This window comes from Amborella trichopoda, chromosome 8, assembly GCF_054954075.1.
Source record: "Amborella trichopoda isolate Santa Cruz 75 chromosome 8, AtrichopodaSantaCruz75HAP2 v2.0, whole genome shotgun sequence".
Lineage (NCBI taxonomy): Eukaryota > Viridiplantae > Streptophyta > Magnoliopsida > Amborellales > Amborellaceae > Amborella > Amborella trichopoda.
The window spans coordinates 13,819,306-13,880,253 of NC_142343.1; the positions used below are offsets into that span (position 1 = coordinate 13,819,306).

The 60,948-nt window shown below is 36.2% G+C and overlaps 1 protein-coding gene and 2 long non-coding RNA genes across 13 annotated transcripts; 1 reads left to right on the top strand and 2 right to left on the bottom strand.

Moving 5' to 3' along the window:
- Window positions 1-25,331: 25,331 nt before the first annotated feature.
- Window positions 25,332-25,702, bottom strand: LOC148780807 (uncharacterized). Its single transcript, XR_016060737.1, has 2 exons — window positions 25,657-25,702; window positions 25,332-25,539 (listed from the first exon to the last, which is right to left on the bottom strand). It is a non-coding gene; the product is annotated as an uncharacterized LOC148780807 (long non-coding RNA).
- Window positions 25,703-25,732: 30 nt separating this feature from the next.
- Window positions 25,733-36,768, bottom strand: LOC18438341 (small ribosomal subunit protein uS8). Of its 7 annotated transcripts, none has more exons than XM_088873746.1 (6): window positions 36,716-36,768; window positions 36,616-36,629; window positions 36,259-36,333; window positions 26,592-26,735; window positions 26,245-26,405; window positions 25,733-26,106 (listed from the first exon to the last, which is right to left on the bottom strand). In XM_088873746.1, exons 4-6 carry the CDS (start codon window positions 26,722-26,724, stop codon window positions 26,008-26,010), a joined length of 393 nt encoding a protein of 130 aa, XP_088729872.1. In that variant the 5' UTR covers window positions 26,725-26,735; window positions 36,259-36,333; window positions 36,616-36,629; window positions 36,716-36,768; the 3' UTR covers window positions 25,733-26,007. The 7 variants fall into 7 exon arrangements, with proteins under 7 accessions (XP_088729872.1, XP_088729873.1, XP_088729870.1 ...); XM_088873747.1 differs by having other exon boundaries at window positions 36,593-36,629; XM_088873744.1 differs by having other exon boundaries at window positions 36,532-36,629.
- Window positions 36,769-43,759: 6,991 nt separating this feature from the next.
- LOC148780808 (uncharacterized) lies at window positions 43,760-53,539 on the top strand. 5 transcript variants are annotated; one of them, XR_016060741.1, is made up of 4 exons: window positions 43,813-44,409; window positions 45,103-45,138; window positions 52,248-52,952; window positions 53,177-53,539. It is a non-coding gene; the product is annotated as an uncharacterized LOC148780808 (long non-coding RNA). The 5 variants fall into 5 exon arrangements; XR_016060740.1 differs by lacking the exon at window positions 53,177-53,539 and having other exon boundaries at window positions 43,760-44,409; window positions 52,248-53,135; XR_016060738.1 differs by lacking the exons at window positions 43,813-44,409; window positions 45,103-45,138 and adding an exon at window positions 49,996-51,194 and having other exon boundaries at window positions 52,248-53,049.
- Window positions 53,540-60,948: the final 7,409 nt, after the last annotated feature.

The window sequence follows — 60,948 nt, forward strand, 5'->3', positions numbered from 1 at the left end:
GCGGTACCTGCTAAAATTTGATAGAGAGAAAGATAAGAGATCCGCCAAGGAAACACATACACTCTCTCTCTTTCTCTCTCTAAAGCACTCACTTTCAAACACAAAAGCACTCACTCACTTTCAACAGTGTTTATATAAAGTTAGGTGCACAGGGCATTTCATAAGTAAGTAACATCCCCATTTTCAAACAGTGAGAAAATAACAGAGAGAAAGAGAGAGAAAAAAAAAACTAAGAAGACCAAAATTGGGAGTTAACAAAGAGGGAAAACCCCAAAAAAAAACTTTTACCCTAAAATCATGGGGTATAAGAGCTCTAAGCTTCATGAGCTCAAGAAGAAACACATAGATCAATAATAAGAGCCATTTGCTTCAAGAGCTCAAGAACAAACAAAATGATCAATAACAGAGAAAATAAAGTGCATACCTCAAGATCAATGGCAAGGATCACAAGTTTGCCTAAGAAAATGGCGTGATGGGATGGCTCAACGGCGAGATGGGAAGTTGCGAAAAGAGGGACGCTCAACGGGGTGGGTGCCCAGTGGCGCAGAGAGGACTGCTCGGTGCGGTGGGTGCTCAGCGGGGGGGGGGGGGGGTGCTCAAAGATTATCGAAGGGGAGGGGTGCTCTGCGTTATCGAATGGGGAGGAAGTTTAGAGCTTCCTATTTGAGGTTCCGACCTTTGGGTTGGAACTTTTTTTACAATGGGGTGTGAGATGAAAACTTTTAATTTGGGGTTCTCATTTTTATCAAACACGAAAAGTTGAGAAGTTATCAACTTCCAGAAGCCACTTCATATTATTAAACACGCTCTAAGTGTTCTTTGAAGCATGTTAAACTTGAGAATGAGAATTTTCAGAACTGTGAATGTTCTTGCATCGAATTTTCCAGTAGCCAAATGGTATCCAAATGGGGCAAAATTAGTTTCGAATGAAAGATATGCTTGTCTATTTCTATTTTAAATTTTATACCATATTAAAATTTCCCATAGGTTAAGAGATATACCTCAAAATGTGAGGGTATGTTACTATCCACAGTTGTTGGGATTTCCAGCAACTGTCGCCTATTTTGTGCTGAGCTTTTAATCTATCAAGCGATGTCCAAATGTCTTCAAAATACCACAATTTGAAAGATCTATGCGTTAAATTAAAGTTTCATGTTGAACTCATTTTGAAATTCCCTGTAGATTAAGGGTTATGCCCCGAAATGTGAGGGTATATCACTGTTCACAGTTGCAGGAAATTTCAGCAACTGTCACCTATTTTGTGCCGAGATTTTGGCTTGCAAACGATGTCCAAACACCTTCAAATTATCGCCATTTTAAATATCTATGTGTGAGCTTACAGTTGCATGTTTAAATCATTTCGAAATTCTCCTTAGCTTGCGAGTTACGCCTACGAGAAGAGGGGTACGTCACCGTTCCACATCACAAAAATTGTAGACATACGCTCGTATTGTGTTACATTTTACTGGATTACTCACTAAGCAACTCAAGTGGTGCAGTTGTTATCTTTGATAAGAGATAAGCATGAGTACTATGTGATAATTTTCATGTGATAAATTCTAAATACCATAGTGTTACGTGGATGGTGCTAGGCAGCTATGAGTTATGTGAAAATTTATAAATGCCTTGCTACTGTGATACTTCCATGACGAATATTACATGACAAGTGCCGTAATGCTAATGCTGGCTGCTAAGCATAAATGCAATGTGATAGCTCTCATATCATGGGTGTTTCATCCTAGGTGTCATAATGTTATGTGACTGCTGGATAGTTCTAAATAAGACTCAAACTTTGCATGATGAAATTTTGAATTATCCATCATAAGGCACTGATTTATCATGAATGAATTTAATGCTGAGCATGATATGATGCCATGATAATGACCACTTCGCAATGGGATACCCATTGGTAGTGGGTACTGTTATGTTATAGTACTGTGATACTGGCCACTACGCGATGGGGCACCCATCGATAGTGGATACTGTTATACTGATACTGCACGTTATGTGATGGGACACCCATCGGTAATGGATATTGCTACACTGAGAATAATGATGTCAGCAATGTTCCCTAACTCGCTGAATGATAGGATGGGGTTAGGTGAAATAGAATGGGAGGGTCAAACCCCCCGAAGTTTATATGATGAGACTAGTGATTGATGCCTTGCAAAGTAAGTGCATATCGAAAACTCCAATGCGCGTTAGGGACTGTGTGCATGCGTATGAGGGCATTACGAAGTGGATTTACCCACTTGTCATTGCCCTCCCTCCTGAAGTACGGTAGAGGTCCTAAGCAATGGGATTGGCTTAGCCTGATGGATAGGGCCTCTACTTCGGGAGTAGGGGAAACTAAGGAATGAGTGGTTAATATTTGAGTCGTGAATGTGAATATTGATAACTTCCAGACACAATATAAATCTAACCTCGAAAGATCTTATACCTTTTCCAAAAAAAACCCTAAGTCAAGATGTACAATTTCATAAACATCCTCACAAAGTCCTCTAAAACTGATCCGAGCTATTCACTAAGACACCGCTATAATACACCATCTTTTTTGCAATCACCTTACAGGTCAAGGCTTGGGCAGTGCACAACCAACTCAGTGGCCATGCCCAGGAAAAATTACTACACACCAATAGGTGGAGGCGCTTAACCAGCAATAAAAAAAATAGAGTTTAGATGATAAATGATAAAGGAGAAGAGGGAGGTAAAAGAGGAAATAAAACATGTTAAGGACTATGACAGGTCATTTGATTATTACAAGTTTTTATTTCATTTGCCTCAAGTAAATACAAGCTTGTCTACCACGGCAGACTCAGTTAGTAAATAAAAACTTGTCATGTAATGATTTAAACCACATGACCAAGACAAGTGGTTTTTTTTTTTTTCTTTTTTTTTTTTTGGCAAAGCGCAAATTTTGTTAATAAGACTCAACTAGACTTCGTGCTGCTAAATAATTAGCGTGATTTTCTTTTCTCCATATTTTTTATTTTTAAAAAAATCCTTTTCTTATAACCAAAATACTCCTGACCTTATTATAATGTATTTTACATATATCTTTTTTGTCAAGGTGTGGTTTGTATAGAGCTGAGGCTCTAAAGAATCAAATTAGAGCCCACCTTCAAATAGTATCGAGAAATATGGTTTCAATACTAGAAAAATTTGTGATAGCCTTAAATTATGTTTTATATCTTTAGTTATAAAATTTAAAGCTTCAAAATAGTGTAGATCGAGCAGATCCATGAAAACTTGAAAATCTTGAAAATTGACGGCCCAAAAATGCATTACAAGATGCATTATTTCCAAAACTTGAAATCCATTTTTTTTCTCATGTCCATGCATCTTGATGTCGAGATGATCAATTTGATGATATTTGGGATTCAAAACAACCTCGTCTAGTAAAAGTTTTGAAGTAGGCTCTAATTTGATTGTTTAGAGCTTAGGCTCTATATAAACTTTTCCTTTTTTGCCAGTGTTACAAATGAGAAAGAAAAAGAAAAATTCATTCCACAAAAATTCACCGTTGGAATTTTGAGGCTTAAAAGAGATTGAGTGGGAGATAAATCTATGGTTTTCAAGTCTCTCTCTCACTACCCATAATTCCTCTATCTACAAATTTCAGATGTATCTGGGTCTTAGAGGAACGCCCAAAAGCCTTGCAATGTCACCTTAAGGCAAGCCACAACTGAGCCTAATTTTATGCACCATTATCCTTAGTTATTTCTCTCTACGTTGCTACTAATCTCCTCATGCTTCAAAATTTTCATCAAAGATTGAGATGCTTTTGATGTTCTAAATATGTGGATTTGCTTATTATCTACAAGTCCTACTTGGAGCGTTTTGTTGAGTTTGTTTCACACTTCATATTTGCTCATTTTGTTGTGATTTGTAATTTAGGACAAAACAGAAAATGGATGATGATGGATTGGACATTCAATTCTAAGTTTTGAGGAGCTTATAGTTGTTGATATATGCATCTTCTTCTTATGTGATTGGATTAAAAGCATGTGAAGTTGTAGACACCCCATTTTAAAACTAGCAAATTCTGTGGTTTTCCTGAACCCATATGACCACACTATCCTAGTAAACCTCCAACTATAGTCCATTATGCGTACCTTGTGATTCATAACTATACTACTTACCTTGTGACCCAGAATCCTACAGATGCCCTGTTTTACTAGGAAAATAACTTGTTTTGACCCAAATTTTCTCCAGAAGCATCACAAGAGCCCATGGATCAAACCTTATTAGAAAACTTACGACTTCGGATAGATTTCGTCTAGGCAACATTACTGGTGTTGCGCAGCCAAATTGGGTGACGCTACTAGTGCCGCCCACCAGACTGGACGACGCTCCTAGTGTCACCGAGCCCAGACTTAGCCAAATTCGTTGATTTTTGGCAGGAAGCATTCTGGAAGCCCTAAGATTGGTGCTAAACAAGAATCTGTCGTTTTGAGCAGATATGGTTTGGGCGACACCAGTGGTGTCACCTAGCCAAGACTGACCCAAATCGGATGATTTTGGTAGGAAGCATTCGGACAGCACTGAGATCGGTCCTGAACAGGAATCTACCATTTTGAGAAAATTTGGTTTGGACGAGACCAGTGGTGTCGCCCAATCCAGACTAACCCAAATCGAACGATTTTTTGGCAAGAAGCATCTTGACAGCCTTGAGATTGGTCCTGAATAGGAATCTGTCGTTTTGAGCAGATTTGGTCTGAGTGCCCAACCTAGACTGACCCAAATCGGAAGATTTTTTGTAGGAAGCATTCTGACAGCCCTGAGATTGGTCTTAAATAGGAATCTACTGTTTTGAGCAAATTTAGTATGGGTGACCCAGCCCAACCCAGACTAACTCAAATCAAACAATTTTTGCCAGGAAGCATCCTGACAAACTTGAGATCAGTCTTGAACAGGAATTTGTCGTTTTGAGTAGATTTGGTCTAGGCAACACCAGTGGTGTTGCCCAACCCAGACTAACCCAAATCGGATGATTTTTTGCAAGCAGCATCTTGATAGCCCTAAAAACAGCCTTGCATCGGGGTCGTCCAAACCAAATATTCAACGACAGTGCCAAACTAGTAAGGCAGAAACTTTGAGGTCAAAAGACCCACCTTGAGCTCAAAATCAAAGAAGAAATCGATAAACTGCTCAAGGAAAAATTCATTACCCCTGTCGACTACTCAGAAAGGTTGGCCAACATAGTGGTTGTACCTAAGAAAGATGGGAAGATCTGAGTGTGTCGACTACAAAGACCTCAACAAGGCATGTCCCAAAGACAATTTCCGGTTACCAAATATAGATGCCTTAATCGACAACGCTGCGGGGCACCAGATGTTGTCATTCATGGATGGCTTCTCAGGTTACAACCAGATCCTCATGGTAGAAGAAGACCAAACCAAAACATCGTTCATAACGCAATGGGGAACCTACTGCTACTGTGTCATGCTCTTTGGCCTAAAAAATGCAGGGGCAACTTATCAACGGGCAATGACTAGCATCTTCCATGACTTAACACACACCATCATGGTAGACTATGTCGACAACATCCTGGTCAAATCAAGGGCCACGTCCGATGACCTCACTAATTTGATAACCATTTTTGAAAGACTCCGGAAATATCAACTCAAATTCAATCCACAAAAATGTTCTTTTAGAGTTGAATCCGGCAAATTACTAGGCTTTATAGTAAGCCAAATGGGTAATGAGGTGGATCCGTACAAAATACGGGCCATCATCGAAATGCCTCCTCCCCGAAACATCAAAGAAATTCGTGGGCTTTAAGGGCGCAGACAAGCCGTAAGACGTTTTATCTCACAACTGGTAGACAAGTGTGTACCCTTCAATAGGATCTTTACGAAAGATACCCCATTCATATGGGACAATGAATTCCAAGAGGCGTTTGACCAAATTAAGGAGTACCTAACCAAACCTCCCTTCCTTAGTCCTCCTAATCCAGACAAACCCTTGTTCCTATACATATATGTGAAAGACAAGACCATGGAGGCAATGTTAGGACAATTTGATGATCATGGAAAAGAACAAACCATATACTACATCAACAAAACCATGGTGGATTATGAGACAAGATACACGGATGTGGAGAAGCATTGCTTAATGCTTGTGTGGGCTATGCAAAAATTAAGACACTATATCCTATGTCATACAGTCAAGCTCATCTCAAAAGTAGACCCACTCAAATACCTATTGGAAAGACTAGTTCTTAACGGACGTTTGGTGAAGTGGAGAAAGCTGTTGAGCGAGTTCGAGATCGAATATGTCACTCAAAAATCCATCAAAGGACAAGCTATTGTTGACCACTTAGCTAAACATGCACTGCCAGATAACACTTCAGTTAACACTGATCTCTCTGATGAAAACCTCTTCACAATTGAGGAATCAATTTGGAAGCTATTCTTCGACGGTACAAGGAACGAATACGGGTCAAGTGTTGGGTTATTCTATGCTCACCAGAGAAAATTTTAATGCCACCAACTATCAGACTTAATTTTCCATGTACCAATAACATTGCTGAATACGAAGCCTTGATAGCCGGGCTCGCGAATGGCACAGAATTGAAGATTCAGCAAATATAAATGGTTGGTGACTCCTTGCTCGTCATAAACCAAGTACAGGGGATTTGGAAGGTTAAAGAAGAAAAGCTCAAACCCTATCAAGAAAAAGTGGAAAAAATGATTAAATATTTTAAGCAAATCACCTTCCAGCATGTAATTAGGGAAAACAATCGGTTCACCGACACCCTTACAACCCTTGCTTCAATAGTCGATATTCCTTTAGAAGTCACCACGCTGCCATTTTACATCAGACACAAGCATAACCCTTCCCCTCTAAAGATCGAAAAAGAAATAGAGCAAGAAAATGATAATGATGAGGAAGTGTCGTTCGTCGCCTCAGATGCACTAGTCAAGGTAAAACCATAGTTCCACTATGTTTCGTCCCTGTTGAAAGATGGATCATACCCCGACGGAGCCACCAAAAGGGATAAGGAATCCCTTCGAAGGTTTTCTATGGGTTGATAAGAGATGACCTTCTGTTCAAGAAATCCTTTGATGGCTTCATCTTGCGGCGCCTCAACCATCCAGATATCGACCAAGTATTAATAGAATTACTCAATGAAAGAGGTCCTTCTGGGGCAGCTGCCTTAGCCCAAAAAACCAGGTGTCAAGGCTATTATTGGACCACCATGGTTGATGATTGTTGGAAATTTGTTTAGAGGTGCCCAAATGTCAGCTCTACGGAGACCTCATCCATGCACCGTCAGTACCACTTAACTCAACACTGCCCATATGGCCTTTTCCATGTGGGGTCATGATATCATCAAAATGATTTCACCAAAACCCTCGAATGGCCACTGTTACATACTGACGGCTACATAATACTTCACAAAATGGGTAGAAGCCGCATCATTTGTCAAAATTGAAGGTCAGCATGTTGCCCATTTCATAAAGAATAACATTGTATTCAGATTTGGTGTTCCCGAGTCAATCATTACCGGCAATGAAACAAATTTCAAAAATGAAAGGGTCACTAAGGTGTGCAAAAGGTTTGGAATAACGCAGAAATTCTCCACACCCTACTACCCTCAAGGAAACGGATAAGCAAAGGCCACAAACAAAGAACTTCTTAGAATTATAGACAGAATAATAGAATGTGGCAAACATTGGCACGAAAGCTAAATGACGCGTTATGGGCCTATCGAACAACTGAGAAGACTCCTGCTGGCATGACCTCATACTCATTAGTGTATGGTATGAAAGTTGTGCTATCCATTGAAGTCGAGATATCATCTCTTCGAGTGCTCATTCATAAAGATCTAGATGAGGAACAAAAGATCGAAGCATAAGTCACTGCCCTCGATACTCTAGATGAAAGACGACTACGAGCAACACAAAATATCATAGCTTGCCGTCGTAGAATCATGAGGGCATACCAAAGAAAAGTTGCTCTCCGACAATTTAGAAAAGGAGACATGGTACTCAAGATGATCTTCCACACTCCTGCAAATCCGAACGCATTAGGAAAATTCAAATTTAATTGGGAGGGACCATACGTGGTAACCCGAGTGCATGCAGGCAACTCCTATAAAATAAAAAATCAAGAGGGGTATGAACTCAACGACCCCATTAATGCAATGTATCTCAGAAAATACTACCCGTAAAGGGCTCAAAAAAATGAAAAAAATAAAAAAATAAAAAAAAGACGTGGTGAAAACCTGAAAAGGCAGCACGGGTAAAAAATAAAAAATTAAAAAACAATAAAAATAAAAATAAAAATTCTCTAAAAAGGAGGCACTAATCCAAAACCTCAAGTACAAACAAGTACTTGCACGTTACAACAATAATGGATAAGCAGACTATGAGGATGAAGACTCCTCCTAATCCCTACAGGTTCTCAACTGAACCAACATCGGGAAGACATGGGAAGGCAACATGAATTGGAGACCCAAGACTTCAATGAACCCTAGGGAGAATGTCGAGACCTCTCCAAGAAAGAAGCCCAGTAAGTACCCAAAGAACTCCTCATGGTTATGTGAAACACAAGATGGGAGCTCCAAAAGTCAAGGGAAACATCAAGACTCTTGAGCCCTCGATATCTCACAAGGAAATCCTTCTCATCATTGTTAAGTAAAAGAAAATAAAGAAAATTACCACTAAAGGGGCCACATGTGGAAAAATTGTAAGGCCCGTCTCTTTTGAAAATGCTTTTCAAATTGACTGTTAAAATCATCCATTTTCAAAGTCTTCCCTTCCTAGAAAGGACTTACTCTATTAATATAAGAGGTTAAACTGTCAGTCGATCTGGCATCGCTCTCGAAGCCAACTTTCTATGCCTATTATGAAGGCTTGAAACTAGCCAGACACTCCATGGTTGTATGAGTATAAATGCCAACTACCACATTTCGGAGATGGGTGAACCTCGCCAATGACTACATTGGCTAGTTTGGGAGCATTTTCTCTCTTAGCCAGATCCCCCGAGGAAAAATGAGGCAAGCTCATCCCCATGTGTGTGTATGACTCTCCGATAACCGAAATTTTGGGACAAAAACCCTATAACTAGGGGGACCGAGTTTGTCAAAAATTTAGTCTATGGGCGACACAGGTGGTGTCGCCAGCAAAAAAAAAAAATGCTTTTTATATGGGCGACACTACTGGTGGTGTCCCCCACCAAAAAAAAATACAAAAATTTCGAAGGGCGGCACAGGTGGTGTTGGCCACCCAAAAAGAAAATATATATATTAATAATAAATTTTTATTTTTGGGCGATACGGGTGGTATCGCCCTCCCAAAGAAAAAATGCACTTTTCTATGAGCGACACCACCCACCAAAAAGAAAAAAAAATGAGTTTTTACTATGGGCGACATAAGTGGTGTTGCCCACCAAAAAAAAATTTGTTTTTTTTCTCTGGGTGACACAGGTCGTGTCGCCCACCCAAAAAAAAAATGTGTTTTTCTTTGGCACAAAAAAAATGTGTTTTTTTCTATGAGCGACACAGGTGGTGTCGCCCACCAAAAAAAAAAAAAAAGGCATTTTTTCTTTGGGCGACACATGTGATGTCGCCCAACAAAAAAAGTTTTTTTTTTCTCTGGGTGACACAGGTGGTGTCGCCCACCCAAAATAAATTTCTATGGGAGAATATATATATATATATATATATATATATGTGTGTGTGTGTGTGTGTGTGTGTGTGTGTGTGTGTGTGTGTGTGTGTGTGTGTGTGTTTTATTTATGGGCGACACAGGTGGTGTTGCCTATAAAAAAAAGGGGTGTTTTTTTTCTGTGTCCACCAAAAAAAAATATGTTTGTTTTCTCTAGGCGACATAGGTAGTGTCAGTGTCACCCGCCAAAAAAAAAAAAAATGTGTTTTTTTCTATGGGCGACACAAGTGGTGTCACCCACCAAAAAAAAAAAGTGTTTTTTCCATGAGCGACACAGGTGGTGTTGCCCACCCCTTAATAAAATAACATTAAAAAAAAATTACCAAATTCATGTATTATTTGAACGACTCTAGGAGCGTCACCCGGGCAAAACCACTAGTGTCGCGCACATTTTTTTGGCCAAAAATGCCCCGCTCCAACTTTGGAGCCTTTCGGGGATCAAGATGGATTTTCTAATGCATTTTGCTTTCATAAAAGAAGAATGTTTTCAAACGTTTTAATTAACTTTCAAAACTTTTCAGATGCACTTTGATGGCATGAGCTTAAACTGCCAACCAATTTCAAAAAAAAAAAAAAAAAATCAAAAAAAAAATGGTCCTTGGTGGCATGAGCCTAAACTGCCAACCAAAATCCAGTTCAAAAAAAAAAAAAAGTCAAACTCGTGCAACGTAAAAGGGCCGAGACAGGAAAACGTCAAACTCGTGCGACGTAAAAGAACGGAGATAGAAAAAACGTCAAACTCGTGAAACGTAAACGAGCTGAGACAGGAAAACATCTAGCCTCGTATAACGTAAAAGGTCAGGTGTATTCAGAGAACATCTAGCCCCGTATGACGTAAAAGTTCAGGTGTATTTAGAAAACGTCTAGCCCCATGTGATGTAAAAGGTCGGGTATATTCAGAAAACGGCTAGTCCCGTATGATATAAAAGGTCGTGTGTATTCAGAAAATGTCTAGCCCCATATGACATAAAAGGTCGGGTGTATTGGTCTAGCCCCTTATGACGTAAAAGGTCGAGTGTATTGTCCATCGATGCACGATGTTAAACTTCTTAGAGGGCTCTGTGGTTGCAGGAGAGGGCTCTATGGTTGCAGGAGCTAAAATTGCTAAGTAAAAATTTGTTTTTCAAAATATCTTTCTTATTTCAAAATTTTTCACTATATGTCTTGTGTTTTGTAAAAACTTTAATTTCTTTGTTAAATTCGTAACTTGTCCAAGTTCTACGTTTTATTTCAAATCTCCCTCTACTTTCAAAATTTCTTAAATGTTTTTTAAAACGAAGGGGCTTGGACACCCGTATATGATGATCACCGTGTTACCGCCTCATCTCTCTCTTCATAATTGACTTGGCTTAACCTTTTCCTAAGCAGTAAAACCTATAGAAGACCTTAGGAAACCTTAAGGAAATCAAAAAAAATGCCAAATTTAAGAAATTTGAAGTTGTGAAAATCCCTGGAGTTAAGTGGCATGGCCAGAAAATCCAACTCGAGTTTTAAGCTTGTGTAAATCACCGACATCTCACGTCGAAAACTCTAGGATGAAAAGGCCTTAGGTAGGTGAGTTAGAAAGCGCAATGACTTGAAGGGAAAGTTGGTGTGCCCTCATACCACGTAACGTCATAATGAAATTTAAAATGTCTGCATTATCTTTGCCACTCACCTACCCCTTGAAGGATAGGGAATGCCAAACTGTCTACTTCTTTACCACTCATCTGTCCCTTGAAGGACAAGGAGTGCCAAAAAGAGGCAACTGTAGACACCCCATTTTAAAACTAGCAAATTTTGTGGTTTTCCTGAACCCATAGGACCACACTATCTTAGTAAACCTCCAACCATAGTCCATTATGCCCATCCTGTGATCCAAAACCATACTGCCTATCTTGTGACCCAGAATCATGCAAACACCCTGTTTTACTAAGAAAATCACCAAAAAGAGTAAAATAACTTGTTTTGACCCAAATTTTCTTCAGAAGTATAATAAGAGCCCATTGATCAAACCTAATCATAAAATTTACGACTTTGGATAGATTTCGTCTAGGTGACACTACTGGTGCTGACAACCAGACTGGGCGATGCTACTGGTGCTGCCCATCAGAAAAGGCGACGCTCCCACTATCGCTCAGGCGACGCTCGTAGTGTCGCCCAGCCCAACTGACCCGAATTCATTGATGTTTGGCAGGAAGCATCCTGACAGCCCTGAGATCGGTCCTGAATAGGAATCTGCCATTTTGAGCAGATTTGGTCTAGGCCACACCAGCCCAGAATGACCCAAATTAGACGATTTTTTTCAAGAAGCATCCTGACAGCGATGAGATCGGTCCTAAACAAGAATCTGCCATTTTTTAGCTGATTTGGTCTGGGCAACACCAATGGTGTTGCCCAACCCAGACTGACCCAAATCGGACTATTTTTTGCATGAAGCATCCTAACAACCCTGAGATCGGTCCTGAACAGGAATCTTTCGTTTTGAGCAGATTTGGTCTGAGTGAAACCAAATCGGACATTTGTTGGCGGAAAGCATCTTGACAGCCTTGAGATCAGTCCTGAACAGGAATCTTCTGTTTCGAGCGGATTTGGTATGGGCGACACCACTCTGTCGCCCAACCCAGACAGACCCAAATCGGACAATTTTTTACAAGCAGCATCTTGATAGCCTTAAAAATAGCCCTGCATCGGAATCTACCAATTTTGAGCAAAGCTGGCTTGGGTGACACTGCTAGTGCCGCCCAGCTCTAGCAGTGTGGAAACGGCAGGTTTTGCATGCCAACAGTCACCTTCCACTTTGGGCCAAGTTTTCTTAACCTAGACCAATCTTAGGTGTGGTGTCACCCAGACCTAGGACCTACAAAAAGGTAGTCCAAGTCAGTGGATTTGCTGGTAATGGTAAGTTTTCCTTCCCAGCCAATTTATTGTCTATAAAAGTAAAAATTCATGGTTGTTTGTAGGGCTTCTTCTAAGAATTAGGTCAAAAAAGAATTAGCTCAGAAAAACCCTAGCTTGGAGATCCTGATTAAAACCTAAACCTGAGAAGCCTAAACCTATGAAACCCTAGTTCTTCAGCTATCCTTAGAGCAGAAACCCTTTTCAACCAGACTAAGGTCTAGTCAACACACCCATTCAACCAGGCTAAGGCCTGGTCAACATCTGGAGAAAGAGAGGCAAAGAGAACACCGGTTATGATACGGGCAAGGCCTCGAAGGCTCGAGAGTCCCGAGCCATCTAGCCTGGTTTGGTATACTTTTTTACTATTCCTTGCTTCTTTTTTTTGCTTTATTTCATTTTAATTAAATTAGACTAACTTTATTGCTTCTTTATAGTGTTTCAAAGTTCGGATCATGCTGGCATTCCCACTGATTTAAGAGCAGGTCAGCTTGTCTCTGAACAGATCTAGCCTCATATCAGAATTTGATTTTTCCCACTTTTTCTATCATCTTTTAAAAATCAGTTTGTGGTGTTCAGATGCAAGGGAGCTTCTTCTGAAGATTTATTTGATTTTGCATCGTAAACAAAAGTGTTCAGTTATATTCTAAAATAAGGTTCATAAAGAGATTTTGATTCAAATATAATTTTGTATTAATCTATAGTAATAGCCCCTTTAAATCAATCCTAACAATTAATATATCTGAAACAATTAACAATGACAACAATACACCCCACTTAGCCATCTGGCTTCCCATTAGCATCTGTATACACGCGATAGAAACATTCAAAGAACTGTAACAATCCATGATCTCCAACCAAATCGATCTTAAACTCATGTCGTAGCTTGCTCTTTCTTGCTCCAAAAAGGCATAACCTATCATACACCAAGAGGTCTCTTAGAGCAATGTCAAGAAAACAAACTTGTCGAAGTATCATTTACCTTTTAGAAGAAAACATAACATGCTATAACATACGCTATGGACACCTATTCAGTTATGACAGGCCTCGTTTTTTTTTTTTTCTTTTTTTAATTCCCAAAGTTGAAAAAAAAAAGTGTCGAAACAAAAAGTGGTAATAGTTTTACATTAAAAAAAAAAGTGGTAGTAGTTTAACAAAATAAAAGAAAATGGTGACAAAAGGGAAAAGACTTGTGCCAAAATGCTCATATGTAGTTTCAAATGCATGACTAATTTTTGGGTGGTTCAGCAGGGAAGGGGCCCTCACCCATAAGAATTAAACTTAAGAGTCACATTGCGGCACCCCACCACGACTACCTTGCTTTGAGCCCATTTCCTAAAACTAATTATATCAAATGTTATTTCCTTTACTTTTTTTCCTTTTATGGTTAGGGTGAGGGGTGGGGTTGGCATAATTGTATACATTGATTTTGCACTTATTAGTAAATCATACTATCTATAAACGCATTTATAATAAGAAAATATATATAATTAAACCATTTATTTTTTATCCAAGTAGGTCAAAATCATCATTAACGATTAGATTTGAAATTGGTGGGTGGGGGGAGGGGGGGGGGGGTTGAGGATGTGTCGTTATTTAGCACAGAGTCTAAAATAAAATTTTTTGAATATTATGATACTTATATTTATTAAATTTCACATCTCATGGCTAAAAGTGATTTTGACTTCCTTGTACAAAAATCAAAATGCAATTAATTGGGATCTACTAGAACATTATATGACTCATTTATGGATCAATTGATAATGACAAACTTCATGACCAGTCAGGAGAATTAATGCCATTTCCCACAAATTTATACTCTTAGTTATTCAAAGATGTTAGCAGGGTCACCTTCCTATATTTGACGAACAATATCATATAGAGAAACAGATCATATTGAGTGGGGCGGGGGATTCAATTACAAAATGAAATCATATTTGTCTCAAATTACGGGTGGTACCCCCCTCCTTGTGGCTTTGTTTTTCCCAAATTATTCTCCTGTCTAGTAATACGAACACCTGACATAAATGGTTTATACCGTGCAAAGAAAAACAGATGTTCAGTTTTTGCAATACCGAACAATTATTTGCTATCCCCGAAACCAACAAGCCCTCTATCTCCAGATATCTCAACTCTGCATTTTTTTTAAAAATAATATCTCTCAACCCTTCTCTCTCTTATGCTCTCTCACCTTTCAAACCGGCTCAATCCATATAAGAAGAAATTATTTCACATTATAATATAAATCACAATTAAGAAACCGAACAATTATGTTGGGTTGTTTTTAAAACCGACCGCGCCGCTTCATTTCACTTCTCTCTTCTACAGACCGCGCCGCTTCATTTCACTTCTCTCTTCTCTGGCACTTTTCTAGGGAGGTGAGGGGATGGCTCAGTGCTCTGGTGGACGAAAGAATGAAAAAGTGAAAAAGTGATTGATGATGGATCCAAAATTAGATAGATACTAATAAAAGTTTTGCTGCTAGCATTTTCACCCCATTTTTAATGGGGACTACTCTGGCTTATTTTTTTCACCGATGGGGAAGGGATGGATTTTTTTTATTTGCTGATTTTTAATGGGGTTGTTGACTCCTGGTTAGAGACTAGGCGGATGAGTTTTTGGATGAAACTTGCTTGGGATGACTACGTGAATGATTTGGGGTTGATTTTTTGGAAAATAGGTCCACTGGCTGATTTTTTTTAGGAGAAGAAATGTATATGGATATTTTGTTTTTTTTTATTTTTTATTGGGGGGGAATACCATTCATATTTTCTGTGAGAAAATGATCAGAATTGCCACCGTATTCTGATGGGAACCCAATTTTTGGTGGTCCTTTCAATAATTGCAACATCGTCTGGCACTATTTTCTGGCCTGACTTTGACTTCCCAAACTTTAAGCAGAAAAAGCCATGTTTTTATTCGTGTTTGGGGGGCCATTTTCTAGTGGGTTCTTGTTCCTTCCGGCCACTCTCTTTCCCCTAAATCTCAACCATTTCTTGCCACACGTTTTCTTGCCTACATAAGCCTTTTTTTTCTCTGGTTTCGCCTCCCATACGAAGAAAGCCTCAAAAAGCTGTTTAGTATTTCAAATATCGGACAATTGTTTTGTTTTGTATTGTATAAACCCCACCTATCTGGTGTTCGCATTATCAGACAGGGAGATAACTTGGAGGAAAAAAACTCGAAGGGGATCCCATTTTATAATTGAACCCCCCAATATGGTCCGTATGTAAATTTCTCTATTATATAATCCTCAATTCCTCATGGACAAAAAAATCTGACGCCAGAATATGGCCTGGGGATGTTGAAGAGAATGAAACATGCTTGAAGGGAGATAGATTCCACTGATGTTGGGAGAAATGAAGCTGAATTTCAATGGGAGTTCTTTAGTGAACCCAGACTAGGCTAGGGTTGGAGGGGTGGTTAGGAATTTGGATGGAGATATTATCTTATGCTTTGATGGTCCTTGTGGTCTCTCTACATCCAATGAGGCGAAATGTGCTCTTTTAGAAGGTTTAAGGCTAATATGTAATAAGCATATTGGTGGGTATTGTATGGTGGAGGGAGACTCGTGTTATTAATTGATATAATAAGTTGGGTAAACCACCATGGAGTTTGATAATGATTTAATTACAAATAATGGATACGTATGAGCATTTGGAGGTTTCCTTCTCTCACGTCCATAGACAAGCCATTGATCTAGAAGATAGTTAAGCTAAGGGAGGAGTCACTTGTACTGAGCTTATTGTCGCTGAAGTTTTGTTCTGATACAGCTGTAATTTCATAATCTATGAATACAGTAACGTAATTTGTCCCAAACAATTTAAAAAAGGGCAAGGTAAACACCTAGACAAAATTCTCTTTCTCATTGGTAAATTACTAAATTCAAATAAACTTTATTTGTTGGTCGAAGCCTATAAATGATTATTTATGGGCTTTGTCAAACAGGAGTAGGCCAACTAGAAGGGTTCTCCCCTCAACCCCACCTGAGGTGCTTAAACTCAATGTTGACGGAAGTTTTAGAGATAACCTATATAGGTGGAGTCCGCAGGCTTTGTCAAAAACCATATGGATCATATTCTCCAATGCTACTTGGTGCCGCTTGCGACCAAAGTGAGGCATAGGCCCATCCATGCTTCATGACCCAGGACTCCTTCAATTGTTTCGTCATAGAAGGTGACTCGTGGTACTTACTCCAATGGTGCAGCAGAGCTGAGAGAAATCCACAACAATGACAATATCTCTGCAGCAGCACTTGAAGTAGATATGCATTTGATAGCAGGGAAAGTTAGGAAATCGCCCGGGACTTCCCTTGGGCTATGGCTTCCCTAAAACGTTGACGAAGATCATACCACCCCAAATCAATTTAATACCACGTGGTGCAAAAGCTTAAGGCATTCAATTAGATCATAAACTGAGCCCTAGGGTCTACCCATTTCGGTTCAATAAGATCATAAACTAAGCCCTAGGGTCTACCCACTATGGTAGAACTAGTGGCTAACCCTAGAGAAGGAGATTTTTCTTTTTCCACCACCCCTTCTCTGGAGCTTTTACAATCTCTCTCTCGTATTCACTTAGTATTCATTATTGTATAAAAATGCACGTCAAGCCCATGTAAAAAAAAAAACACGCTTCAACCATTTACACAAATTCATGAGAAGTTTTGACATAGTTTTAATCGACATCGTTTTGATCGATGAGACTCGAAGTGGCGTCAATAAAGTTTTAACTTTGGAGGGATGCTCAAAAATCTAAAGGCTTTAAAATTAACTGAACTAAGACAGAGTATATGGAATACAAATTTAGTAATAATAGGTGTAGAGTCGAAAAAATAGTTAAGATTGATAGCCAATAAATACCAAAATAGCGCACTTTCGATATCTCGATATCCTGGATCGATAATTCAATAAAATGAAAAGAACGATGAAGAATTCACTTGTACAATTAGAGTTGGGTGGTCGAAATGAAGATGTGTAATTTGGAGTTTTATGTGATCTCCACATACCAATGAAACTGAAAGGGAAGTTCTATAGGACAGCCGTAAGACCATCGTTGCTTTATGTGGCAGAAAGTTTGACGGTCAATAAACAACATACCATTATGATGAATATAGTTAAGATGTGAGTGTTGAGATAGATGAATGGCAAGACAAAACGAGGCAGAATTTGAAATGAATACATTTGGTAGAACTTAGGTATGGATCCAATACGCAATAAGAGACGAGAAAGTAGACTTAGGTGGGTTGGGTAGGTGCAACGCAGATCCAGTATAGCACCTATTAGGATATACGAGTTGGTTCTTCATAAGTGGGGTAGGCCTAAAATGACATAGTTGGAAGTACTGAGAAAAGATATGGGGACTTATGGTTATACCTTCAATGGCAAACAATGATTTGTGTAACTAACCCCAAATAATTGGAAAAAAACACTGAAGATGATGATGACGATGACCTTCCAGAAGAAAAAACTGGTCCATCCTCCCCGGGGGTATCCTTGACCTTGAGATTCCCTTAGTGGAAGGTCCCAAAAAAATTGCCAAAAAAAAAAGAAACTATATAATAGATGTAAAAAGATAACATAATAGAATAATACAAAAGAGGAAGACTATGGAAAGATCCTGATTTAGCATGACAGCACAGCTCTAAGATGTAGGATTCTTAACCAATCCAAGCCTCGTCATTGCTCTCTATATACATAGTGAAAAACAACTTCTATATCCTCTACTTCCATTTGAATCTCGTTCATGGTAGCTCTCAATCTCCAAGGAAAAGAGAAGGTGTTGTACCCACTAATTCCATTTGAATCTTGTCCATGGTAGCTCTCAATCTCCAAGGAATAAGAGAAGGGGTTGTGGCACCGTCGAATTACATTCCCTCTCTCTAAAAATAGGCATTTTCTTTTTTTCCCTCTTAATTCACTAGCGCTTATCCTCTCTCTTCTAAAGCTTACCTTTCTCTCTCTTTGTCACCTTCCTTCTTTGATGGTCTTTCTCACCCCCTTGGACCTTACCCCTCCCTCTCTCTCCCCCCATAGGAGCCTACTTCTCTCTCTCGACTTTCTTCCCTCACTCGTTCTGCAAGAGCCTACCACTCCCTCTCACTCTACTATTGTCTGCTTCTCTCTCCAAAAGCCTACATTTATCTGAAAAGATAAAATTTAGCCTCCATCAATGAATTTTAAGATAAAAGGTTAAAACATGTAGTTTCTTGCTTTTTGATTACCGAAGGTGGAAAATTATCATCTGGAAATCCAGACAAGTTACTGAGTGTTCCCAACTTCATAGCCACTAATTTGCACTACCCAATTTTTGGGGAATCTTGGTGAGTTTTTGTGAAATCCAGCACTTGAGAGATTCATGTGGAAACTACAAAGAAAATTATCAAACACCCCTGTAGAGATACCGACATTGGGAGGACATCGTCTTGAGAAAAACTGAGCAAACCCTTTCAGAGGCGATGTGATCTTTCCTGGTGTCCATTGACTCAATTTTGTATATGGAAGGGGGTACTTCTTGTATTTAATTAATAAAAGGGAAAAGTTTATACAAGGATGACACATTAGATTTAAGTAATAATGCCCAACATAAAAAATCAGTGTAAAGGGTTGTTCTGATACTTAAAAACCCTCAAATTCATCATCTCAATCTTGAAATGTATAGATGTGAAAAGAAAAAGGATTTCAAGTCTTGGCAATAGTTGCAAAGTATTATATAGACTCTAAGATTTTTTAAGTGTTTCTAGATTTGGATCTAAACTATTTTTAAAGCTTTCAATTTTGTAATTAGTTATGAAAAATCGAATTATAGACCTTCATAAGGACTTGAACCCCATCTTTCGACATCATTTCGGGGTGCGACTTACTTTGTTTATTTAGGGCGCCAACCTTTTGTAAGCCTCACACCTAATGAAAAGTCATTGTTAACGACCATCAAAACAGTGTATAAAAATGTGAGTTTCTGGGTGATTTTCAACTACAGCCCTATATTGTTTCTCTTTATTTCGTAAGCTTTTATTTTATCAACCGAAATCAAATCCACAAACAAAGAGGGACGTGCATCTTTCTAACGTAATCTCTTGTGAGAAAATCCAATCCAGAGACTTCCATTAGAAATTAGATTTACAACCATTCTTCTCAAATGATGTGAAACCTCATGATTTCTCTCTCTCAGGGCTGTCTATGCAAACATTCATCTTCTTTGTTTTGTGCGACTGTAGTTCACTGTTGTGTACCTTGTTTTGTACACATTGTGAATAAAATCCACCCGAACTTTTGATTCCCAAAACAATGTAGGACAAGGCCGCATGCAAATTTGAGCCACCTACCATCCAATTTAGTTGGATGGTGGTGATTGAAAGATGTTTATATGCTGACAATACCGGTATAAAAGCTGTTTTCAACAATATAATACCTAGGACAAGGTTTCTATGCGGCCAGCCCACATATTGTAGAAATGCAGACTCGATCCAAATTTTTAAAGAATATATAATCTTTAATACGAAGATCATGAATATGAAAAAAAAAAAAATTGAAACCTAGAAATAAGAATTATATTAAAAAAAAAACCTTAAAAAACCATTTTATAGCTATTTGTTTAATCCAAATTTTGAAATACACACTCTTTTCATTCTAATGAACAATCACAAAAAAAGAAAAAATTGAAAACAAAATCTAGAAAGTATTTTTTTAGCCCAATTAACATAGGCCGTTCATTTTGGAGAGATGCTTAGATCTAGGCCTTAGAAGGATTTTTTCATTTCCAATTTTTTTGGATGGCTTTACTATCATTAGACGAACAATGTTAAAAAATAAAACAATGATTTTGAGTTTATAAAGGCTTAGATCTTGAAACTCACAAAATGAATGGTCTATATTCATTTTTTGAGGGGACTCATTTTGACCATATCTAGGGTTCAAATTGAACTTTTTTTTTTTTTTTTTTGGATTGATTATTGAGATGAAGAGAGTTTATGTACAAAATTTGGGGTCATACAAATACCACAAACATGGTTTTGTAGAAGTGTCATTGCATTATACTATGATACAACCGTTGCATTGGATCATTGCTTATATATATATATATATATATATATATATATATATATATATATATATATATATATATGATCCACTTATACCTGGATCCGACCCGAATTATTATTCAGATCTAAATTTTTTATCCAGATCCAAATCTTAGACCCATAACTGATTTCAATATGATTCAAATTTCAGATTTGGAATCCATATCGAATAAATTCTCAGCCATAAGACTTACACTGTAATGTACCCCCAACTTCAAAACCACTTTATAAAGAAGATGAGAGACCCAAAAACAGCTCCCGTATAGATCTTCTTATCTCCAAGAACAATTTCCTACGAATGTGACCTGAAGCCCCAAATTGCATCAACTATACAGTTATTGCCAACCAAAGTCTTGGCTTAAACAATGGATACAGGAATTCAGAGTTTATTATGGAGCTCTAAATCAAATCTTATAAAAAAACCGCTACAAAAGCAAATATCCTCAAACATTAATAGGATGCGAACCAGTCAAAATCAGACCGACTTTTTATTTTATTGTTTTTATTTTTTAATGACCGATTCGATAGACCATATCGGCAATCTGTCTAACCGGGTTCAGAAATCCAAATACATTGTCCAAGTTACTGATCCAATCATTAAAACCTTGAAAATAACCCAAATGTCTCAACCCTCAAAAACAAAATAATATTACAAATATAGGATAAAAGCAAGTTTGGCAACAAAATGGCCGTATGAGGGCTTCATCCCTCCACCGAAGGCACATCACTTTTTATGGCAAACCATAGTTGGAAAGAAAACAACACATACGTCTCCATTGTCCACATTAGATTAGTCTAGCTGTTATTCGACTGGCTGTTAAAATGGTGTAGGGTTTAATCCAAGTTAAAATTAATCCAATTATTAATTGACCCGGTTGGATCGGATTTTAAAAATAAAAAATAAAGATATGAATAATAATTTATAAGAATAATGATAATGTGGGACTCTGTCACACATACTGGCATAAGACCTTAACAAATCACCTTTAGATTTGGATTCAAATCTCGAGGTAAAATTCAAGTATCCCAAATTCCCACTCAGCCATATAAAACTTGCAACCTATCTCTACATGTACTGACATTGTGAAGAAAAGGCAGAAGTTTTACTTGAAAAGAGAGAGATGGGATGGGATAAAGGCTCCTGATTGGGTGAGCTACTGTGGAGAGAGATCCTACCACCAAGAGACAGCGAGTGAAATGGGATTGGGTAAAGGAGGGTGCTGGGGCGAGCTGTTGTGGAGAGAGACCATACTGCCAAGAGAGAGAGTGAAATGAGATGGGGTAAAGGGCTGCTGTGGACAGAAGAGAGATCGAGATCCTACTACAAAGGGTTTATGTGAAGACAGAGAAATGGGATGGGGTGGCTGCTGTTGGGGCGAGCTGCTGTGGAGAGAGAGAGCAGAGGGTTTTTCTTGGGTAAAGAGAAATGGGATGGGGGTAATGAGAGATGAAGAGAGAGTGGTGGGAAGAGAGAAGGATGGCACGGTAAGAGAGAGAGACCCAGCCAGTATGGTGGAGATAGGTTGTACATTTTATATGACGTTAGAATTCTATCTCAAAATCCAATAGTGATCCGTTGGGGTCCTATATCATTATGTGTAGCAAGATCTCATAGGATTATTACTCAATTTATAAATACAAAATATGTAATAAAATAATTCCTCTACTAACACGATTAAAACTAGTCAATCAAACCTGTCAAACATTAGTTTTAACTAGATTTTTATCAGACCCAATTATTTTTTAAAACCAGATGGCAATAGTTGACAGTTAAACAGTCAAACTAGCCCTTCTCTTAAAGTCATGAAAATTGTGGTCAACATTATAGATTTTCAAGCAAATAATCATGCATGCTCTCCCTAGAAAAAGAAGAGCTCATAACCAGAAAACCACTAAAAATCTCTACATTTAGAAAAAATTAAGTACGGACCATATTCAAATGAAGGGGGAGTCAATTACAAAATGGGAACACGTTGTTCCCAAATTATGAGCGACCGACACCGCTTCCCCCTCACATTTTTTTCCCCAAGTTATCCCCTTATCTAGTAAACCAAACACCACGCAAAGAGTTATTATTTTGCACCCACACCGAGAGAGAGAAAAAGAGTTATTATTTTGCACGCATGTCGAGAGAGAGAAAATTTGCCCCTTTGCAGGCCCATCTCTCTTCTTCGCTCTCTCAATCTCAAGGTAATATCCTTCTAATCCCTCTCTTCAATGACCGTCATATCTCTTTTTCTGTCTCTGCTGCCCTCTTTCCCTCTCTAATGGCCCTCTCTTTGTATTGAAACCCTCTCTCAATCTCTCTCTCAGCCAGATGATATCTCTCTACACATACCTTATCTTACCCTCTCCCTTTTCTTCAATTACAAAATGGGAAGAGAGGGAAAAGTCAATTACAAAATGAAAATACGTTATTCTCAAATTATGGGCGGCACCCTCTCCCCCTTCATGTTTTTTTTCTCAAGTTATCCTTCAGTCCAATAAACCGAACACCAAACATAGAGTTATTATTTTGTGTGCACGGCGAGAAAGATAAAATTTACTCTTTTGCTGACCCATCTCTCTCTCCTCTCCCTCCGACTCTTTTTGCTTCCCCCTCTCAATCTCAAGGCAATCTCCTTCTAATCCCTCTCTTTAATGACTGTCAATCTCTTTTTCTCTATCTCTGCTGCCCTCTTTCATTCTCTAATGCCCCTCTCTTTGTATTGAAACCCTCTCTCAATCTCCCTCTCAGGCGGATGATCTCTCTCTACACATACGCATACCTTATCTTACCCTCTCCCTCCTCTTCAAACCTCTTATCACCTCCCACGACAAATAGGCAGCATCAAAGAGGGCGAGGCGAGAGCGAGAGAAACACCAAAGGGGGCAGCAGCTAGAGAATGACCAAAGCGGGAGGCAACAAGAGAGAGAATAAGGCAGTGGCACAGTGAGGGCAACAGTGGGAGAGAGAGGGCATAGAGAGACTGTTATTAGAGAGAGAGGTGTCCTTAAAGATAGGGGAAACAGCGAGAGACGGGCATGAGAGGGAGAAACATTCAGAGAAAGAGAATAAAAAAAAGAGTAATCAGAGAAATTTTAAGACAGAGAGATTGGGAGATATTGAGAGGCAGGGCAGCACAACCGCACAAAGAGAGATTATGGGAGCGGTTTTGAGAGAGGTAGGGCAGCAGAGGGAGAACAAGAGATTGAGAGAGAAACGAAGAATGGAGAGAATGCCCTGCCAAACAAACTTGGGCATTTTTTTACATCACCACCGTTCATTTTTTTACTCTTGAATGGAAGGACTATATATAACTTAAAACGCAAAGCTAGTTGTCCGATATTTCGAACCCTAGAATATTTTTTGTTTAAACGCGAAAAACCCATCGATCCGGTGTTCGATTTAATGGGGAAGACAGTAACTTGAAAAAAATAAGAAAATGCCGCAAAAAAAGCAGAGGGACCACCAATAATTTGAGAACAACGTGTTCCCATTTTGTACGTGACCCAACATGGTCAAGTACGTAATTTTCTCCCACATTTATATACATTTTAAAGGTAGCATAACAGGGAACATTACCTCGTCCCGTCGTCCCGTGAAGCTCGTAAACATCATCCCATCGTTAAAGAAGAGAAAATGCATAAAAAGAGACCATTTATTTTTAGCAAAGTACCCCGTCCATCAAGTTGTTTACCAACCCACATTTAAAGAATAGAAAAAGCATATAAAGAGATCAAAGTATCCCGTCCACGTGATGTAGATTGGGAAGGGTGCACAAGAATGTCAACCTAAGCACCTATCGAATAGTTGACACTTCACCAAGGCCAACCAATAATTGATTTTATTTTTTATTTTTTATTTAAACAAAATATTATTTGAATTTAGGGTGTATGTTTATTTTTAAAAATACAATTAATAAAAAAAATTAAAAATATGTAAAATAAAAATGATCGAATTAATAAAAAAAATAAAAGTATGTTAAATAAAAATGATCAAAATAACCCTAATTTATTTGACCTATATTTTTTGTACGAAATATTTTTTATTATTTTCACTTAATTCTACTCATAAAAATGAGACTAAAATCAAATTTTTAGATCAATGTCATTTTAAAATAAAAAATAAAAACAAAACTTATTTTAACCCTTGGATAAGTATAGTTAAATTTGAACCATCAATGCTTATGCACCTTTTGAGCGTCCACACACCAATCCTTACTTTTAATATAAAGCTTTTGCCATCATATTTAAATGGGATGTTTGTGTATTGTGAAAGGTTTCTATACTTCCCCTACAGCATAAAAGTTCTATCTTCCTACCATCCAGCCATCCAATTTTGATCAAGAGAGTGACTCACCATTTGATCTTAAATCCAACGTCTCAATGTATTTTATTTTATTTTATTTTATACTTTTTGCTAATACGAGTTTAATAACAAAATGGACATCCAAAATTTAATAACGAAATAGTCTAAAAAAAAATTAAAAATAAAATAGTATAGAGATGTGACATTGTGATTGGAACAATCTTAACCCTCCATTCAATATGAAAAGTTGGATAAAAAGAAAAAATAATAAAACTTCTATGTTGTAGGTAAAACATAAAAAGCTTGCCCATTATTGATTAGACAGTTCAAAAAATAATAATTTCTAAAACTACGTAATACAATAAACCTCAAGCCATTCAATTTGACATCTAATGACAACCAACCATTGTAACCTCCTAATATAAAAAATAAAGAGTCTTATAATATACAATCCTTAAACAATAAACACCCCATTTTGCTGCATGTCACTTGAATCAATCTTCCCATGCTTTTTTATACCGTCTAAACACTATTCACTATTCGTACATGAAATTTTTTACACCATAATTTTTATGATTATTCTCAACATCCATTAGCCATGTTCCATGGGCCGTGGCCTTGATCAAAAAAGAAAAACAAAAAAAAAATAAACCAGAGCAGTTATAAAATTGGGTAAAAGTACATCCTCAGATACACGTGTAGCAGATATTAGGTCAAAGCACAATGTTCCTTACCGCATCTAAATTAATTTTCCTTGTGCATGTGGCTAGGTGATTCAGCTAAACCACAAAACAATAAAACAACATCATACAAAGCAATTGAAAATTTTACTTCATTACTCAAAATACATCGAAAAACAAAAAACAGCCTAATTTAATTGAAGTTCATATCGGAATTACAATATTTATAAAGAAACTTATCAAACACAAGTTCTCCCAAAAAACAAAAATGTTGATCTCACTTTTCGGTTTGAAAGACCCCGTAGATCATAATAACTAAAGGGAAACATAATTTTGAGAAACAAATGCTTGACAGCAGCATAGATGTTCAAAACCACCATTCATGATTAGGGACTGGAAATCAATTTAGTAAAAGAAACCAAGGACTTTACCCCCAACATTCTTTCTCCGTGCCTCATCATGATCCATAATGCCCGCAGATGTTGTCAACACAATAAAGCCAAACTGCACATTTTTAACAAAGAAAATCCATTAATGGAAAACCCACTTTTTGCCCAAAAAAAATTTTATTTCACCACATGCTGCAATAGTAGATAACTTCCATATAAAAACCAAACGCATCATAACAAACATAAGTCTAACCTGTCTTGAAGGAAGTAGCCTCGCTGTCCACGGCTCAATTTCTTTGACACCAACATCAAAGCGAGGACTGATAACCCCACATTTGTTCAACCTTCCATTCAATTCCACCACAATCTTGCCAGCCCGATGATCATCAACATACTCAAACTCTCCAATGTATCCTGGAAAATAGACGGAGAGAACCGACAAGAATGAGCTTAGCTACTACATCACATGAAGCAATAAAGAACCAGGAATACCCATCTCTCTCCATCCACACTCGTGCTCGAGTGAACGTGCATGTGTGTGCACGTGTGCATCCACGAGAGTTTTGAAAAGATAAAAAAAAGGGACAGGGAGAAACAGACCATGCTTTTGCATGACCAAAAGGAACTTAATGATCACTTTGGATGATGGTCTAATCAAGACTTGCCGCTTTCCACGCTTCTCAGCATTGTAGATGCTTTTGAGAGCATCATTGAGGACACTGATTCTCACCATTCTTGATAGACCTGCACACAGGGAAATTACAAGGATGAACAAAATGATAAGAATAAAAGAAGTAACTCTTTAACAACAAAGAGAGGACAGTGCAGTTTATAAAAAGACAGTGAAGTTAATATTTATCATTAGCTATCACAAAATACATTGCCAGGATCGTTTTCCTTTTTTGTCAAATATGTTAACTGTTCAAAATTGATGCAACAAATGAAAATGTATGCCTCAAGGCCAGTCCCAAATGGTAATTGCAGTAACACCACTACCCAAGGCGATGGAATATGAGCCTGCTCTCTGCAAATGGGGGCTACAATTCCACAAGAGAAGAAGGCAAAAAACTAAATTGTCTTAATAGAAGAACCCACAACAAGCAGAAGCTCTCTTTGCGACGTTTACAGAGGAATTTATGAACACAAAATCAATTCGCTCTATTCTGTAGAGGAGAGTCTCAGCCAGGGACTTCATCCCCCGTTGACAAATTCATCGTCAAATGCATTCATAATGAAAAATTGGAAAAAGAAACAAAAATCAAGAGAACATCAAACAAAAGAAAAACCAGAAATTTCATGAATGTAAGCTTCATGGAGAATCCCAAATCGTAATTGCAGAAATCCGACTGCCCAAGACAATGAAATATGAGGATGCTCTGAAAAGAAACTGCAATCCAGGATTTAGTAAGCCCTAGAAAAGGGAGAACCAACTCTTAACTGGAGAGCCACCACATTATCAGAGCTCTATCGATGACATTTACAAAGGACTATACAAACACTCTTTAATTGTTTGCTCCATTTTTTGAGCTTTAGTTTGCTCCCTTGATCTTGCAATCAAAATCAGAAAGAATGCGATTCAAGACAACGGCTTTGTGGGTGGTTTGGCTTTTGAAAATACGCATGTTTCGTTCCCTCCAAATGTGCCAGGCACAAAAAACAGTACAAACAAAGCAGCTGGCAATAGTCCCATTTCCTTGAAACATCTTAATAAGGCTTTCAATCTCCACAGGCTATTGAAGGGCTGTCTTCTTTGTTTTCCAGTGGTCTTTACTTTCAACTGGAAAGACTTGAATTATCTACGTAGAGTATATAGAGCGGTTCTTGGTGGTTGACCAAGAAAAGCGGGTTGGGTTCTTCTTAATACGTCAAATTCTCCCTCGTGTCTTTGTTGCTAGCATAAGTTCTAACAAAGAACCCGAAGTTAAGACGAGAATACCCCGAAGGGACTCTTGCCTCACCTCCTTCCCTCATTAGAGTGAAATATCTATCTCTAGAGGCGTACACCCCAACTAGATTTGTTCCTCTTGCCTCTCATTCGATCAAACGTATTTATCCCTATGGAGAGACACCCCTGGGGGGAGAGACTAAGCCAGAGCCCTCATCCCTTGTCAAAATTGATTACAAAAAATTCACACAAAATTAATGATGGGAGATAAATAGAAGAACTTAATGAAATTAGGGCACAAATAAAATTGAAAATGGAAATTTAATCAAGAGAGCTATTCTAATAGAAATACAGAACAAGATCCAAAAAAGAAGAAATAGACAAAAATAATGTATTCATAATCACAGAATTGTAACATGTGGTTATGAACATAAAACAGAGGATAAAAAATAAAAAATAATTGCGGGGAGAATGAAAGGCATTAAAATGGTTTTTTCCTTCAGGGTAAATAAGTTAAAAAAGTATAGAGAGAAGCAACTAAAAAAAACAAGATGATAAGAAACTGAATGAGGAGCTGACGAAATGAAATACGCAGTTCTTGAGATTTTCCTCGTTACTTCACATAAGAGAGAGAGAGGGAGAAATTTCTAAGGTGTTCATGGTGGAGAGGGAGTGTGATTCAATAGATACAGAGAGAGAGAGGGAGAGAGAGGGAGAGAGATTTCTAGGGTTTTGATTAGAGAGAGATTTCTAGAATTCTGATGAGAGAGAGGGAGAGATTTCTAGAATTCTGATGAAAGAGAGATTTCTAGGGTTATGATGGTAGAGATAGACCTGAGGTCTGAAAATGAGTGAGAGAGTAATGCGGAGAGTAGGATCAAAATGGCTTGCTGCCAGGATCCATTTCGAAAGTAATCATTAAATTCCCAAATATTCCTTCTGAATGTCATTAATCTTATGTATAAACTGGCATGTAAGGGAAAGTGCATTTTGTACAGATATTTGCATACCCAAGTAGTGCATCGACCTTGTGCAAGAAATAGACGAGTGGAGATGAACTGCTGTACAGACATGGCTCCACTCAAAGTCCGTCTAGTCCATATAACAGTTCATGTCCAGTGTCCATAGTCTAAATGGACAGCGCCTTAAATGTCTAAAACAAGCATGCAGAGAGTGTCCACAGAATGTCCCACATAAAAAGCCACATATACAAAGACGCAATCAATTGCACAAGCCTATATAGTTCTTTCTATGAAATGCATATATTGCTCTTACAATGCAAGCCATATCAATATGTGCAAGAAAGGATGGGTTTACATCACAGGACATTAAAATATGCCATGTCCATCTTGTTCTTAGAATATAAAGTAGTTCTCTTAATCCAATATAATTGCTCCCCTAATTGTAATAGGACAAGCAAGAGAGAGCTCACATGCAAGTGATGTGTACAGCTCATATGAGCATTCATTCGGAAAGCTTTGGTTTCAAATTTGAAAACACGAGGTACTATCTCACTCAAAATATACAAGTATACTACAAATGTTTGATTCTCATGGTAAACACCAAGTGAAGCTTCAGCTGAAGAGATTCCAGACATCCTCGCAGGAGAAGAAGTATGTATTGCCACATTTCAGTGGAACTTCAACTCCCAAAGTTAAAAGTAGTGATGCTACTTTGAACTCTTATATTGCAAAACCTTAATATACCATGATCAGTTTAAGATTCTTTCCAAGTCAAAGCAAAAGCCAGTTGGTTCTTGTGCATGCCCACATAGCTGATGCAAATCACATCTAGGATGTCTAAGAATAGGACTAATTAGAATTTATTTTTATAAGGGGAGAGGTTAGTCTTGTTTATTTTGTTATGATTGTTGGGATTAATTTTGAGGGATATCCATGTAAAGATTGAAAAGGGGTTTTTATTTTATTTAAGATGGACGTGGATGGATTTCGTAGTTTATGGAATTCCATGATCCTATTTTGGTGGGATTGTTAGCTAATTAAAAAGGGAATGATAGGTGAGGGTTGATCACGTGAGAGGTAGAGATATTTCTTTATAGAAAAGTATGAGAAAGGGGGATTTACATGTTATAGAGAGAGAAAATAATGGTAAGTTAGAGAGAGATTGATGTGGATGAGAGAGAGAGATTGATGTGGGAGAGAGATTCTTCTTTACTTTATTTTTGGCTTGCATTTAAAAAGTGTAACTTTCCCCTAAGAAGAGACACTTGGATATTTTTGTAGAGAAGTTTTATGAATGAAGAAAAGAGAGCTTCTTCCCATGGCTTGATTTACAGCCACCTTATTTTCTCCATAGTCGCCGAATTTTGTTGGTTTTAAGATCGAAACAAGGCCGGATTTAATTTTGCATTGATGCGGAAGGAGTCTGGGAAATTAAATCCGACATTCTTTTGATTTTAAAACCAGCAAAATTCAGCGACTATGGAGAAAATAAGGTGGTTGTAAATCGAGCCATGGGAAGAAGAAGCACTCCTTTCTTCATTCATAAAACCTCTCTACAAAAATATCCAAGTGTCTTTTCTTAGGGGGAAGTTACACTTTTTAAATGCAAACCAAAATTAAAAAAAAGTAAAGAAGACTCTCTCTCTCTCTCTCTCTCTCTCTCTCTCTCTCTCTCTCTCTCTCCCCCCCGTCCACTCCACATCAATCTCTCTCTCTCTAACTTCCCATGATTATCTCTCCCTAAATCATGTAAACCCCCCTTTCCCATACTTTCTTATTTTCTCTCCCCTAGATCCTCTTTTCAAAGAAATATCTCTACCCTTCACATGATCAACCCTCACTAATCATTCTCTTTCTAATTAGCTAAAATCCCACCAAAATAGGATCATGAAATCCTATAAACTAGGAAATCCATCCACACTCATCCTAAATATATATATAATAATAAAAAAAAAAAAAGCTTTTCAAGATCCCTCAAATTAATCCCAACAATTATAAAAACATAAACAAGACTACCACCCCCTATAAAACTAAAATAAAATAAATATTTTTTTGAAAAACAACTAAAATAAAATAAATTAAAATAAAATTCTAATTAGTCCTATTCTTAAACATCCCAGATGCGATTTGCATCATACTCCCTGGGTTGGAAAAGAAACTCGTCTTGAGTTTTCGTTGTGGCATCATCGTCGTCCTCCCTTCGCTTATAGGATTATTCTTTGTAAGGCATTAGGTTGAATAACCTACATACATTATCCACTTGGCATACACGGTGGACAATGGGCTGCCATTTGATAAATTACATTTGAATGCCCCTGCCAAGGTAGAACCTGAGCGCCCCTTTAAAATGGCCAATTTTCTCCATAGTTGAAACGGCATTTGTTTTTATGGCCAAACTTTGGTGGCCTGCACTCACAAATCCCATAGAAGTTTTCTCCATCACCTCACAATAATAACACAGGGTATGCACAAGACTCATCAAAGTCTTGCTGAGGCCGAGCCTGGGGCCGAATGTATCAATTTGCTGCATGAGATCATTGAGGATAGTCTGCTGGCTGCATACATCAGGTGCATCCCATCGGCTCGCTAACATTGTTGAACCAATAAAAACAAACTTTACAAGTCTTGGTACTAGAACACATTGATCAAATAATGTGAATATGTGGAGTGGTTGAAGAAGGGCAGAAAGGGCCGGTTCATCAACTAGAGTTTCTCCAACCTTGTATTTTCTCATGGTTTTGTGACTGAAGTTTGGTTTAGATGTTGTGATTCTTCCATCAAGCTCTGAAGAACTAATTAACACTTGATGGTGCCACTTGAAAACAAGCCATCTTGATGCAAATATTGTATTGCCACAAACGATCACCATTTTCTACAAGGCTTTGTACGTCTACCCAATTAGTTCCTGCCCCTTTCACATTAATAAGAGGGATGCATAGTCCTCCGATATTGTCATTTAAAGTTGTATAATTGCAACAACTCTATAGTCAGCCCCAGCTGAAATCTCAAATTGTCTTCCAACTTCTTGGAAGCTGGAGTTAGAGAGAAGAACACGAAGACTAGTAGAGTCCCCATATTTCAAATGCAAAATATACATGGAAACCAAGCACTCAATGGTCCATCTGCTGTTAACACCTTAAAAGAGGAACTTTCCCCATAATAATGATGCTCGAGAATGCGCAGAGCTTCATTTAGAACTCCAATAAAAAGAACAACTTCACAAAATCATCTCTCGAACATCCCACATCAGCAATATTAATAAGCAGATACCACACAGAATGTTGTTGTTGAAACCATACTTCAAGGATATCACACTAATTATGAAACGGTTCCAATAAACGACCGAACCAGCTGAATTGATCACAACCATTCCACACATCATGGTTAGGCTTTTTCAAAATAGACCAACAACCACAACTCTCCAAGTTCATAGCATCATTCTCATCACCTCTACCAAACAACTCCATTGTGCATTCATATTTTTACCACTGGTACCAACATTAATCGCATCATCAACTACAATCTAGATATCATCAACCTTTTCTTTTATAAATTCTCGGATGGAGAATCGAGCCACACCCTCCACTATGGAAGATTTGGGTGGAGTCTCCTCACTAAATGGCAACGAAAATGGTTCATGTTTGATCATCAACAATTTGCTTTGATAAAAAACCACTATCTTTGTTTTCTCATCCACTCGCATTTCATTAGAAGGAATCATTTGAAAATCCAACATTGTCTTCAACAGAAATAGTGTTAAAAGTTAACATTTCCTTCTGATCAATACAATGTTGAATTTCTTCATTATCAGATTTAGAATTCTCCATACTTTCTTCAATAAAAATGTTAGACACATCCCCAATTATCTCTTCTTTTTCAGCAAATTGATCTACAATTACGTCTTACTCTTTTCTCATTAGATTTAGGGCCTTTTGTATCTTCCAATGTATCAACTTCTCTAATGACAAATTTAGAATTTTATTTGTGATCAAGAAATCACATACCTCTGTTTGTTTATTTGTGTGATGTTCAAGTCATAGTTTTGTTGTAGGGATAACAACTACCCGGGATGGACGCATCAGTATCCTAGCCTGGGATGATTCTGCTATGGGTGGATCTGGATGTGGAAAATTCTTTCTATACTCGTCTCTACACTTATTTTGGTCTACTCCTCTATGCCAATCATATTGGCTTTGAGGTAATTGGTTACCAACTTTTCTGTACATTCATGCTCCCGTCAATGCCGTCATGCATTGAACCCATAAGTGTGATCAAGCATAACATCAAGTTGTTCCACTCAGACTCGCGCTCTGATTTACGCCGATCTCCACAAGAACTCACACAATATGGATCTATCACTGTAGATCTCATCTTGTTCGATGTGTGATGCTGCAATCTATCTTTTTGCAATAACTTTTCAAGTCGTCAAGTTGTTCATTTTTTTGTATATTTGGTCCAGCTCGACAATCCTATGGTTGTGACCTCCATGACCAGCCATCGCAATCACTAACCCTTTTTAATCATGCTCGGATACCAAATGATGTGCAAGGAATCCAAGAAATTAAATCCAGCCTTCTTTCGATCTTAAAACCGACAAAATTCAGCAACTATGGAGAAAATAAGGTGGCAGTAAGTCAAGCCATAGGAAGAAGAAGCTCTTTTCTTCATTCATTAAAAGTCTCTACAAAAATATCCAAGTCTCTCTTCTAGGGGGAAAGTTACATTTTTTAAATACAAGCCAAAAAAAAAAAGTAAAGAAGACTCTCTCTCTCTCTCTCTCTCTCTCTCTCTCTCTCTCTCTCTCTCTAACTTCCCATGATTATCTCTTTCTAAATCATATAAATCCCCCTTTCCCATACTCTCCTATCTTCTCTCCCGAAGATCCTCTTTTTAAGGAAATCTCTACCCCTCATGTGATCAACCCTCACTCATCATTCTCTTTCTAATTAGCTAACTATCCCACCAAAATAGGATCATGGAATCCTATAAGCTAGGAAAAATCTTAATAAGGCACTAAGCACAACTCGTATGAGCAAACATTAAAATCTTAATAAGGGCACTTGACATAAAGCAGACAATGAGCAAACATTAAAATCTTAACAAGGGCACCTGACATAAAGTAGACATTGCACATGCCATTAACCAAACATTGGCATGTCAAATATAAACTCGATTTGCAGTGAGAAAGGTCTTGGGAGCAAAGCTGTCACTTCTATACCAAGCTTACCTCTATCTATTGTCAAAAAACTCACGTCAATTGATAAGTACCAAACCATGACAAACTCCAAAATCTAAAACTATTCCTATCTCCAAAAAAACTACATAACTAATATTGCCCAGAAGTCCCTTCTTGCCCTCTGGCTCTACATGCACTTGCAAATGCATTGATTCTAAATGCATTTGCAAAAACCAAATATTTAATCTTGCTCAGAAGGGACTTCCTGCTTCATGGCCCTATGTGCACTCGCAAGAACCAAAGCAGCAGCCAAAGTATTTGCTAAAGAGGGAGCTGAACAGGGCCAGAGCTACAAAGGATGACACACAAGGCACCTTTAAGCGCCTTATTGAGCACGTGATCCTCATTTTGTTACCCTTTTCTATTGTTAATACTGGTTGGATAGCATTTTTTGGAGCCCTTAGGGGGTCACAACCATTTTTGGAGCCCTTGGGGGTTTTTGTTTAGGGCACCCGATCTGTGGGTTACCTATACTCTTGTAACTTTCTTCTTGTAATTTTCTTCTACAAGAGTTAACATTTTCAACAAAAAAAAAAAAACACTCCCATGTCCAACCTACCTTAGCACACACCTCATTTCTCAATCAAAATTTCAACTAATAATCCTCATCCCGAAACTTACAATGCCACATCACTAACAAAACGTATGTTACAACTATGAATCCATGTAGAAGAATCTAACCCACCTACTTATATTTTTTCAAGTCTTTATATAAATTAACTTGTGAAGAGTAAAAACTATAAAGTTAACCTTAAAAACATAAAAATTGTGGCTCCAAATCAAAGACGTGTGTCCAAATCATAAGACTTGTGAACCCATACATGCCTTACAAAAACAACATGTATCTTAGAGTGCATAAACACTTGTCCTATTCATCCAATCCATGGACTTGCATGTCCACATTGAAGACATGTCTACATTAAAGGCACACCATGTCGGCGAATTCAAAAGATGAAAATTTGCAGACCAGTGTTTTAAGAATCAGTCCATCAGGCTCGGAGTCACCTGAGTCACTCAAACCCTAAGGTAAAAAGTGCCTTGGGCTTGGATGTACCCAAGTCACACAGACCAGGAACCCAACAAGATCCGAACGAAGAAGTCCAAGGATTGGAAGAGTGCCCTGCTTTTTTTTTACCAAGGGACTTGACCAATTCGTGGCTGACTTGGGGCGAGAACTTTGCAAATCCAAGCCAGAGTCCTTATTCAAACACATTTCCAAACACAAATGTTAACATGGATTTTCCGTGTAGGTATGCATGTCTTGCTTGTCGACATGCATGTCTAGTGCACTGGCATTCCATATTCTCCTATACACAAGTAATAAGAATGTTGTTGTTACATAGTGCAAAATGAACGTCTTGGTGACCGTATTCCGCACCCTACTTCTTCTTTTTTTGAATAAAATCCCGCACCCTACTTACAAAGCCATCTTATGCACAAGCACCCAAAATGTACACAATAAATATTTACTCCCAAATACAAAATATGAGTAAAAACCATAATCTAAAGTTCTGAACTCATCTACTCATCCATTTTCTGCCTCTGAGGTTTGAAACAATCCATCTATTGCAAGTAGAAACTTTAGAAAGTCCAATAAATCCTAAATCATGTGTACACAGTCCCAACCACTATTTCATTCCGCTGGTCTCCTAAGCCTAATAAAGGACTCTTTTGGGTTTAGACGAAAATGTAACCCAGTTAATTAATTCTAACTTACTTTTAGTTTTGCTATTTATATTGATATACCAGACCAGTTTTGACTAGACAAGCTACTTTTTGTGAATTGGCAATCAATTAGGCCCTAATATCACTGATTCTCTCCAACTCAAAGAAAAAAATATATATAAACTGCATAAAGAAATATGGATTATATAATAAAAACTTAACCATTGGAAGAGAAAAAAGGAACAGATGATACACACCAGAAAATAATAAACACCAAAGAATTACTTATGGGCATGCATTCTTATGAAGAGATTCATATTAGAACAGGGATTAAGATGTGATAAAAAAATATGCTTGAGACATGAAAATGGAAATGCTCGCAATAACACAATTATTTAACAAGCTAATATCCACGCCATGCCAAACACTTCAGCAAAACAACACACCAATTAGAATACTGTCCAACAGAATAGTGAAGCAAAGAGCAATAATACTTGATATTTCATATTTCTACCCTACCTGATCCCAAATAGTTCGGGATAAGGCTCAGACGATGATGGTGATGATTTCTAATTTCTACCCCACTTTCTTCTCCTTTGACAATGAAATATACAAAATAAGAGCCAATTAAACCCCAAAAAGAAAATACTTCTCAAACTACCATAACCCAGACTACTATTTTTCTTTCTCAAAGAAGCCATAACCTAGATTATTACCAGCGAAAACCAAAGACACGGTATCTCCATGGGTAGAAATAAAAACAGATTATATAGACAAGGGTTTAAAACCTACTCATTTAAACTCAAATTTACTACAACAACCATAAACCAGCGAAAAAAAGGAGAGAGAATACCGAGAGAGAAGAGAGACAATCACCTACAGAGAAAGCTCTTAAGCAGCAGAAAGAGAAAGAGAGATTAGTAATGGCAGTTATCCAACAAAAAGCGTACGTAGACGATATTGGATAGAGGCTTACAGAGGAGGAGTGACGAAACCCTAACACGAAAGAGAACACGCCAACACCATCCCAATGAAACACTCCGGGGACCAAGGTTATTTACATTGAGGCATGCAAGCAAATAACGGGCTCCGTAGTTTGAGAGGCTTCGAGATTTTATCTTTGTTAGAATGGACGGTCCAAAATTAAGAAATACCCCCACTACGTGCATTTAAAGGGAATGATAGTATGTATTTTCAAATTTTATCATGTAATTTTATAGTAAGAAAAACCTTAGGATGATCTTAAAATCTAGGGAAAATTATGTAAATGTCGATTTTAGTTTTTACTATTATCAAAATATCGAATACTTTATGTTATTATTGATACGTCCGTTTTTTGGACTTTATAACATTCTTTTTAAAAAACAAATTGAACTACCCATTTTCAATTTTTCAAAAACCGAAATCAAGCCAATTTTAGGTTTTGAATAACTAAAAAATTTTTAATTTTCAATTTTTCAATATTCAAAAATTTTAAATTTTCAGTTTTTCAATAACCAAATTTTTTTCTCTCTTGTAGGTCTTCTACATATTCTCTCTCTACCTCTCTCTCTTACACCGATAAACCAGTTTGCACAATTTGACAAAGCAGCCTCCCGATTATCCACATGGAAACTGAATGCGATCTCGGATGCTTTGCTCACAAATGAGATTTTGATCATGAGAGAGATTGTTGAAGATGTTTCTCCTCACCCCAATATGATCCATTTATACGATGTTTATGAGGATCAAGGGAGGGTTCATTTGATTTTGGAGCTTTGTTCAGGGGGCGAGCTATTTGATCGGATAGTTGCTCAAGCGAGATACATAGAGGCAGGAGTAGCAGCTATGATAAGACAAAACGCGAGTGGGTTGGGGGCCTTCACCAGCAAATATAGTCCATCGAGACATGAAACCCGAGAATTGCCTTTTTTTGAACAAGAGTGAGGATTCTCCATTGAAATGGACTTTTGGTTTAGTTCAGTGGAGGATTTCACTGACCCAATTGATAGTGATAGAGAGAGAGGTAGACAGAGGATACGTAGAGGACCTACAAGAGAGAGAAAAATTTTTGGTACTTGAAAAACCAAATATAGGTAGTTTCATTTTTTTTAAAAAAATTGTTATGAAGTCCAAAAAACGGATATATCATTAATAATGGAAAATATTCGGTATTTTGATTATAATGAAAACTAAAACAGATATTTACTTAATTTTCCCTAAAATCTATTTTCATATCTGATTTGAAAATTTTACTCTAAAAATGGTTAAAATCAAGTAGATCTATAAACATACGAAAATCTTGAAAATGAATGGTTTAGATAATGTGTTGCACGATGCACTATTTTTAGGACTCAAAACTTACTTTTTGTTTTTTTCATATTTGTACATCTCGATGTCGAGATGATTAATTAAAGGGTTTTTAAACATTAAAACAACATTTTCGATAGATTTTTGAGGTACGTCTATAATTCTACATTTTAAGGTTGCAACCTTATATAAACTTTTTCCTTTAAATATATTTTGTTACGATATATTGTAAATTTGGACGGTCCATTCTAAAATCTCAAAAGTCACTAAACCACGCCAATAATTTGACCCATTGTTTACCTTTTATGCCCTTATGAGCTCTCTCTTTCTGTCTCTCTTTCGTTCTCTCTCTCCCATCAAATGGGATTTATTCAGCTGAAAAATCCAAGGCACTTTGGGGTGGCTTTTGATAACTTTCACTATATTTTTTCGGGAAAAATTTCTGCTGCTAACTTTTCTAGATTCTGGGAGGTAGGTGAATATGGTAGCCTGAAAGATGTGAACCATGATTTATAAATTGTAGTGCTGGTATTTTTGCCTTTTTGGCATTGGAAAAGTTGGAAACTGCCTATCTTAACTGTTCATTATGTATTTCATTTATATAATGTACGATATGCATATTTTGAATAAGATTTTATTATTACAACCCATCTAATACATTTATTATTAAATAAGTTCCTTCCATCCATCCAATATGAAATCAAAAAATATAAATAAATTACTTTATTGTGCTTGGAGACTTCATAAAGGTGTCAATACCCTCTGATTCTACCAACATTTACATCAATAAGAAACAAATTTGGTTTTCTTACTTTCAAAATTTCACTAAGTGTATAGGCAACCTAGCAAACATATTCAAATTACTTAATAAATAGATATTTAAAAGTTTCTTTCTTTTTCTTTTTTTTTGAAAAAAAAAAAATAGAAGTTGTTGCCGATGACATGCGAAGAAAATGGAGAAGAAGAGAGAATAAAAAGTTAAAATGGTTGTCACTACAAACAATTGATTATTGAACATTTTCTTGACAAAACAAAGATGAAACAGGGAAATGAGAACAAAAAAATACTAAACCACTATACAAGGACCATGTTACCTCTTTTGGAGGAGATGTGTACGGATGGTTAGTGTATCTCGAAGCTTCGAAAATATGCTGCAACATCCAGGCCAAACAAGTCATCCTCCCAAGACATTTTTTCTTAAAAACCAGGTCCCAATTGAGTAGTTCTTCACCAAAAGGCATGATTCAAAACCAAGACCCGAATCACTAGCTCTTCCCGGAACTGAAGTACAAAACCGAGCTCTTAATTAACACTTCTCATCTGAAACTCCTGCATTAGGGTTCAAAACCAAGCCCAGTTCTCTAGGACTTCCTTGATTCTTAATAATGAAATCACAAAACTAGGCCTTTAATAGATATTTCTTCTCTAGAACATGGGAAGCGGGGCATGAGCCCTATAATGAAAGAAGAGCTAAGGTTTCTAAGTGTAGTAAATGGAAAAGCATGGCTCAAAAAGGTGTGTGTGTTTGTTTATGTGAGAGAGAGAGAGAGAGAGAGAGAGAGAGAGAGAGACCTGCAATGTAAAGAAAGACATTGAATAGGGTTTAGATCAGAGTGGAGTGAATTTTCTTGAAAATAGCCACACATGGGTACCCTGAGCAGCAGCTTTCTTTAAGGGGAAAAGTGCCGCCCTTCCCTATTTTTATTGTTTTCAAATAGGTAAAAACTACAATACTAGGAAAAGTTGACACTTTTTGCGTTTACACGGTTATCAACTGTCACCTAAATCTTCTCTGTCCATCAAATGAGATTCATGTGAAGAGTTTCAGGTTTTTCTGAAGAGACTCGGTGTTCACTAATCATATGAATATATAGACTTGTCTTTTATAACAAATTACATATCAAAAAATATAAACATAAATCACAGTTTCCTATATTATACCCTGACTTACCACAAATACAAGATATTGTATCTATCCTTCCCAAATATACAGATTACAATAGACACCTTCCATATTAACCTGATAAGCATATATACTTTCCTTTCACACTCCCTTTCTAACTCAAGATGCTATGAGAGAGAGCAATTGGAGTTTGAACACTAATTTCAAAAACTAGCAGTTGGATCATCAAGTGTATAGCATGATCAGTAGATGCGGTAGTTGTCATGCTCATATTGCTTGATCAACAAGCACAAAAAGCAGTAGCAGAACAGATGGCCTCAGGAACTGAAGGCCATATTAGAAGAGGCTCGATCAATCAGAAAAAATTTTCCAGACAAAGCAATCGAGATAGCTGAGAGAACAAAATGACACTTGAAAGAGCCACCAGATTAACCAACTCACTAACAGGCAGACATGATCAAGTAACAAAACAACATACTCGATCATACAAGCAGGTAAATACATAATTTTCTGTTGGACGAGCAAGTGAACTGAGTCCTAGTTGCAACATCAAAGGAACACAATGGACCACTGGTTATTACAGGACCCCGACCCTCCTGTTATGCAAGACATCTGAATACAATGGATTCCCAAGGATCACCATGGACCACCATTTGAAAGTATGTAAAAAGCCAAAGAACATAAAGCAACCTAAGAAGGCAACCTAATAGAACCAACAAGAAAACAGAAGAGAAGCTTGCACGCAATAAAATAGAAGTTGTATTGAGCATAAACGTAAGAGAGAGAGAGAGAATGACCCAAGGAAAACATAAGAGAGACGCAAAGGCAAAGTGAGAGAGACGCATAGTGGAGTGAGTTTTCTTGAAAATAGTCACGCATGGGTACCCTTAGCAGCAGCTTTTTTTTAAGGGAAAAGATTTTACTGTTTTCAAACAGTTGAAAACTACAATACTAGGGAAAGCTTAAATCTTTTATGTCCATCAAATAAGATTCATGTGTAGAGTCTCAGGTTTATCTGAAGAGATTCAGTGTCCATTAATCATATGAATATATAGACTTGTCTCTTATATCAAATTAATATTTTCAAGATTTGGAAGTCTATATAATAACCTCAATTAAATTTTTTTTTTCAAATTGGACGCTATGTACATTGTTAAAGGCAAGATCTAAGTGTCATAAAAACTCAAAATTTCAAACTTTTCTTATGAAAATAATCATTTAGTGATTTTTAAGTTGGTTCCCAAAAAATTCAGACTGAAAAAAATTCTTCAACCTATATAATAACTCAATTAAATTTTTTTTTTCAAATTGGACTCTATATACATTGTTAAAGGCAATATCTAAGTTTCATAAAAACTCAAAATTTCAAACTTTTCTTACGAAAATAAGCATCTAGTGATTCTTAAGTTGGTTCCCAAAAAATTTAGACTGAAAAAAATTATCCTAAGTAGGTCTTTTGACTTAAGGAGTAGATACACAGTATGCTCCCGAAGGTGATCATTTAGGGCCTGTTTGGATACCTGGAAATATATTGTCTGTGACATATATTACTGGAGTAATACATTACTGTGTAATACATTACTTGTAAATGGATTGTTACTGTTTGGGTAGTATTTAGATGCAACATGAGAAATATATTGTTATTGTTTGGCTATGTCTGGAAGAAATATAGGAAGTGCATTATCAACATTTTACCGACATGTGCCTATAAAATATTATTTCTTTCTTTTTTATCATAAAATTTTACTAAAATGCAGAATTATCATTTCTTTATTTTTTGTTACAAAATTCTACTAAAATACGGAATTAAAATCATCATCACACAATTCCAAAAATATTTCTAATAACAACATCATCACCATTCCAAAAAGATTTTCTAATAAGAACTTGTTCCATTTTACAGTCATCATAATACCATTTCCTACTTATTTTACATGCCTTTGGCACTTACATGGAATCACATATCTTCTAACATGACATTATTTTCAACATGACAAGTTATTGGAACAATATGATTGGAATAACATGATTTTATTATGATAAGCTTTATTTTTATTTTATTTTTATAGAAGTCTTTCAAATATCTCTCTATATAATTTCAAATAAATAATAAATTTATGATACTAAATTTAAAATCTCTATTGTACGGGTTAAAAAATGGGAAGAAGTTTGATTAATAAACTAGAAGGTTTGGTAATTGCAGTATAAAATTTTGAGGTATTGGAGGAGACTAAAGAGGTATGTTATTTCAATTAAGATTTTAGTAATTCTTATGAGGATTATGTTGTCTGAAATTTTTTATTATGATTGTGCTGCGTGAACTTTTTTATTATGATTATGTTGCGTAATTTACTGATTTTTATTTTTATTAAGTCTGTTTTATATGACAGTTGATGCTTTCAGATGAGGGGGCGAGCTCAAAAAGAGAGGGATCACTTATACTAGTTATTATGGAGAGAGAGTGTTTACGAGAGAAGATTCTTTTAATCAATTATAGGGTAGGAAAAAATGCACGCGAAATATTTTCCAAAATTACCCGTCACTCCCATAATAGATTTTTCACCTATCACTGTACATAATGAATTCCCTGATTTTTGGATAAATCTCTTGTAATCTCTCTCCATTTCCCTACGATTAAGTGTACCCAAATAGTGGAAATATCATATTTCCTTGTAATCTATTGTCTCGTAGTAGATTTTCAAGTACCAAACGACCCCTTAATTATGCTACAAAATAAATTGGATGGCGTAATGTAATGAGATTCGTGAATACATGGTTAGAGAGGAAATGTATTTATAAGGCATAACATAATGTGTATGGACTTTGGAAAGAATGTATTTTATGAGCATCTAGCTAGAGGGGTTGTTGGATCCCAATTTTGTTACGAATTGTATACTATAAGACTATTTACCTATGATAAAAAAAGTCAAAATCACTCTTAACCATCGGATGTGGAATCCAATGGCTTGGGGTGTGCTACAAAGCTCGAGAAATTTTCCTTTAAACTTTGTGCTTAGTGAATAGCACACCCTCAGGCACTAGATTTTATATCTAATGGTCATAGGAAGTTGTGACCTCCTTGTTGTCAAAAATAGATGGTCTTATAATATACTTTCCCAAATTTCCACTAGAGGAGGGTTTTGGATCCAAGATTCTAAATCCTATCATACACATTTATCATTTAGGTAATAAAATAAATGGGAATTAAATGAAAAAGGGGGGAATATATATATATATATATATATATATGGAAGAGACTACAAAACACCTATGGACGCAAATGAACAGAATTTTTGCCCATAGGCTCGGTGCCGTCCGATTTTTTCAGAAGCGTGGATTAAAGACCGTCATGGCCTTAGCATGTTCATAGCAGTTCGTCACAGATATAGCAAGTCCGTGATGAGATTTTTTTCATGCAAAATTGAACCAAAAAATATGGAGGGACCATCACGGCTCCCGTAGGTCCGTGGTGGTTTTTAGACAAAACCGTCATAGACATAGCATGTCCATGACGGAGGCGAAACATTGTAGCACTTCGCCTATAGGAGTTTTTAAGACTATATATATATATATATATATATATATATATATATATATATATATATATATATATATATATATATATATATATATATATATATATATATATATATATATATATATATATGGAAAAAGATTATATTAGCCCGCTCGTGCATCCCTTCAGCTGCGCCCAACGGTCATGATGACGAGCCTGTTTTTTGACGATCACGATGCAGCGTTTGCAAGGCCTGCCTTTGCGTTCAAAAACAATTTTTTTATAAAGTGACTGACAAAACAGGACAACGCACTGACACCCTTTTGCGTTCAAAACGATTTTTTAAATCGTTTGACTGAGAAAACTGGATGGCCGTCTGGCACATCGGTCAGACGTCTAACTCACTCCTATGTTTTCCCTCTCTCTCTCCTCTCATATTGTTTTGCTCTCTCTTTCTCCTCTCATTCCTGTGAATTTAGGTAAAACTTCTTTGCCCTACTCGCGTTGCTTCTTTGGCCATGGTCACTGCTTCCCCTTCTCGATGCATTGCCACACACACCCGTTCTCTCCACTCTTTCTTTCTTTAAATCCCTGTATTTTTCAAGTGAAACCCTAATATCTCGTATACCATCTCTCCAATCTTTCTCTCTCTAAATTCCTGTGGCTTTTTGAGGTAAAACCTCACCTCTCGCATACTATCTCTCCAATCTTTCTCTCTTTAAATCCCTATAGCTTTTTGGGGTAAAACCTCATCCCTTATTCACCATCTCTCCACTTTTTCTCTCTCTAAATCCATATGTTTTTTTGGGTAAAATCTCAACCATCTCTGCATTCTTTCTCTCTTTAAATCCATGTTTTAATTGGGGTAAAAACTCAACCCAAACCCTTACTCTCTGCCCTGCTCGCGCCTATCTCTTAAAGCGCAAAACAATACAAGGAAAACCAAATCCTCAAGCATCAGGTATGATTTTTATTTTTCTTTTTTGATGGATTTTTTAGGTGCATCTGTAATTCTACATTTTAAGGTTGCAACATTATATAAACTTTTTCCTTCCGAAAATCCATTTTAGAGACGATCTAAGATACATTAAAGTTACTCTTGATGAATTTCCTTGAGATCCATGATTTTGCAGCAAGAAATAGTGTTTTCATATACTCTTTTCGAAGAAAAATCAATTATGATAAATGACAAAAAACAAAGTTTAAAATGGTCTGCTGATAAGGTTAAAATGCATCTTTCTCCTCTTGTATTTATGATCATGGTAGTTGAGATTGAGAAGTACAATTTTAAGGCAAAAGTTCCATCTCTTATAAAAAAAGATACCACATGTTTGTCTCTGCTGTCGTCTTTGAGCTTATGCCTTGTAATTGATCGACTCTTTGCCTCTCTTCTTTTCTTTTCTTCTTTATTTTTTTTTTAATTGGATTTTTCTTTTTCATAGATATTTTTTTTGGGACATTATTTGTTCATTGTGTTAAAAATGAACATTGTCAAGATGTTTTTGAATATGAGTTCGATTTGATGCCTCAAGAGCGCAATGACAGTTATTTCTAATCCAATTGTCTTTACTTGGAAATTTTGAACTCATACTAATGGTGAACTATCTTACTATTTGTGAATTTTCTTAGTGCATCTCTTTTTATTATCTTGCAGGTAGTCGCACTTACCACATTGCGAGCAGTTCTCAAGGTAAGAAAGTTTGTAGAACCTTGGATTCTGTTCGTAAGCTTTGCTTTAGACTTGAATAGTTTAAATAAATGCCATTGAATCATATGAGAATTGCGCAATTCGGTGACATTGAGTTATCTTTTTGACAGAATACGTATTGGATAATAATTGGTTAGTGCCCTGTGATAAACTTGGCTTAAAATTTACACGAACATTTGCTAAGAATGGAAAGCGTGATGGATATGTTGATCATAGATTTCTTATGTTGAGAGGTTGCTCATAGCAGATTTCTTGAGTCATATTGAATTCAAAGTGTTTTGTTCTATTGAGGGATCGTGCGACCAAATACTCCCTTCAAAATTACAAGTATCCTAGAGAAAATTCTCTAACTATAATAAATACAGATTAAAAAGAAATTACCATCTATATTTTATGGCTTTATATCAGATCACTTGGATCCTTTAATAGACATACCAGATTTTGGAGGATGAAGTAGACAGATGGGACTATATCCCAGAACTATGCCGATAAATATTAGTAAAATGGTGGGATAGTTATAAAAACGAATCCTAGATTCAGAAAAATTTTATAGGAAATTAATACCCTCCTCCTCGTGAAATTCTAATATGAATATAACATAATATGTTGCGATCATGCAACAACAAAATCCAAAATTAAAAAAAATAGAGCTTAAAAGAAAGTTATCAGCCAATGGTTTAGATTCAATATGAGTTGATCTGACGATTACAATCTTATTTCGTATTTGAATTTTCATTTTTTTTCTGCAAATCCAAATTACTTGAATTTTTAAGCGTTTATTCTTCTCATTAAGACGTACCTAATAAAAATATAAAAAAATAATTTTCAAAATATAAATTGATCAAAATGACCCCAAAACAATTTTGGGGGTATTTTGGTCAATTTATATTTTACAAATTGTTTTTTTTAATATTTTTATTAGATTTTTCTATTTTTGAAGAATAGATGCTCCAAATTTCAAGTGATTTGGATTTGTAGAAAAAAAAATGAAAATTCAAACACGAAATAAGGTCGTGACCGTCAGATAGGGCTATATTCAATCTGGGCTATTGGCTGATACTGTAGCTATCAGCTCGTGGGTTGACATAATCTTTTCCCATATATATATATATGAAGATACTACAAAAACGCATATAGGTGAAAATGAACAGTGATTTCGCCTACCCTCATCACCGTCCAAAGTTCATCGCACGGTCACGATTGTTTGGTAGTATTTCATTTTTTCATTTTTTTCTACAAATTGGAATGACTTAAAATTTGAAATAGTGTGTTCATTAAAAATAGGCGAATCTACGAAAAATGTCAAAAAACATTTAATATGAAAAAATTGACCAAAATACCCCCTAAAATTTCAGGGATATTTTGGTCAATTTCTTTTTACGAAATATGTTTTTTATACTTTTATTAGGTGCGACTCACTAAGATGCACACACATTCCAATTTCAAATCATTCCGATTTATAGAAAAAAATGAAAAATGAAAAATGAAAAATGAAATACTACCAGACAATTGTGACCGTGTGATGAACTTTGGACGGTGATGAGGGTAGGCGAAATCACTGTTTATTTTTGTCTATAGGCATTGGGAAGACTTTTCCTCACACACACACACACACACACACACATATATATATATATATAAAAGAAAAGAATGCCCTACACAATATTATTAAAGATAGTTTTAGTTTTTCTCTTAACCACTTCTACTAATTATTCGTTGTCCAATGTCAGCTATTTTTTTTTATTGATTCGCTATTATTTTCTTATTCCACTGAAATTTTGGCCACAGGATATTATATGAGTTTCTATTATTTGAAGTTTTGAACAAATAAGGCTTTTTTTTTTTCTAAAGTTAACGAGATTGATGAGAAATAAAAAGTACAAAGAAACTAAAAAAGGCAGAAAAAAGAATAAATAATGAGCTCCTTATCTCATGCTGGATAAATGAAACCAGAATAATGACTTGACTAATATGGTGTGTTATGTTAATTTTTCTTTTTTATTTGCTTTTTTTTCTGTTCTTTTTTTCCCTAGAGTTTGGCAAGAAGACCTAATTCTTATTTTGTGTTTATTGATTATGTGACATGCTTACTGCTTAGTAAGAATTTCCTTTTTGCTCACATTAAATTTTGTATGGGCGTTTTACTTAAGGGAAAAGTTTATATAGAGCTGAGGCTCCAATCGATCAAATTAGAGCTTACATCAAAAATTTCACTAGAAGAAGTTGTTTTGATGCTCAATATCCTCAAATTGATCATCTCGACATCAAGATGCATGGACATGAGAAAAAAATGGATTTCATGTTTTGGAAATAGTATATTTTGTAACACATTTTTGGACCGTCAATTTTCAAGATTTTCAAGTTTTTATAGATCTCTCGATCTATACTATTTTTGAAGTTTAAAATTTTATAAATAAAGATGAAAATATATTTTAAGGCTATCAAAAAAATTTCAAGTATTAAAATCACATTTCTCAACACTATTTGAATGTAGGCTCTAATTTGATTGTTTAGAGCCTAGGCTCTATACAAACTGCACCCTTTACTTAATGTGGGCCAAAGCTTCAATCACACCATGATGAAAGACCCCACATGTAATAAAAGCCTCCGTTTCCCTTCATTGGGATGCTTCATTGAATTCAATTTTTTAGTTTTTTTAAATTTTAGTTTTAGAGAGCGGATGTTTGAGGAAGCAGAGTTGCGTTGATATATATATATATATATATATATATATATATATATATATATATATATATATATATATATATATATATATATATATATATTAGGCGTTTACGTCAAAGTGATCTGCTATTGCCATTTTTGTTTACCTTTTATGCTGAATGTTTTAGCCTTATGGTAAAAAATGTGGAAAGTAGAATTAATTTCTCAGGAGGACTTTTTTGGGACTTATTTTTTATAGAACTTCCCTTATAATTTCAGTGTAGTGATTATTTGGTGAAGGAATTAGTTGGTTGCTTGGGTTGCAAATATTGGAAATGTGGCCTATCAGGCCCTTTTTCTCCCAGAAATTCATTTTTTCAATAATGTTACAAAAGCCATATTGAAGTATATGTGAAATCCCATGTGATTAACATGAGGCAATGCCATATACATTGATCCTTTTTTTAGCTTTTATAGGATGTATCACTGGAGGAAAAAACCCAATATCACAAGAGGAAAAACCCAGTGGTGTGTTTGGATTCCTTGTAAATTGTAGGAATGTTTGGATGACATCCGATTATATGAGTCATTAGTTGACTAATGACAGGTTTAGCTGATTATATAGGATTAACAGTTTGGTAATAACTTGTTAATCTTAATTAACTGCACTTAAAGGAATTAAAGCAGAAGTTACACTTGGATCTCAACTCCTATAGACCATGAATGTGAGAGTTACTAAATAAAGGTGTTCTCTATAAAAGGAGGTTAACCTATATAGAAAAGACATAAAATGATAGAAAAGAGGTGAAGGAAATTCACCAAGAGGACTCTCAAGATAGTCTGTCACCGGATGACTTGGTCTATAGGATTTGGTATGGAACTTTAGGTCTCTCGTGTGATTTAAGGATAGATCCGAGTAAGTTGTTTATTGATTTCAGTTTTATTTATTTATTATTATTTTCATTGGGACTAATAACAAAGTGGAAGTATTTCCTATTCCCTACTTGGGCCTTCCTATATAAGATGCTAAACTTTCGGTCTCGATCTGGGGTAAGGTATTACAGAGGGTGCAATTTAAGCTTGACCTTTGGAATCCCAAATATTTGTCTTTGGGAGATATTTAAGTTTGACCTTTGGTACAAAACCTCCCTATTTATTAGATGTCTCTCATTCAAATGCCAAGTGGGATCACTAAGAAAATCGAAAGCATGATGCGTAACTTTTTATGAGAATCTTTTGGAGAGGACAAAAAATATTATCTTCTTAGATGAGATAGGGTTTGTATACCCAAGAAAGAAGGCGGACTGGGTATCAAGAAAATCTCCCTTGTTAATGAGGTTCTTTTCTGCAAATCGTGGTGGCGTAACTTTCAGCTAAATGACCACTTGTGGTGCCAAGTACACTCTGCCAAGTATGGAGTAGATAGGTTCGGTATGTGGTTTGGAGGAGCAGAAGGAGTTCCTATAGATATATTTTTTGGAAATCAATCTTTCTTTGTAAACCCTTGCTTGAGAGTAATTTATGATGGTTCGCAGGGATGTGCAATCAAGTATCTTTTTCGCATCACAAATGGATTGGGGATAGTCCACTTAAAGTTTCTTTTCCACAATTCTTTAATAAGGTGGTCCAACCAAATGCGAAGTTGGCTAATGTTTTTGAAGTTTTAGGAAATCAAATTGTATGGAATTTAAATTTCCCATATAATAGATTAGAGGATGGGCTTTTGTCTCAGTTTACTTCCCTATTAAAGGAGTTGGATAAGGTTTATATCCCATAAAGTATGGAAGATGAAATTGTTTTGGATGCTGAAAGTGATAGGCAATTTTATGTGAAGTATAGATTTCTCTTCCATGACCGATGGCGTTGGTCACTGCCACATGTTTCTCAAATATGGAATTGTCCAATTCCTCACAAAGTACAAGTTTTCATATGGTTAGCAATGCAAAATAAGGTGCTTACTATTGATAATTTGATTAAAAGGGGTAAAGTCCTACCTAACATATGCCTAATATGTAAGAAGGATGGTGAATAAGGAGCACACTTATTTTTGTGTCGTTCATTTACCTCGAAAATTTGGTATTGGTTTTTCTTACAAATGGGGGCAAGCTTGGCCGTACCCTAGGGTGTGTTAGGTTTTGGGACTCATTTAGTTTTCCCAAACTTATTGAAGGTTAGCAGTGTGATTTGGAAAATAGCAAGAAGGATGATCTTGTGGGAAGTTTGGAAATAACGAAATAGAAGAACTTTTACTGGTGATGTTCTTTCCTTCGACAAAGTTTTGAACAATATAAGTCACTCACTTTGGATTTGGCTTGCATTACTAAGGAAGGATTCGGTCTCTCCAAAATGGACGTTATGCTTAATCTTCTAAATCTGTTTCTACTAGGTGTTGTCAAATGTCGGCTGAGGGGTAGATGGATACCCTTGATGCAGGGTTGTTTTAAACTCAACTTTGATGGGTGCTCATTTGGTATCCCAAGTGAAGCAAGTATAAGAGGAGTGGTTAGGGACTGGAATGGGGGGACAATTTTCTCATATGCTGACCCCATTGGTATTGTCACTGCAAATGCTGCTGAATTTTTAGCTCTTCTCCAAGGTCTAAAGCTCTTTTTGAGCTAAAATTTGGGAGTCTTTTGCTCAATAGAAGGTGATTCGTTGAATATCATCAAATGGTGTAACAAGGAACAAAGAGTGCCTTGGGAACTTTAATCAATTTGGTTGCAAATTTTTGATGTGTCAGAACCGTTGAATATCTCCTTCGTTCATGTGTATCGAGAGGCAAATGCACTTGTTGAATATCTCCTTGTGAAAAGGGGTGTTTCTTTGTCTTCTCCTTTAGTTTAGGATGATGTAATTCCCCATTGTAATTTTCCTTTATCAATAAAGTTGTTAGCATGTTGGAGGGGTTTGCATATATAGAAAGAGAGATTAACATGGAAACTGTATTTTATGAGAAAGTAGAGTCCAACTCCAACACTTAGGGGTCGTTTGGATCCTGGGGTTAACAAAGCATGATTTTGTATAACCATGTTATCCCGTAAAAAAACATGTTTGGTATTTTTTTAGTCACGTAAGTACTTTGTGTACCCACAGAGTCTAATAGTGTGTACACAAAAATAAAATGTATAATTTTCAGTTGTCTTTTATTGTCATTGCATATTTGTGTAGGGATAATATGGTTTATACTGAATTTGTATTAGTATATAAACCCTTTTAAAGTTTCATTCTTTGTCAATGAGAATTGACCGAGATTGTTTCTCTCTCTAGACTATTCCTCAGCTTTTCATCTTCTCTAAATTTAATATGGTATCAAAGCCATAAGGATATGATAATCTCTTATCTGTTGCTGCTCATAGATCGCGCTTTTTGTGAAGGTCAGTAATTAGATAAATTTTATTTTCTTTGAGGACATCTTAATTTTCATCTTTTGTTTACTTTGCCTGATCATCCATGGTCTATTCTTTTTTTCCCTTGCAAAATTTACCCATAAAAAATTATTCGGCAAAATTTCTCCGTCAAAATTTACCTCGCCAAGTTTGGGCCGTCTGCATCAAAATTTGTTTCGTAAAGCTTTGCCTTGCAAACTATGTAAACCTTCACTGCAAAATTTCCAACTCTCCTATGCAAATCTTTTTCTCGCAAAGCATCAACTTTTTAACATCGAATGCTTTCCGTTCCAAATCTTCGCTGCAAAGATTTGCCTTGCAAATCTCTTTAATAGATGATTCTTGCAAAATTTGCTTTGCAAAATCTCTTTGCAACCCTAGACAATTGATCACTTTGTGCATGCAATTTTTTTTAAAATTTTTTTACGTTCCTTTGTAATGCTTATGCAAGCTGTTGTGCCCTTCCACAACAACAATCTTCTATTGAAACTATCAATTTTTCTTTATATAAAAGTTATGAAAGATATGGTCAAAGCAAATTTTTTCTTGTGGTATCTAAAATTAATTGCCATTGCTTCCTCCAATTGATCGCTTTTCCTTTGCCAATTTTTCTAGAGAGAAATTGTCTCAAAAAAAAAAAAAAAACCCATCTATGTAGTGTAAAAGTAATACAGAGAGTGCTGTTATTTATGTGCATCTTGATGGGAAAAACTACTGCTTGTGGCCTTTCCAAATGAGACATTTTTTTCTAGGACGGAAGTACGGGGCTATATTGATGGTTTTGTTCTCTAGCCTAAAGACAAGAATGAGCGTAGTGATTAGCTTGCTATAGATAGCTCTATTAGGGCATAGATTATGAGCTCAGTTGAGCCCAAAATTGGGGCAACCTCACGTATCAATCTAGTGCCAAAACAATATGGGATTACTTACAGAAGATTTATTCTCAAGCAAACACTGCCTATCTGTATACCCTTGAACAAGAGAGCATGAAGATACAATAAAGGGACTCATCAATTCAAGATTGTTTTAATACTCTTTCAGGTATATGGAATGAGATGGACTCGATGGAGACATAGCCACCCACTGAAGCTTATTAAAGTATGAAATCAGTTTCATTTATTTCACTTCCTTATGGGGTTGCGATTGGAGTTTGAAAGCATGAGAGCATCAATCCCTCATTGTACTCCCACTCCACCATTAGATGATTGCCTCCTTGCTGAAGAAACTTGCTTAAGCTCTCTTGGGGTTTGCAAATCCACATCACAAGATGTCATTGATGTGGCCTTAGCCACATCCAATTTTCTTAACAAAGATAACAATTATGTCCAAGTGCAACGTTGCATATGCAAAGAAAGAGGGAACATGGCCAATCGGTGTACGAAGCGTATTTTTTGCAATTATTGTAAGAAGCTCAAACATGTAATAAATGATTGTCGAAAAGGCCCTTAGGCACATGGGAAGCCTCATGTACCTAGTAGTCAGACTCAATGGACTGCAATCGCCTCCATTCTTAGTCCCACAAGCATGGAAGATGCCACTTTCAATCACTCTCATTCTGACTCCATATCTATTACCCATGTATCCATACCAAATCTTCACTCTATTGACTCAACTACACTCCAATAACTTGCCCAAGTTTTAGTTGCCATGGGTTTTTCAGGTAACTGAAATCCTTTATCAAACACTTGGATCACAGACTCAGGAACATCAAATCATTTGACATGACAACTTTCGTATTTATCCTCGGTAAAACCCCATTCTGAAAATACAACTTATTTTACTGTTAATGGGTCTCCACTTCATGTTACCTACTTTGGTAATAGCAGTGTCCCTAGTCCATCTGGTAATTTCTTAGCATTGAAAGATGTTCATCATATTCCCAACATTTTTTTGAATTTAATATCTATTGGCCATTTATTTGATAACAAATGCTTTGTTTCTTTTTCTAATAAAAAGGTTGTGTGGTGCAGGATCTAGCAACACAGAAAGTAATTGGGAGAAACATTAAGCAGGGTTGGTTTTTCACAGTTAGTTTCAACGAAGCTGCTTCCAATCTTTCACAAGTTCTGTCAGTTTGTCATCTCTGCCAGTTTATCATATTTCCCTTTCTCCTCATGAAATAAGTTAATCAAATTCTCTTGGTATGTTTGGTATTATAGGTTAGGACACCTACATTCTCAAAAAATGTTTTCTCTTTTAAACTTTAGGCTTTTACTTACTGTCTTCTCTCTTAAAAGATTTGATAAGAATATTGTTTGTGAGAGTTGCAAGCTGGCAAAACACTTGGCTCAACCTGTTCCTCATAACAATAATAAAAGTATTCATCATTTCTCTAAGTGCATTCTGATGTTTGGGGCCCAGCTCCTGTTCCTTCAATTAATGGATTTTCTTATTATGTGATATTTATAGATGATTTTTCTAAATATACTTGGATTTGTTTTATCAAACACAAGTCAAGTGTGTTTAGTGGTTTTAAAGACTTCCATAATATGATAAAAAATCAATTTGAGAAAAACATAAAAGTTTTTAAGTATGATTCTACGAGGGGGGGGGGAAGTATCTATCCAATGAATTTCAAGCATATCTTCATACAAATAGCATTATTCATCAACGTTCATGTCCTCATATCCCGAAACAGAATGAATTTGCTAAAAGAAAACATCACCAAATTCTTGAAACCACTCGTTCTCTTCTTATTAGCTCTCATTCCATAAAGAACATTTGGGTTGAAGCGATGTCTACTGTTGTCTATCTTGTTAATCTTCTTCCACATCGATTTTGCAAAATGTGTCACCATTTCAAAAGTTTTTTGAAAACCCCCCTAATTACTCACATTTACTTGTGTTAAGGTGTACACGCTTTGTGTTTTTACCATCTTCTACCCATGATAAACTCTCAGCTAGGTCTGTTAAATATATGTTTGTAGGTTATTCAACAAATCAGAAAAGATTTCGTTGTTTTGATCATTCTACTAATCATATTAGAATATCCCAACATGTTACATTTTTCGAACATATACCCTTCCACCAACACTGACCATAGCTTAATTCAACCACACATGGATCTGAGTTTTCATTTTTTCCTAGTTTCGATATTCCTCCTTCTCATTATCATGAAAATCAGGGATTACCATATTCAGTAACTAACTCTAATTAGCCGTCGTTGCCAAGTGCTGATCATGCATCACCTCCAGTTGTTGATCCTTCTACCGGTTCTGTTCACCTTCGGTGGTCACTTCGAAAGCCTGTTCCACCTGATCATCTTAACTTACCAGCAATTAGCCCATACCATACTTGTTCTCCTGCAACCATTACTAATCTATTGTTTTATGAGCCATCTTCTTATTCTCAAGCATCCTAAACTCCAATGCTGGCGTATAGCTATGAATGAGGACATTGCAGCTTTAGAAGCAACTCACACTTAGGATTTGGTCCCATTTGCCCCAAAAAAGCATGTCATTAGTAGTAAATGAGTTTATAAAGTCAACTTACAAGCTGATGGTACTCTTGATCGGCACAAGGCCCGATTAGTTGCTCAGGGTTATGCCCAAGAGCATGGCATCAATTGTGAACGTACTTTTATTGCAATCACATCTATTCGTGAGTGGCTCATATGACAGATGAATATAAAAAATGCATTCCTTAATGACAAACTTCAAGAGGAAGTTTACATGCGTCAACCACCACTTGGGTTTTTTTCTCAAGATAAGCCATCAATTTGTCGACTTCGTAAAGCAAAACTTCGTAAAGCAATTTACGGTCTCAAATAAGCTCTCCGTACATAGTTTGGGCGTTTTTGGGATGTCATTCTTGCTATTGGCTTCACTCAAAGTAAATATGATCACTCCATGTTTATTCGTACCACAAAATATGGAATTTACATTATTTTATTATATGTTGATGATATTCTTATCTCTGGCAGTGATTTCACTTCCATTAAGGATATGAAGCTATGATTACAAGAATAATTTCAATGAATGATCTTGAGGAAGTATCTTATTTTCTTAGCCTTGAGATCTCTCGTTCTAAATGTGATATTTACATCCATCAACAAAAGTATGCATTTAATCTTGTTTCTAGTGCCCAATTGAATGATGCGAAGGTTGTTGATATACTCATGGAACTCAATGTTAAACTTTCTGCACATATTGGATATCCTCTTCTTGAGCCTACATTGTATCGCAAACTCGTCGACTCCCTCATCTATCTCATTATGACTCGCCCTAATATTACATATGCCATCCATGTTGTGAGTTAATTTGTTTCGGATCCTCGACGACCACATCTATTGGCAGTTCATTGCTATGTTCAAGGTAGTTCCATTTGTGGATTATTCTTTGACTCCACATCCTATTTAGATCTCAGTGCATATGCAAATGCAGATTGGGTAAGTGATCTAGACACTTACCGTTCTACTACAGGATATTGTGTATTTCTTGGGTTATCATTAAAATCATTGAAGAACAAAAAACATGATATTATTTCTAAATCAAGCACTAAAGCTGAGTATTGTGCTATGTCTTTTGTTGCTAGTGATATTGTTTGGGTTTGTGTTATTCTCAATAAGTTTGGTATCTCTATTCAAATCCCACATCTTTATATGCAGATAAGCAAAGTGTAATTAAGGTTTGAGCTAATCCAATTTTCATGAGCGAACAAAGCATATGAATGTAGATTGTCATTATGTTTGTAATTATTATCTTAATGGAATATTATCTCTTCCTTATGCTTCTTCTACTGCACAAACAACTGATAATTTTTTCAAATATGTTACTCGGAGCCGTCATGATTTTCTAGAGTACAAGCTAATGCTTTACTCATGTTCGCATCAACTTGAAGGGGGGTAATAATGTGTATATAAAAAAAAAGTATAATTTTGAGTTGTTCTTTATTGTCATTGGGATAATGTAGTCTACACTAAAATTGTATTTGTATATAAATCTTTTTAGGGTTTCATTCTTTATCAATGAAAATTGATCGAGATTGTCTCTCTCTAGACTGCTCCTTAGCTTTTTATCTTCTCTAAAACTAATAAAGTCATTCCAAAATGTGGGTTGGCAAAGTCATGAAAAAAAAGACATTAGGCAAAACATGGTTTTGTTTATGCACCCTTGTATTTCGTGCATGGCTATCTAGAGTGCGATAAATTTTATGCGCGGACAATTTGGGAAGAGTTTGTCCAATTATAAGCAATGCCTTTATGTGATAGACACATGTACACTCTAGGTGAGAAAGAACTCATAATTTTTTTAGTGAGAGAAAACTACACTCTTCTCTATTTATAAGAGAGCTTTATGTGAGAGACTCGTGTATACTCTTGGTGAGAAACAACTCATAGGGTTTTTAGTGAGAGAAAACCTCCACACTTCTCTATTTGTAAGAGACAATGGTAGGAAAATCACACACATGATTGCTCATTTTGACTTTTGAGTTAGGACTCATGGCCTACTTAGAGAGAGACAATTTGCATAGACAATTAGGGAGGAGCCATAAATTTTTTTTAGAGAATGGGGGAGAGAGATGGTAAAAAATTTTAGATAGAGAAATATTAGAAATTTTTTAGTGACAGAAGCTATTTAAAAAATAGGTGCGGTTTCTATAAGGTTGCAACCTTGAACAATCCAATTAAGGCGCATATCCAAATTTTATCATAACATGTACTTTTTATAGAAAAAAATCATAGGATTATCTTAAAATCTATTTTTATATCTAATTATAAAATTTTAAACTTAAAAATAGTTAAAATCAAGTAGATCTATAAACATATGGAAATCTTGAAAACGGACGGTTTAGATGCTGCAAGATGCACTATTTTTGGAACTCAAAATTTTCTTCCTTTTTTTTTATATTCATATATCTCGATGTCAAGATGATCAATTCGAGGGTTTTTCAACATTAAAACAACCTTTCCCGATGGATTTTTGAGATGCATTTATAATTTTACATTTTAATGTTGCAACTTTATATAAATTTTTCTTTAAAAAATTCAAGTTTTAGAGAGAGAAAGTATCTTAAAATTTTAGACATAGAAATATATAAAATTATAGAGAGAGAAACTATCTAAAATTTTTTAGAGAGAGAAACTATCTCAAAATTTTTAGAGAGAGAAACTATCTTAAATTTTAAGTTTTAGAGAGAGAAATTATCTTAAATTTTAAGTTTTAGAGAGAGAAACTATCTTAAATTTTAAGTTTTAGAAAGAGAAAATATCTTGAAATTTTAGAGAAAAAATACCTAATTTTTTTTGAGAGAGAAACCATCTCAAAATTTTTAAAAGAAAATTATCTCAAATTTTAAACTTTAGAGAGATAGAGTATCTTAAAATTTTAGAGAGAAATTATATCAAATTTTAGAGAGGGAAACTACCTAATTTTTTTTAAAGAGAAACTGTCTTAAAATTTTTGAGAGAGAAACTATCTCAATTTTTAAGTTTTAGAGAGAGAAACTTCATCAAAATTTAGATAAAGAAACAACCCGGAACTTTTTATAGAGTGAAACTAAATCAAATTTTATTGAGAGAAATTACCTAAAAAATTTTCGATATCAAATATAAAGTTTTAGATAGTTTTTCTCTCTAAAATTGTTTAGATAGTTTCTACCTTCAAAAAGTTTTAGGTGGTTTGTCTCTCTAAAATTTGGTATAGTTTCTCTCTCTAAAATTTTGATAAAATTTTTTCTATGGGAGAAAAATTATATATGTATTTGTTGTATACCAAATACGTTCAACATAATTTTCACTTGAAAATATTTTGCAGAAAGATATTTTCTTACCTACCAATTGTGTCCTAAATGGTTATGCAAATAGATGACCCAAACGAGGGATTTGCATAACCTGGGTATTATCTACAGGCTATCCAAACAACTATTTCTCAATAACTAGGTTTTGACGTAACCAGGGTTTGCATAACCATGTTATGATCCAAAACATGGTTTTGTTTACCCTAGGATCCAAACGAGTCCTTAAGTCCAATCCATATTGGCGAGGTTCAGCAAAGATATATTGCATTTCCCTATGTTGACTTTGACAAATGTGAGTCTTTCTTTCTTACTGAGCATTTGATAGTGGGTTCTCTGTCTCCACCAACGAACAATTTGTTTCGTTTGGGAGACTAAGCAAAACAGGCTTGGCATTTAGTGTATGAACCAGTAGTAAAATTATTTGGGGATGAAATATTATTTTTCATTTTCAGATTTGAATATGATGTCAAGTATGCTTTGCGTACTAATGTTTATAGGGTGAGAGGTAATTCGTTAACCATAGATGGGTGGAAGAGTTCCTCCCATAAATCTTTTGTTCATAAGAGCTTGTTTTGGATTAGATTGTTGGGGTTTCCCTTTCATGCCTAGAATGTTAAGGTTTTTCAAGAATTGGGTAATCCTTATGGTGAGTATATGATAGTGGATTGGGAAGCTCTAAAAGGTATGGACTTATCTTATGTTAGGATTAAGATTCATAGTGAGGAAGTTTTGTCTATTCCTAATGAGATTCGTCTTGAGATCAATAAAGAGTCTTTTACCATTGATGTTGTGGTTAAAGGTACTAAGATCTTTAAGGCTCATGAGGATAATATTAAGGTTTGTTCTGATAGTGACTCTATACGGTATACTGCTCAGGATAATTGGGTGAAGGTAGAGTGTAAAAAGTACAAGAACAATGTTCAGCTACTTAAAAGGAATAATCATGGTGAGAAGAAGCATTTGAGGCCGGCCATGACGAAGTCTGGAAATATTGTTATGAGGGGGAAGAGGGAGCCATGTGTTGAGTTTGGAAACGTGAGATCTTTCAATAAAGATTTAGCCGTTTTAGTTTTAAAAAATAAGAAGATGTAGGTCCCTAAAAAGAAGGTGACAAAGCCTAACCCAATAGTTTCTATTTCTCATCAAGAAGATTTATCGGGATCAGTAGCGATTACCTTTGGAAGTATTGAGGACGGAGTGAACTTTCCTATTAATGATAAAAGAAAGAAGGTGGTTAAGGACTACTGTGGTAATATTAAAATCGACAATATTGACAAGAAGGATAAGAAGTTTCAACATGAGATATGCAATAGGAAAGCAGAAGGAAGGATGGCTTGGAAAGGACAAGATGGTGGTTACATAGAGGGAAAGGAAAAAGACATCAATGGGTTGAGGGAGAAGGTGATCTTGAAAGTAGAAAGAGGAAGAGAATCATTCGTTGTAGAGAGAGAAAATGTAACCTCTGTAAAAACTTTTGATTCTAATTGTGGTGTTTTAGGTTCGAAAGCGGTAGTGCTGCAATAAACAGAGTGTGGTATTTGGTTCGTCTTCTGTTTAGTGTGGACAAACACCTTCTAATATTTGCTTCGGGACATTTGGTTAAGAATGCCGGAATGATCCCAGCTCTTTAGGAAAGTGGCATACCAAAGGCCAGTTGCAGTAGAGCCTAGAATACCTCTAGAGGAACAAGGTTACCCATAGTGTTTTTGAATGATGATGGTTCTAAAAATCTGATTATCTTTTTGAATTTAGAATTCGTTACCTTGTCTTTTGGGGAAAATCTGTATGCTTGGTCGAAAGAAGATGTAGAGTTCGTGCCTCCTTTGGATGTGATGCAACCACCCCATGATGATCAACTGCCTTTAAATATGGCCGTGGTTAATGATAATCATGTTGTTGATGAGCAGATTAAGGATATTGATGCTGAGTATCTGGAGATGGTGGTGGTGATGGGTGTGTCTTTTAACACTACCAATGGTGAAGTTTTGATGATGATAAAAGACAATGTGGAGGCACAAAGAAAATATCTCTGCAAATATTGTGTTGCCTGATGGTATTAATCAGTCAATAGGGGGTGGAAAAGAGAAAAGAAACAACTAACATACTTGCTCATATATCAGAATTGCGGCTAAACGTTTTATGGAAACCCCTGGGAAAGTCATTTCTTTTAGTGAGCCGGATGAGGTAATCCCTATTGAAGGCAGCTCAAACTCGGACTCTGCCAATGTGGCCTCCATTGCCACGATCAGAGAAACATCATTTGTCAATAAAAGCTCTTAGCGGGAACGCGAGGGGTTTGGGTGGGGTGCGTCACAAACAAGAACTAGCTATGGTGGTTCGTCATCACGGATCAGAAATTTTGATGATTCAAGAAACAAAACTCCCCAGTCTGTCTCTTAGATATGTTTCTGATTTTTGGGTGATGGGCCTATTGGTTTTGTAGGGATGGATGCAGTTGGTTCTTCTGAGGGCTTATGGATGATATGGTATGCCTCAGTTTTTTTGTGGTCTATTTTCTGTTTGTATTGATGTTTTTTTGTGTAACAACTTGGTGGCTGTTATCTTAGAAGGTCCATTTTCTCATTTTAGAAGGATGATTATCAACGTTTATGGTCCAACTATTCAAAATTTAAAAGCTGTTTTTTTTTTTCGCAAGAATTCTCTGATGCTATTCATATGGTTAACTTGCCATTATGTGTGGGTGGGGATTTTAACTTTGTGAGATGGCTGGATGAGATATCTTCAGTTAACTCTTTGAACTCTAATATGAGAATGCTTAATGATTTTATTAACTCATGCATTGATTGAATTGCCTTTGAATGGGGCGACATACACTCTAATTGTGCCAAGAATTTGATTCTCAACAAACTAGATCAGTTCTTAATATCCAATGATTGGGAATATCGTTTTCCTGTAGCTAAGGTTAATGCTATTGGAAAGTTTACTTCGGATCACACGACACTGATTTTTCAAACTAATGTTGCCTATAGTAGTTTTAGGCCTTT

Excerpts from the sequence above, each read along its gene's own strand:
- LOC18438341 (XM_088873744.1), bottom strand. Across the intron at positions 26,406-26,591 it reads TTTGGTCATGCAAAAGCATG|GATACATTGGAGAGTTTGAG; the intron begins GTCTGTTTCTCC and ends TCTATTTTCCAG. Across the intron at positions 26,107-26,244 it reads GGCTACTTCCTTCAAGACAG|TTTGGCTTTATTGTGTTGAC; the intron begins GTTAGACTTATG and ends AAAAATGTGCAG.